Source organism: Lepidothrix coronata, unplaced genomic scaffold, assembly GCF_001604755.1.
Source record: "Lepidothrix coronata isolate B3197 unplaced genomic scaffold, Lepidothrix_coronata-1.0 Scaffold54, whole genome shotgun sequence".
Classification (NCBI taxonomy): domain Eukaryota; kingdom Metazoa; phylum Chordata; class Aves; order Passeriformes; family Pipridae; genus Lepidothrix; species Lepidothrix coronata.
Window position 1 is genome coordinate 3,904,517 of NW_016690234.1, and position 60,948 is coordinate 3,965,464.

General features: G+C 39.8%; 2 protein-coding genes across 4 annotated transcripts in view; both read left to right on the forward strand.

Moving 5' to 3' along the window:
• Positions 1-11,366, forward strand: part of HEATR3 (HEAT repeat containing 3) — an 18,976-nt gene extending 7,610 nt beyond the window's left edge. For all 3 annotated transcript variants that reach the window (XM_017816117.1, XM_017816116.1, XM_017816118.1), the window contains 8 exons: positions 543-633; positions 3,600-3,757; positions 4,774-4,856; positions 5,116-5,252; positions 7,852-7,940; positions 8,736-8,879; positions 8,977-9,153; positions 10,071-11,366. In XM_017816117.1, the coding sequence (XP_017671606.1) occupies positions 543-633; positions 3,600-3,757; positions 4,774-4,856; positions 5,116-5,252; positions 7,852-7,940; positions 8,736-8,879; positions 8,977-9,153; positions 10,071-10,190 (999 nt within the window). In that variant the 3' untranslated portion in view covers positions 10,191-11,366. The remainder of the gene's footprint in view (positions 1-542; positions 634-3,599; positions 3,758-4,773; positions 4,857-5,115; positions 5,253-7,851; positions 7,941-8,735; positions 8,880-8,976; positions 9,154-10,070) is intronic.
• A 6,985-nt stretch (positions 11,367-18,351) lies between these two features.
• PAPD5 (poly(A) RNA polymerase D5, non-canonical) lies at positions 18,352-60,722 on the forward strand. The gene is made up of 12 exons (XM_017816115.1): positions 18,352-19,008; positions 39,233-39,356; positions 44,504-44,550; positions 47,327-47,447; positions 48,471-48,578; positions 51,703-51,831; positions 53,129-53,342; positions 53,931-54,057; positions 54,159-54,262; positions 55,908-56,095; positions 56,676-56,840; positions 58,093-60,722. Exons 1-12 carry the CDS (start codon positions 18,440-18,442, stop codon positions 58,270-58,272), a joined length of 2,076 nt encoding a protein of 691 aa, XP_017671604.1. The 5' UTR covers positions 18,352-18,439; the 3' UTR covers positions 58,273-60,722.
• The last annotated feature ends 226 nt before the right edge of the window (positions 60,723-60,948 follow it).

Consider the following 60,948-nt stretch of genomic DNA (forward strand, 5'->3'; position numbering starts at 1 on the left):
TACTGGTTCCCAAACAGCTTGGCTATTTTAGCTAAAACCTCAAAGATGAGCATGGAAAATTTCAGCACGACTTGTTCCAATGTGACCAAATTGCACAGCACATCAGGAAGGTGCATTTCCATGGTTTTCCTCCAGTGGAAGGTATAGGTTTACCTGACACTTCTACCTGCAGCTACTGCAGGAATTTTGATTTCTGTTTATGGCAAGTGAGATTTGTAACTATTCAGTCATGAGTGGAGGTGGCTCAGAGGTGTGTGGGAAAAGGGTAACAGGAATACATGTTTCTGTTAGAGCTTTAGATAACTGTTTCTCTTACAGCTTTAGTGCAGGTGGCATTTCTTGAAGATAAAATTTGCTCTGGAACATCCAACAGAAATGTAGCTTACACCTCTTGGTTTTGTGGGGGTTTTTTTTCGAGTTTTGGTGTAGAATGAGAAGAGAAAATGGCTGGACTATATTTTTAGCCGACAGCTTGGGTAATTTAAGTTGCACTTAAATGTTGTTTTACAAAATCAAATTTGGTTCGTGTTTTTATTTTTTAGTCTGATAAGTGGGAACTGAAAGAAGTGACAGCTTTACTGACGGCTCAGCAGACTGCTCTGGAAATCATTGTTAATATGTGCTGCAGTGAAGGTTTGTAGGAATCTCTTTCATTGCAAGTATTGTGGTGTGTTTTGTTTTTGAGCAGCTCACATTTAGTCATCTTGGCTTTTAAAGGCAAATGCACACAGGCGTATTGTCCCTGATATCCTCGTCTGGGGGGCAGATTAGATTGTAATTTCTATTACTATTTCAAGTGGTTTTTTTCATTTAAGTTATTTATGAGACTTAAATGGTTTTTTTTTTGCATGGTACTACTATGTGCCAACATTTAATTACAAACAAAAAAGCACTTGCGGCAAAGAGATATTTCCTGAAGCGTTACAGCAAAATCTTTGTTCAGTTAGAGTGTGGTCTGAGTGTTCTTCTGATACAATATGTGTGTGAATCTTATTGCAGGATGGGGCCATTGATTTTTTTAAAAGCAGATAAATCTTGTAGCTTTGATTTAGTGTTGATACTAGAAGTGTTGCAAAATTAGGAGTAGATACAGCTTTTGCAGGCAACTCTGGCAACAATGTAGATTTAGGCTTTCAGAGTTCTGCCTTTATGAGCTTTTTTGAGGAGGAAGAAAGGCTGTTGTTTGGAGGGGAGTAGGAAATAGATATTCTATAACTTTTAGGAACTCTGATAGTCAGGTTTGACAGCTTTTCTCCTAATCTTCAGGAAAACAAATGAGAGATTATCAAATTCTATTTAAAAATGCCAATAACCAAACAAAATTTATCCCCTAAAACCTCCAATACCTGAAAACTTCTGTTGCTGTTACAGTTTTATCCTGATGCAGAAGTGATTTTCTAGGAGATAACTGAGTAAAACTTTCAGGTTCTAATAAAATCCACAGTAATACCCAGTTATTCCCAATGGTGATTTTTTTTTTCTCTTATAGCACAAGGAAATTCTGTACCTAGTGTATGAAGCTCCTTTCATTACTGTGTTTCTCATCTAATGAGCTGTAATTCATAAGCTTTCCCCTTTAATTGGAAAATCTCTTGTGGATAAGCTGCATATTCTGCCATTCACTCAGTGTAATGTAAGGTTGATTGTGTTGTATTTCACTGCAGTGCTTTACCCATTCATGGGCAGACAGAAACATAGGCTGTAGAAATTAAGAGGAATCCAGAAGCAGCTGTTCATTTAATTTTCAAGTTATTTGAGGACTAAAATAGCTTTAGCCATTATGCTGAGTTCATACAAACACTTGGCTTGCTACAGAGCTGAGGGAAATAACCAGGCTGGCAAGAGATGTGTTTGACTGAGCACTGGCCGGCATTGGGAGAAGCAGAGTGGTCTCCCCTTGATGGGGACATGGGCAGGGAGCCAGGACACTCCAGCACTGCTGTCCAGTTTGTAGTTCAGAGGTTACCAGTGCTAGTTAAGATGGGATTGCCATTGGAAATGCCTCTGTGTTTCCCAGAACATTACAAGAAACCTGGTCATAGTTACAGGCCAATGTTCTAGATCCCAGTTCCCGCTCTGCCCTGGTCACTGCTGTCTTTGTTGTTGCTGAGTTGCATTGTCAGCTCATATCCTTATCATTTAGTTTTCAAACGAGATTTTTGTTTGCTTTAAAAAGATTCACATGGAACTTTTCTGCAAGAGGCAAGAGACTTAAGGGGATGTCTGCTTTGTTTTCATGTTTCTTGCTGCCATGGCCTGGTAAAGAATAAAAGCCAACCATTTTCTCATGCAAAGGCTGTTAACACCACCGTATTATGGCTGCAGAAATAATTGGAGATTACCATGAGTAACAGAAGATGCCTGTGTGGTCAAGTTGCTGCAGCTCGATGAGTTACTTTGCATCAGATAAACAATAGCCATGACCTTCAAATACATTCTTAATTTCTGCACAATACAGGTGAAATGCATTAATCTAGATCTTTCTTGCTGTATTTTAAGTGACTTTGCCTTTTGCCACAGAGGTGGTGTGGCTGTTACTGTAGTTACTACAGTACCTACTACATCTCAGCAGAATCTGTTGTCAGGCAAAATTACTTGGGGGCAAATCTGATATTTTTTCATCAGAGTAGTTAAATGTCCTGACCTATATACGCAGGCAGAGCTTTCGTCTTCTAGAGAGGAGAATCAGTCCAACTTGTAGACTTAGGACTCGGGTAAACACCAGTTAAAATGTAACCAGGTTTAAAGCAACTTTAGATAAATCTGTGTGAACCCTGTGGACGTAGATATATCAGTTTAAATATAAATGATGGACTGAGCTTGTGCTTGTTAGGCCAAGACTGGCTTTAGCTGTGGACAGATTATTCACTTTACAGTAGCCTGTAGGTAATACGACCTCAACTCCTCTCACCATGTGTGCTTGCCCTTACATGACTTACTGTACTAGCAGATCTGTAAGTATAAATCTAGTTCAGGTTTAAGACTATAAACCTAGCTTAACTTACTTAAAATATGTTGCCTGAAATGACTATCAGAGGTTATTTAGCTTGCTTTGGCTTGTTTTGCTGTCATCGTTTCCTTTCAAGTGGCGTTGCTGTGGAGACAGTAACATCTTCATCCAGCCCAGTTACTGCCCAGGCAAAGGACATCTGTCTGTGGCTTTTCAATATTGCTAGAGGAAACAGTTGCCTTAACTTTTTTACTAACTGCACTCAGTTTAAGTTAAACCAGTGTTTTCACATGCTTGAATCTACCTCAAAAAGTGAAATGGTGCAATCCAAGTTAAAATCTTAGTAAATCTCTATGAAGTTTCTTCCATACCCTTTTTGATAAAGTGACCCATTGTTAATATCAGAGATTAAAGTACCCGTGTATGAAGAACCTGCCTCCTGAGAATACTTGTTGCCTGAGTGAATATAAAATACTTTTTTAATAAAATATTTAGAATTGTGGCTTAGTGGCACTTGATTTGTGAGGAGTTCATAGAGCCCAAGAGCTTAAAGATTCCTAAACTAAGAGGTGGAGTCGAGTACAACTGAGAAGTAGGAAACGTATTGCGTGAGGGCTGTTACATTTACAAGTCTGTCTTGTGTTCTCAGATCCCTCTGATGACGAGTGGGAAGAACTCTCCAGCAGTGACGAAAGTGACTTGTTCATGGAAAACTCATACAATGAGGGAGGGGGGCTGCTGATGACACCCCTGTGCCTCTCTGATGAGGTTCGCTCAGTGTTTCTGAACAACCTCATTCCAAAGAAGGTAGTGTCTTCTGTTTTATTTCCAACACATGGCACAGTCTTCCCCTAATTCCTGCTTTGTATCCCAGGTTAGGCAAGGAAATTATCCCAGTCCACGTGGAGGAAAGGAATATTTTTTTAATGAGTTTAGCTTCACTCTTTTTGGCCTAGAGATGGTGCATCATTGCATGAGCTCTCTTGACCTAAATAATTCATGTAAGTTGGAATAGAAGAGCCATGTGTTTCAGAAAGCTGGTGGAGTTTCTTTTAATTTGTTTGGGTTTTTTTCCAAAATACAAAGGTTGTTATTCCTTGATTTGGACATGAAAAAAATTACCTGCAAAAAGAGAGGAAATCTTGATGAAGCATGACTGCCAGATTTCTATATTAACTAAATGAGGTGGAAGTAATGTGTGAATGGCAACAGTCAGCACTGAAAAAGTGCAAGTTCCTCTTACCCTGTTTTATACAAAGTGTCTGAAGTACAATATTTGACACAGGAATTTAGTTGTTTTTGTTTCAGAGTTGTTTTGCTCATTTTTATTTGGGGTTGTAAAGATGGAGTTTGTTATTTGAATTGTTACTGTGCTGGTTCAGCAGCATTGTAGAATTCCAACCCAAGACATCAAGGTGCGAGATGAAAACTTTGAAGGCTTTTTGTACTTAATAACAGGAGTTTCATGGCAAGGCCTTGTACGCTTGCAGTTATCTGAAAATTCTGTAGTGGAATCTGTAAGAAGAAAGAGCCAAATAAGAAAGAATAGCAGAAACCTAGACAATCACCTGTTGTTCAGTAGAGTTGGATACCTTAAATATGCTGTGCTAAACTCAGGGTATAATTGCACCATTTGAGTTATTGAGCAAAATTCTGACGTTTTTAGCAGGTGAGACACTTGCTGCCTGGAAAACTTTGAAATACATAGTTTGAAGTATCTGTTTGAATCAAGATAAAATTTCAGTCTTCCTTCCAAACACACTATAACAAAAAATAAAAAAATAAAGGCTTTATTGCTAAACATTTCTTTTTCCCCTCCTCAGATTCTTGAAAAAACTGCTTTTCCGAACAGTGTTGCTCTAGACATCTGTATGCACAATCCGTCTTGGAAACCATTAATTAAAAAGTAGGAATTTCATTGTCTCTCTTACTATTTTTCATTTATATTCAGTTGTCTTAGAACTCTTAGAAGGATTTTCCATCTTTGGGTTTCTGTCAAGATCTGGATACTGGCAGATCTGATATAGGATTTTGAATAGAGATAAAAATGCTTTTGTAAACTGCACACCAGATCACAACCTTAATTAACTGAAGATTCTTCTTTATATTTCAATATGTGTTTTCAAAGAGATTTGCTAAATGCTTTTTTTATTTGTTTGTTTCAGACTGAATACAGTGCAGTGTAGAGCTTTAACATGTCTTCATAGCATTTTGTTAGTGTCAGATGTGGATTGTCTTGGAGGAGCTTCAGCACTTCAGTCCCTTGCACAGCATCTCTCACAGTTGATCTTTTCTAAAACAGGTAAGATGTTTAGTACAGGGGACTTGCTGACCCCCTTTGCTGATCATATAAGGTAGTTCTAACGCCATTTTATTACTAACTGTATTTCTTTGGTCTTTCAATATAAGGATACTGACTGTTGGAAATGTGCTGGCAAACAGTATATCCTGATGTGTTTATGCAAACTGCACCTTGAGCAAGTCTGCTCTTAATGCAAAAATCTGCTTTACATCTGAGTCCACACAAAAAATCACTTAGTGGATGAATCCTGCCTTGCTGAGACCAGAACTGTTTGCTTGATCATATTTGGGATAATAGTTCTTCATCAATCACACAAGCCATGAAGAAGATAGGGCATTTTCTTTTTAAATATGCTGACTAGCTTGCCTAAAGAAATGTTAAAAAGAGGATGTCTAGCACAGTCTTTCGCGTAATTTTTTTCTAGGAATCTTATGAAATTATGTCAAAGATGGTTGTTGCAAAAAAAAAAAAAGTACATTGTTGTTACAGTAGGAAAGAGAGCAGCCACCTTGTCTCCAGAACATGCTTTATGCTTATGATGGCATAGCTTTATTGAAAGGATATTTGTAGTAAGAAAATGTGCAAAGTTTTTATGACTAAATATTAAAGCTGCTCCACTTCCTGTTCTGGTTCTGGTTTGATTTCAATGGAGAAGGTAATAAATTTCATACTATTTTAGAATATCATATACATATATATATTTAATATATTTAGAATTGGAATGGATTGCCCAGGGAGGTGCCCAGGAGTCACTGTCCATGGAAGTGTTTAAGGAAAGACTGGATGTGGCACTGAGTGCCATGGTCTAGTTGACAAGGTGATATTCAGTCATAGGTTGGACTCGATGATCTCATAGGTTTTTTTCCAGCCTCATTTATTCTGTGATGTATCCTGGTAAACACTAGAATGTATCCACTATAGTTCCTCCAAGGTGCATTATTTCATAGAGATACTGTGAAGGTTTCCCCATACATCTGCTAGTATCACTATTATTGGATGGTCTATGCAGCAGTTAGCACTTCCAGCTACTTCCTGTAATCCTATACATGAGATCAGCATCATTTCAATAATCCTGTTGGACCATTTACACTGTGATCTCTGTTACTGACATGAGAGAAGCTGAACTGAGATTTAAAAAAAAAAAAAAAGGCAAGAAAACCCCAGCTGGTTCCAAACTGATGATGTGGTTCCCTGACAGGCTCGGCTTCATGCAGACTATTCTGATAATCTGTTTTTGTTTTAAGGTAAGTGGTGATGGCTTTTCAAAAAAGAAGAGATATTCTTAGAGGCTGAAAAAGCCTGCCAATTCTCAAATTTGTCAGAAAACGTTTTCCCTAAGACAGATCTGTTGAAGTTGAGCATATGTGTGGCTTTGTCATTTCTTGTCTCTCAGAAGATCGAGAAGCTCAGTTTCCTTCCCTTCCTTCAAATGTCTCCCTTTGTAGCCACAGATGCAGCATTTGTAGTTCTTTGCTGTAGTGTATGGAATGACATGGGCATTAATGCTTGAAAATGCATCTGCCTGCAGAACACACTTTTTTCTCAATGCCTTTAAAAGCATGTGATCAGTCTATGAAAACATTTTTACTGAGAGTGCAGTTCTCGAAAAACTAAAATGCAGAAATGAAAATACATATGAAGACATACACAAGGATGTTCACATAAAATACTTGTCTCATGCTTGAAGAGACAACTTCCAAGATTTTGAGTCTACCTGTTAATCTTTGCAATAGTCAGAAAGTTCTCAGATCAAGCTGGAGAAGTTGTAAGCTGAGGACAGATGGTGCTAATAAAATTGATTTAATGGCCTGGGCCCGTATTTTAATGGTTAAATGCTATGTAATGGATACTGCCAGATAGAGTTGATAAAATACCAACATGTGGTTAGAAGGAATCCTGTGGTTTACAGGGTGGAAAAGAGGCATAAAGATCTAGTTGCTTACATGAGAAGGGAGAAGATATGCATGAATTGAAAGGTTCTGCATCTGGAGTGGTCCAGAAAACAAAAACACATTAAAGGAAAATAAAAAGCCTGAAGAAACACAGAACATTCATTGAAGGTGATGGCTGATATTGATGAGTTCATAGTTATGAGAGTAATGCAGTGTTTGAGTCATACATTCCTGAAATGTTATTAAACCACCGGAAAACATGCTCTTTATATGAATTGGAAAGAGTCCAGTGTTCTGGGTGTCTAAAAAGCTTGCTTAAGAAGGCAGAAGAAAGGAGGTAAAATACACAGTCAGCTTCTGTAGTTTTCTCAGTTCCTATATTATGGCCTCCATGTTATACCAGTTTTCAAGCTGCCATTCTGATGACAGTGGTTTGTACCATAAGTGTTGGGTCACATAAGTGTTTCAACCAGGGATGTGCCTCAAAATGAGGACCAGCTGTGGTCTAACCTGCAGATGCAGTTAATACTGAATTCAAACAAATCACTATGGTTACAACCTACAGAGACTACTCTGAAAATCTAGCTTTTCCTGTTCTGGTAGTACCTGGAGGAACAATTAAGAGATTAAGGCATTTGTATTTGTTTGCTTCCTGTGTCCCTCATCTTACTGTTTAACTTTTGGCTCTGGGTTCAATTCTTTGACAGAACTCCCTGCAGACACTGAATTCCTGGAAGCCGTAACCAGTGCTTTGAGGGCTCTCCTACAAACAATGGCATCAAAGAACATCTCCCAGGTAAAAGCTTTCAAACTCAAATGCTCTGCTAGGTTCACATTTGGGTGAGATTGGGCTGGAAAGTTTTTGAAACAAAATTATTTAAATGAAGTGCAAAGTAGCAGGTGCAGACACTGACAGAACAGATTTAATAGCATCAACTCTTAATGTTTTTCATGGACCTTACAGTAATACTGTTTTGTTTATCTCTTAACATGTAAACAAATGAAAGGTATTTCAAAACAAGAAAATCCAGGTAGTATCTTTAGGAGGTGGGTATAATGACAAATATTTAGTAAATTAGCACCTAGAAATGCGCATTTTTTATTTCTTGATGTCACCTAGTTGAAGCTGGTTGTCCTTCTAGAATCTTGGTTGGACGTGAATTAGTGAGCTAAATACAAGAATGAAGCATTTTGTTATACAAGACATAATACTAGATGGTCTGCTGGTCCTTTCTGGCTTTAAACTGAAAAATGAGATCTTCTGTGCTGTAAGTTATAATGGGATGGAAGCAGCTATTGAGCAAGGTAAATTTGTGAAAATACCTTTGGGCTTAGAACTTTTCCTTCACTTTCGTGACAGCATTGGTTATGTTCTGGAAGAAACACCTTAAATTGAAAGGGAGAATTTGACTGTTTTCTTGGTAGTTACATTTTCAGAATTCACGTAGTTTTCATAATCCAGGGCTCTTTATTTCTCTATTATAAATTTCCCTGTGTTCTGGAAAAGCAGAGTAGCTAAATGTCACATTGGAAAATTTCCATGAAAGTGTGAATGTCTTCCTTCTTTCCCTCCCTTCCCCTTGTTGAGCAGTGTATGACTCCTGAGCAGCTGTTGGCTTTATGTGAAGCTGGTATTCACAGCAGCAATGCCAGTGTTAGAGTGAACGTAGTGAGCATCCTTGGAATTTCTGGCAGCGTCTTGGCAAAAGAACAAGATACAGCTGAAACACTAAAGGTGAAAAAGCAAACTTTGCATTGCAAACCTATATGAATTTTGATATTTCTTTCAGTTTTCCCTTGTTGGAAAAATCAATTTTTCTCTCTTATTTCAGATGATTGGAAAATTTCTTCTTGAAGTTGCTATGAAGGAATCTTCTCTTGTGGTAGCAGGGGAAGCCTTGGATGCACTTTTTGATGTATTTGCAGATGGTAAAGAAGCAGAAAAGGCGGCGGTGCAGATCAAGTTGCTTCCAACATTGAAGGAATTTCAGCCAGTGTTCAGAACAAGGGTAGGCATCAAGTGCAGCCAGCTCAGGGTCTCAACACACAATGTGCATTAAAGCTTTGAGATTTGGGCTCCTAGAAGAAGTAATTAAGCAGTATTGTATAACTTCATAAGATGGCAAAAACCCCCAAAAAGCATGTGATTTTCTGATATTCCACTTTAGAGGAAAGCAAATACACTTACCTTAAAGTTCATGGAACTGTCAAGGTGATAGCAGAGCACCTCTGTTGCAACATCTGCATTACACCGTCAGTATTATTGATGTCCAAATCACTACATTGTTCTGAAACACTTGCAAAAAAATCCTTCAGGTGTCTCTGGAGGAGTGCAGCTACATTAGTGGGAGAGAAGTCTCTTCTGAAGTTACATTGACATCTTTTGTTTTTTACTTCTTGTAGTTGCAGGTGGATGCTTTTGTTCTGCTGTTGGTTAGTTAAAACAGATCATGTATTCTGTGTTTTAAAGAATAACAAAGCCAGCATTCTAAACTAATTTTAGGTACGTCCTTGGGATGTACCTAAGGGAATGACCTTCCACCTATTGTTTCTTTGATCAGATGAAGCCCGAGGAGTGACTGTCATAGTCTAAAAGCTAAGCACTATACACACAAAATACATACCTGATGGTGCTTCAGTTGTGTGGTTAGATGTACAAGGTTTTCCATATAAAAAGCTGTAGAAAAGAAGTGTGTATTTCAGATATTTGAGTGAAATATCATACCAATAACGTAGTTTTAGGCAGCAATGTATTATAGTAAATTGACTAGCTCCACGTGTGCACATGAGCACCTTGGAGTTCTCAAAAGCCGTGGGTAGCATATCCTGACAGAAGACCTGTATATAGAATTACAGTAAACTTGAACTGATCTAATAGGAGAAACCTCTGCATTAGTAAAGCATGTACTTTTTTTTGGTTTTACAGATGCGAAAAGAAGGCAAAGGACAATGTAGTACAGATCAACTGTGTGTTCTTGACAATGTGAGGATGAATTTGAGAAGATTCATTGCATATCAGGAGACACTAGGGAAAACTCCAACTTGAAACATCGAGGAACTTTTAAGGTTTCCCTTATTGAGTAATGTTTTCAAAAATATAACCATTTTGAAGTACTAAAATTTACTGAGCAGAGCAGTTTTTCTTTGATGTTAATACTACATTTTGTAATGTTCAGTATTTTTATACACTTGGGTTGATGCAATATGAAAGTCACACCAGCACAAAAAACCCCGTAGCGTACTCTGAGATTGTTGCAGTGATAAGAAGGTGCTCCTGCAGCCCTGATGTTTGTACACAGCTCCACTGTCGTTCTTTAGAAATCTTCATGTACCCTGGCAGAAAACTATAATTGCGTGAAAAGGTAATTTGGAGAATATTCTCGGTTATGTGCCAGATAAGGAAAAAAAATTTAAAAGCTCAAGATATATTTAAGGGAATCGAGCAGTGGCAGAATGTTCTTATTTGCTGTTTGCTCTTACCTGTTCCTAGAATTGCACAGGCACTTATGGCAAGCTTCCCAAGAGAAGTTTGTGACAAGTGTGTAGATTCCTGTCAGCACTTGGTTCTGTTATTTCATGAGGAGAAAACTGTTTCAGATTCATTTATGATAGCTTTTTGCTGTGGAAATCTGTGTAAGCAGATCCTACACTTAGACACAGCTCCCTGTTTTTACTTTATTTCGGTTGGTATTTCTGAAAATCAAGTCTCTTAATTTCCTTTCTTCCTTGTAATTCTACATCAGGATGAATGTGAATTCAAGGAAGTAATAAGCCAAATAAAAAGTATTTTTTATATTGAGGTATTACCTAAAGTAAATTTATAATTGCTTAAAATACCTTTTAGAAATATTTGCGATGGAGATTTTTAAGCTGTTATTTTCAAAAAATGTCACCAATTCATGAAGATTGTATGTAAACTTCCATATATCAAGAACTTTGGTTTTATTTCTCTGAATGAGATTCTATCATACATATTTTTCAAGAAAAAAAACCAAAACACAACCAAACACGAAAGTATTTTGTTGTGCTGGGTTTTGAAATAGGAGGGTTTTTTCCCCTCTCTCTTAATGCACTGTCTTAGTGCAGGCATCTAGTTTTTGGCAAAAGTTTGCCCATGGTGTTAAGCATGGAACTTATAAAGACCAAATTTGCTCAGTTTGTTGGATTTCAGTCTCTAAGATTGGAAAGCAGGCTTGGGAACTGACTGGATAACTTGCAAATGACTGACTTTATAATAATAATAATAATGGCCAGTCTTCGCGAGCCAAGATTTGGGAAAGGTCATTAACCCTTCGAGCCTGCGCAGTGGATTTTTTAGGTGAGACACAGCGTGCGCTGAACTGAGCCCACCCTTTAATCCTGAGGTTCATCTGCCGGGGCCGAGCAAGCTTGGACAGTGGCAGTGAGGGTCTCAGAACGTAGGTTTGTTTAGAGTGACCTTCTCTTAGATGGATTGCCTCACAGGGCTAACGAGCTCCATCTGCCCAGGGGGCTGGGAATCGAACCCGGGTCGCAGCGGTGAGAGTCCTGCATCCTCACAACCACTGGACCACCAGAGGCCCCCTACTGACTTTATGAAATCCTGGCATATGGTATTTTGTCAAATGCAAGAGAAAGTAAAAGATGAGTTTAAGCAGCTCTACTGTCTGGAAGTCCTGTCACTGCTGTGACTTTGCAGGAGTCGGATGAAATGTGTGATGTGATGCCTGCTAATCAAATGAGAGTGTGGGACTGGGAGGGCTCCAGGGTCACTGAGCATGGCCTGGAGAAATCCAGGAGAAGTCATGAGGAGCATGGTCAAGAGGTTATCCAGGGATTTGGCAGGGCAGGCAGTGAAAAGGGCCAAAGTGTAACACCTGAGGAAAAGTGGATTATGGCATAAGACTGCACAGTATGTGGATTTTAATCCTTGTGTTAGTTATACTTGCTGTACCCTGAGGATAGTATCCATCAACGCTGCCTCTGTTCAATCTTAAACATCCACTGGTCAGATTATGTGACCAACACATCTGTTCTAGAACAGGCAGCTGTCACAAGTATTGAGGCCATGTTGCTGAGAACACAGCTGCGATGGGCAGGGCACGTCTCAAGGATGAAGGACCAACCACCGCCTCCCTAAGATCTTGCTCTATGGTGAACTTGCCACTGGCTGCCGCATGAGAGGAGCCCCAAAGAAAAGATACAAGGACTCCCTGAAACAACATCTCAGCCTTGGCCATATTGATCACCATAACTGGTCTACTCTGGCCTCAAATTGGGAGGCCTGGAGCCACACCATCTATAACGCAGCTGTCTCCTTCGAGAACACACGCAGGATCACCCTCGAGGAAAAAAGGCAGCGCAGAAAGAACCGTGTATTGCAGAATACACCACCTAAGGAGTCTTTCTGCTGTGCCTTTTGCAATCGGATATGTCTGTCACGTATTGGCCTCATAAGCCACCAGCGTGCCTGTAGCAAATGTGGATAGAGCCTTCCCAAATCTTCGTTCGCGAAGCCCAGCCATGATGAAGAAGTTAGTTATACTTGCTGTACACTGAGGATAGTATAATATTAGCCTGATGAAAGGTATTAATATTTGTTTAGCCCCTAAAGGACTTTCTTGTGGGATGTTCTGCTCTCAGTTTCTGGATGCTACATTGAATTGAAGGATTATCTAGGAAAAGGATCTCTGGAGGTCTCTTAGTGTAGTTTCTGGAGTCAGACAGGTTGTGCTACGCCTTGAACATCTTCCAGGATAGAAATCCCACAACTATGGCAGCCTTTTCCAGGGCTTGATTGCCCTCACTTGAAATTCTTTTTTTTCCTTTCTTGATTGCCCTCACTTGAAATTCTTTTTTTTCCTTTTCCCCTTTGTGCCTTGTAGGACTTCCCCCTGCTGCAAAATGCACCTCTTGTCCTTTGCACACCACCTTGAAGAGTCTAGCTTCATCTCATAACCCCCACTTGTTAGCTGAAAACAACAATTGAATTCCCCTCTTCTCCAGGCCAAATACACCCAGCTCCCTTAGCCCTTCCTTGTACTAGCTGGAGTTCTGACCCTCTAACCATCTTAATGGCCTTCTGCTTGACCTGCTCTACTGTGCCTTGTACTGAGGGGGGTCCAAGACTGAACACACTTCCTCAAATGTGATCTCATAAGTGCTAAATAGAGGGAAGTCATCGGTTTTCTTAACCTGCTGGCCATGCTCCTGCCAGTAGAGCCTGTTATTTGTTAGTTGTCATCACTGCAAGGGCGCACTGCTGACTCCTCTTCAACTTACTGTCCTCCAGGACCCTTTGGTCCATCTCTCCAAGCTCTTTGGTCATTCAATCAAGAGCCTGCTCTGTTTCAAGGGATAACTCCTTCCCAGGTGTAGGACTTTGCATTTACACCAAGTGTAGCAGTCAGAATCTGGTTCCTGGGGACTGTTGGAAAAATAGAGTATGTTATTTTCTGTTTAGGGGTTTTCTTTTAGTTTAATAATGAGAAGAAACATTTCATCTTCAAATACAAATCTGAAAATTGCAGAAAAATATATAGAAGATAGGGCATCCACTACAAAAAATTGTTTTCTTAATAAAGTCTATCAGACCATGTTTTTTTCCTTCAAGTGAAAAAACAAACTGACATTTAGATCTTACACTATTCTGACAGTAGGAATGCATAGATTATTTTTTTGCTATGCACTGATCAGTTGAAGGTCTTAAATATTGTGTCCTAGGTGCATAGTATGAACCATATTGCTTGCAGAAGTATATGATTTTTAGTGCTTAAAATACTTGCTTCTATCTTCTGGTACACATGCCATTTCAAGCTAATAGCCAAAAGAGAAATGAGGACATGGGAAAGCATTTTGTTTTCTTGCAAGTTTGTACTAAACCCCTGACATACAAACCCTAAAACAGTCCCTTCACCTGTTCCATCTGAGGAAACCAGAGCACTTCAGTGTTCGGCTGAGGGCATGAAACACTGACAAGCTGGTGGCCCTGCCTCCAGCTCACCAGGTATGTCTGGGTGATAGAGAGGTGAGCTGGAGCTCTTGGGAGGTGTTTTTGTACTCCATTGCTAATATTAATGACATTAGATATGATTTCCTAATATCCCATGTTGTAAGATCTTTGCCAAGGTCTATTGCCCTCACCAGTGGCTCATGGCAAAACGGAGCCTCCATCTTCCTTTGGGGTTTCTAAGATACTGTAGTTATCTAATAATATTAAGCCAATTGCGTATTTTGTTTTTCTCTGTCCATATTTTTATTTTTATTTCTCTGAATGGGAAAAATCTTACTCTATCATCTGCCCAGCTACCAGTTCAGTGTCTGAGTGAGAGGCAAAAAATTTGTATGTTACTTTAGAGAGCACATCGTGCTTGTAAGGGACAAGATGGAAATAATAGAAAAACATAGATAACTTCTGAAGACTTGCATCTGTGGAAGACAAGCAAGTTATCAGTGATTTAAAGAAGTGTCAGATCATAGCCTAAAGCCAGATGAGATGTATAGGTACAGAAGAGCTAAACTGTAAGATTAGGGCTGTGAAAGTTGTTCTGATGCAATTAAGACAGCAGTAGAAGTGATGATGTGCAAATTAAATATTTTGGGCACTCTTTTGACACTGGTTTATTTTAATAGGTTTAGGGTAGGCCTCAGATGAAGGCAAGATCCTTGACAGCCTCCAAAGGGAAAGACAGATCTTGAAGATACTTAAAGGGTGGCAGAAATTGGACTGATCTAGGCAGTGTGCAGCATAAGTAAATAGATGTTAAATAGATGTAAGTGATCTTCATCAGTTCATGTAATCACACAGATAAGACTGGTATCAAAACAGGTATCTGAATTTGTTTGCTTATTCTGATTCCTAAGGCATCATCTGTCTGTACTTCAGTTAAAAACTGCAATCCTTGGAAAGCATGGATTGCTGGTTTATTTGTCTCCCTGTCTGACACTGAGCACAACAGAATCTGAGTCTTGAGATGATACCAAAATAGGTGCTGAATTTACATTGGTCTGTGGTATCAAGTAGAGTGTGAAGGGGGCTGTGGGCCCCCTGCCCTGTTCAGAAGCAGTGGGACCCTGGCATTTGCTGCTGCTTTGGTTTCTGCAGCCTACAAAATGTTGAATCCCCAGCTGTGTAGAGAAGGAGTTATCATTGCTGTGTGGTTTTAGTTTTGCTCTCTACGAAAAGAAACAAGTGGCAAGATTTAAATGAGCATTTGTTTTGAAGTACTTTTTTTATACATCATGCCTTGACATTCAGAAGATGGCTGTATAGCACAGTAGAGTCAATAGCTGAACTATTTGGGGGTTATGGTGTGTGTTGAAGGTATTGTTTTGCATAGCATGTGGTTTTTTTAAGGATTGTCATCTTAGAGGAACAAGAATAACTTCAACCAGTACTACTTGGCTTGGTTTTATGTTTGTATTTTAAGAGAAAAATATATAAAAAATGAGAGCACAATAAAATTACAGAAGAAAAACTGTGTTGGAAAACAAATTAATTTAAAATTTGTTTGTAGTTTAAATGTTATAAATGAAATGCATATCTTGTGGAATATTAACATAAAAAACCCCCGACCAAAAATGCCCATAAACTCAAGTTCTGTTTTCTTAGTAAGTGATTTTCAGTAGAAGCATTTCCAGAGGACTGGATAGAAACATCTAGCCTTACATTTACTGTCGCAAATTCCAATTCAGGCAATGGCAGTGGTAATTGAAAATAATGTAATTGTTTCTTTTTGGCACAGGTGACTTGAGCAAACAGTCTAAATATAGTTTGAGCTGGACATGCCGTTAAGATATATAACAGTAAGGTATTTGGCAAAAACTGAAAACTCTTGACAGGTCAGATTAAGGAACTTGAAGTTTTTTCACCAGGGCTGACAATAATGGTGAGCCTTTCTGTTTGAAGAAGCTTTTACCTGACTGCTGGGGTTTTTTTTGTCTAATTTCCAAATAAATTCACACTGTTAATTTTGGTACCTTCTGGGAAAAATAGGAGGTGTTAAAGTCAATTCACTTCAATTTGATTTTGTTTCTGTGTTATTTTTGCAAGTTTCTTGTTTCTGTGGGAGGCATTTTATCATACATACCGACATAGTTCAGTGACCACATAAAAACACAGTTTGAGACTTGCACACAAAAGGATATGTTAAGATGCTTTTTTTTCCCCTTAGATCTGGGTTTTCAGGAACTTGCATTACTGCTACATTATGGGCTTAAATCAAACAGCTTGGGAAGTGAACTAAGGTCCTACTGTAACAATCCGTATGCAGTTGGAATTATCGTGGCTGCTACATGTTCTCAACACAGGGAGAGTCCTGATGCAGCCCTGGGGTTGTGAGGTGCTCACATAAATCATGTACCAGCGCTTCAAGATGCACTAGGATTTCAGTAAACCTTCTCCAGTTTTGTGTTCCTGTTATGATAGAAGTCCTATCAAGGATTGTTTTCTCTCTCCTCTGACATATGAATTTTTTTAGAACTTTTAAGGAACATTGCACTGGCCTCTTTCCTCCTCCCCTCCCCTTCAAATGGAGAGTGAAAAGCACTTCCAGAATTTAACGGAAGAACAGCTGATTCAGCCAGTAAATGCATGATGTTTCTGAATAACCTTTTCTGGCAAGTTCTCTTTTTAGTGAGTAAAAGAGTTAAATTCAGAGTGTTGATTAAACAAAACACTCCAAACCATAATTAAGTGTGGGTTTTGTTTGTTTTTTATGCCCCTCTACCCGGGTATACTTCCTTATCTAAAGCATTTGTGGTACCTGTGTCATGTCCTGGCTATATTTGCTTGGGACTAGGGTTGCTACGGAGGAATCCTGTAAATTAATAAACTTCAGTCTTATAATAAAACTTGTTTGTATTTATGTGCTGTGAGTGTAGACCAAATCATGGGGTTTTGCAGAATTAACTTTATTAAAAAAGTAAAGAAAACAAACCAGTTTTTTCTTCTGTTACTGTTATCTCCTTAAGGATACCAAAAGCCTTTATTTGACTTATGCTTTTCTCCATTGCATTAAAAGTTTATGAATTCAAGCCTTTTTATTTGCATCTTTGATGTGCAGGAAACATCAGGATAGACCTTTCTCTTTATCTTTTCCTGCTATGCTTATAATTTTCAGAATAACTGAAGAATGTAGAGTTTGGAAAATAGGGTTATTCAATAGTGGGCTTTCCCCATTTCCAAGATATGTTAAAGTCCTACCAGCTTCCACTTGGCTTTTGGTAGTAGGTTTAGGTAAAAATCCTAATTTTCAAAGCAATTAAGTTTGTCAACTCAAACCTCAGATTTCAACCACAGCTTGCTGTGGTTGGTTTTCTCTTGGGCAATGCAGATCAGACATGCCGTGACAGAATAGAGGAGAGTTGAGGACAAAAATGTCCTGCTCTGGGATGGTGGGGAGAAGGCAAAACTTCAGTCTTTGGTTGTCACCAGGAAATGGGGCTAAGTCTTCTTCTTTGCAAACTTCGTGGGACGGTCGGAATTGGAATGTGACTTTTTAATTCCAAAACCTCCACCTCCAGCTTCCTAAAGAGAAATCCTCTCCCATGCAATTCTGAAACTGGGGGAAGAAGCACCAGGCCCTCCATGCAGCGTGCTGGACACTTTGTAGCCGATATTAAAGATGTTTTAAGGCTGTAGTACGAAAACACTACAAATAAAACTGAAATTGACAAGAACTGGTGCTACTCCGTGTTGCTGTTTGGGGCGTCGTGTGTGATGTGTTCTTCCATCTGCAGGCAGGGCTGTACCTAGGGCTGCCTTTCCCTCTGCTTTGGAGTTGAATGAAAGGCAGGAAGAGCCAGAAGTATCTGTGACCACCCCCAGAAGAGTTTTAGGGGAGAGCAGCGGCGGCTGTCGGGGTGACGCCGGTCCGGGTCCGCCTGTCCCTGTGCCCGGCGGGTTTGGCAGCGGTGGGGCCGGTGCAAGGGCTCGGCCGCCCGAGAGCGGCTGTTGCCCCGCGGGGCCGCCGCGCACCGGCCGTGCCGAGAGAGGAGCCTCCCTGCCCCGGGCTGGGCTCCGGGCTGGGCTCGGCTCCGCTCCCGGCGGTGCCGGAGGATCGGCCGGGGCGCCGCCGCCGCCCCCCGAGCTGCGCGCGGCCCCGCGTGCCGGCGGCTGTCCCGGCCCGGCCCCGCCTCGCCGCGCTCGCCAGGAGGGGCGGGGGCTGTGGAGCGACGGCGGCAGCAGCGAGCAGGCAGGCGCGGAGCTGCCCTTCCATAGGAGCCGCCATTAGCGCTGGGACCCGCTGACAGGGTCTCGGCGGCGGCGGCCGGCGCGGCGCGGGGAGCGGAGCAGCCGGGGTGGGTCCCCGTTTGATGGATCCCCGGATAGCCTGGTTCCAGCCAGAGCAGCTCGGCCCCTCGAACCGCCTGTGGATGCAGATCTGGGAGACCACGCAGGGGGTCCGCAACCTCTACTTCCAGCAGCAGCAGCAGCAGCAGCAGCAGGAGCAGCAGCAGCAGCAACAGCAGCAGCAGCAGCAGCAGCAGCAGCAGCAGAGCGCCCCCGCCGCGGCCGGCCCGGCCTCCCCGCCCGGCATGTACCGCGCCCCCCGCGCCGACCCCCCGCCCGACTTCCTGCCGCTCGAGAGCGCCAACAACCCGCACAGCCGCGGGCACCGCCAGGCCTCGCCGCCCCCGGGGGCCGCCGCCTGGGCCCGGCCCGCGCGGGGGGCGCCGCCCGCCGCCGCCGCCGCCGCCGCCGCCAGCAACAAGAGGAAGCGCGACAACAAGGCCAGCACCTTCGGGCTCAACTACAGCCTGCTGCTGGGCCGCGCCCCCGCCCCGGCCGACGAGCCGGCCGCCCGCGCCCAGCCCGGCCTGGCCGAGCCGCTCTACACCGGCACCCCCTGGAAGAAGAGGAACTACAGCCAGGGAGTCGTGGGGTGAGCGGCCGCGCGGGGCGGGCGAGGGGGGCGCCGGGGCCCGGCCCCGCTCGGCCGCCGGAGGAGGAGGAGGACGACGACGAGGAGGCGGGGGCCGAGGTCCTTCCCCGCCCCGGGGCCGCTCGCCGTGGCCGGGCAGCAGTGGCCGAGGGGCCGCTGGGCCGCGGGCCCGGCGGGTGGCGCAGCGGGCCGGGCCGGGGCGGCGGGGCCGGGCCGGGGCAAGGGGCGGTGGGTGCCGGGCTGTCGCCGCCCGGTTCTGGTGACAGCTACGCCCGCCGCTGCCCGAGCGGCCTGCGCGGGGCCGGGAGAGCCGCGTGTGTCCGTGTGTGTGCCCGTGGAGCGGGCGCGCCTCTCCGCGGGGACCGGCGCTCCGCGGGCACGCCGCTGTCACCGCCCGTGCACGTGTTGGGCGCTCCCGGCCGCTGCTCCTCGCTGTCACCGCGCTGTGCCGGCGGTGTGTTCCCTGCTCTGGAGCTCTGTGGTGCCCTCGCTGCTCACACACGTGCGGCGGGGCCGGGGGAGGGAGGTGGCAGGGCCGGCACGCCTGCCCTCCGCTGCGCTGTCAAGCACACCTCTAACGCTTTGTGCTGCCTGTGCAACAACGGCGTGGTAGGGACTAGAACTTGAAAAAAAATAATAATAATCTGCTGGCGTTAAAAGAAAGCGCACAGACTAGGTAATTTCCCGGGGAGCTCTTGATATAAGAGCTGACAGAGTGCACGCAGGCAGGCACCTGCTCTCAGAAATAAACTTCCATGCATGTGTAGTGAGCTATGGAGTTCAGTGTAGGAATATTAATGGTTGTCATGGATCTATGACTGTGGAATCCGTGTGCTGATCTGAATATTTTGTCCCTGATGTTTTTGTGCTAGCTTAGGTCTCATCGGTTGGCATTGCGTGGGCCCCAGGAGATGGAGGGCAGCAAACACTCATCTTCTGTTCACCTGAAAACTGGTTTGAGCCCTCCTCTCCTCTTTTTGTAAACACGACGATGGCTTTTGATATGAGAGATGACCTGGATAAAAGCCATTTGGTAACTTCTGTGGATTTTTTTTTTTTTGGAAGTTCACGCTTTTCAAAATATAACCTTTGCCTTGAACCCTCCAGGGTCTGCGTGGTGGAGGTTCATGGTAACAGTTGAAGGCCTGGAAGGGCTCATTTTAGAAATCAGTAGTGACCGGGTTGTGAGAGTTTTTGTGTGCTCAGTTTGTACCTAAGGGTCCTTCAGCCCCCTTCCACTAGAAAGCATCGACCTTTTTTGCCTTCCAGAATCTCTGTTCTGTAAGACTTGTCAAAATGACTGGTCAAATTTGCTGGTCATTTTGGAAGACAAACTCCTACCACCTCTGCCTCCCTGTTTTCTTGTAAGCGCTTATGTTGCCTTTACTTCTGGGGTTATAATAATTAATAAAATGACACTGCAGAAGTATCTTTTTTAGAATTTTTTTAGTCACTATAGCTTGGAACATTCTGTAACTTTCTTCACACGACTTAAAAGTAACATACTAAGTACTCAATTTTTGTAAGTTAGTTTTTGGACTCTGTTTATATTCTACCCTGTAACTTATTTACTTGAAGGCTGAGGAACATTTTATAGAAGAGCTTTGCTCTCTCTCTGTCTTGTAAATTCATAAACCTTTTTCTGTATTGAAGATATAGGGGGAGAAAAGGGTGAGTTTCAGCAAGAGATTAAGAAAGATATTAATAATAACAGGAACTCTGCCAAAGTAATCAAGGTGTTGCTAGAGTTGAATTTTGGTGGAATCAGTTTCCAACTCCAAGTGGAAGCACGTAAATTACGGAAGTTTGCTTCCAAAATGCTGTGAATTCCAAAAGTTTTTAGAGGCTGTTGGCTAACAGTCTTGAATGAAAAATTGTGGAAACAGTTTCTAAAAGGAACTGAAGCCTCCCAGGAAAGCCTAGAAAATGCTTATGCCCTGTGAAGGTTGCAGTGTGACCGACTGGCTGCTGGCAAGGCCGTGTGAAGCCTCCTGTGCCTTGGTGTGCACGGAGGTGCTGCCATTGCTCCTGAGCGCAGGTTTCTCTTTAACTCTCTGTTGTAAGGCATCTGTCTGCGTCTCGAGACACTGAACAGTAATGATGGATAGAGAGGTTTGTAACCTAGCAAATGAGGTTGTTGCTAAAGTAAATATTTTAAAGTCATTATTTCCAACGAAAATTCCCAAATTTGTGTTGACTATTTCTAGCAGTTGTTGGGGAAAAGAAGATAGCTGCATTGCTGTTACAGCATTACTTGTGTGTTAACAGATATCTTTTTCTCCCCTGATTGCTACTATGCAAGTTGTGAAACAGTAGTAAAGGCTTGAAGTGCTTTTCTGTCTCTACCATCCTGTAATTTTTTTCAGTTAATCACTTTAAATTTTGCATCTTTGCAATACAAGTGGTGTAGAACAGTCCCACTTTCAGAAAGATGAGGCCTGATTTGCTGGCAAACGCAGTTGAATGCTGATATGTGGCATTCATATTTCCAGTGCAAGGATGTTACTTGTGTGTATGCCTGTGCAAAACCAGCCCTGAATATGCAATTCTATTGATCAGCTGTCTGGGAAAACAGTCCAATAATTTTTAGCCTGTTGGACAGATTATGTAAACACATAACAGCATGTAACTAGCTGTCTAAAGATTTAGGTAAGGTAAACAGGTTGAAATAGAGATTTTGGTTAACAGCTTAAGTATGTGTTCAGTCAAGTTTTGGATTTTTTAAAAAATTATTAAGAAACATGCTCTTTTAGATAATGGTATTTAGGTATATGAAGAGATAGCCAAATAATTAAAAAACCCCCCACAAGAGTATTGGTTTTGATTTCAAGATAGATTTTTTACAAAGCCTGCACAATATTTGCTAACATTTGCCTATGCTGAAGTATGGACATTCAACATGTGGCCAGTTTTTGCTCCCACAGAGTTAATGGTGGTATTGTGTACATCCTATTGTGGCCTATCTTTAATACCTTTCCTCAGTGTAAGTTCTCAGACTTGAAATTCTATTAATAATGCAGATGTTTGCATTACTTTGTTGTGGCACTTTTAACTGTGACTTGTGAAATAGCACTGTAAATCATCTAGTGCTGCCTGCGAGTTGCTTTGCACTGGTTGGATTCAGCTTGCATGTCTTCCGTCCTCTGGGGACTCTCTCATCAGACAGTAGTGCTGGAAAGAACAGAGAATGCAGAAAATGAATGAAAAGTTTTACAGCACGCATATGATGTTACTATTGACTTAACACGTATCTTCAAAGAGTTAAATTGGATTTGCCTTGACAGAGTAGTTAGTAGAAAAACTCAGGGATGTAGGAAGATATATGGATTGGGGGTTTTGGATGGGATTCTGTGTGTGTCTCTGTGTCCCAAGGGCAGCAGTAAATAATATTAGCAGTGTCACAATTAGAAAGGAAAAAAAGGTAGTTGGGTTACTGAAATACTATTTTACAGCTTTCACCAAGTTTAGATTGAGCCTGGCAAAAAGGTGACACAAGAACTGCTGAAACAAGAAGCCTTAAGCATAACAAACTCCAATAATAGAGGCTTGTGCTTAAGTTTGGCATGTTTCTTGTTGGTTTCTGTGATTCTTGTGCCAAAGGAAAGGGTCCAGTTTGTACACAGTTCCCAGGAAGGAGATGTGGGTTTGGGGACTCTGTAGGGAGCTGGTTAATTTTCACAATAATCTGCAGCCAAAGGTGCAAACGCAATTCATGTCTGAGTTTAAGGAGTTAAATCTGTCATGGGTACTGCTGAGGTGGAACATGGTTTACATAGAAAACAGCACTTTTTGAAATATTAAATATACACTGTTTTGAAATACTGATGGAAACTCTTCCATGAAAGGGAGAGAATCCTGTGACCCCCAGAGGAGGGAGGTGCACACAGACATTCACACCCTCCCATGCTGCTGAATTAGTTGGCACAGACTCAAGCAGACTTCTGCTTAATTGATATAAGGGTTCCCAGCATGTTTCCCAGGATTACAGAGGATACCATGAAATAAAATTATAACTACTTTAGAGAAGAGAATAGCTTAAAGCCATACATCTTTGCTACAGAAATTCCATTGTGAGTTTTCACATGGAGTTTGTCAGCTTCTCGGGTCTTCCTGTCTTTTTTTTCAAAGAAGTGAAGTGCATTAAGGCAGCACAAGCCCCTTCTCCCAGGTGTGAGCTGACCAGAGGACAAGGAGCCACATTAAGGCAGCTGTCAGTTTGTGATAACTTGCCCTGTGTCTCCTCAGCTCTATTTGCTCAGGCCCTTGCATGGTATCAGCCATGGCAGCATGATTTCCATATGGGCTGGAGCCTGAACTGAAAGAGCTGAGTGTAGTGTGAGCAGAGCAAGTCTGTGTACCTGGAGCAAAACCTCTAGCCAGCCTGAATGCCTAACTTGGGGAAATCTGATAAAATCCTAATCAGTTGTGTTGTTTTTTCATCATGTACTGTGAAGTGCTTACATCAAATGCAGGGGTGGTGCTTGATTTATTGTTGCATTACTTGATACAAATGTTCCACGTAAGTGAAACACCTTTGTGCACAGATTCTGACTCCTGGTGAAACAAAAAGGAGGAGTGTGCATAACTTCTTCATGTGTCTTCTTGTTATAGTAGTTGCATGTGGTTTGGATTTGGTGAATTCATGTACATTGAAACGTAGGTCCCAGGTGAATTCACTATGTACATCACGTGTAAAAAAGAGTTATTTGAGAAGACATCATAGACACAGATCCCCTTTCTTTCTGGAAAAACCTCTTAGAGCAGATCTCTGTCCTCACTCTGTAGCTGTGTGTGTCGCTGTAAGATAGAAGTGCAGGGATGTGACTCAAGTGCAGATCCTTTTCGTGTCCCCGTCGGATGAGCTCCAGTGTCGCTCCCTGTCTCATCCTGAGTCATGCCACAGCACTGTCCTGGCAGTACCCTTGTGACAGCTTGTGCAGCTCTTGAAGCCAGTCAGCTGGGTTTTATGGAAGTGAAATCGGATATTTCCCCACAGCCTCCTGTAGTAAGAAATGACTTCTTTTGGAGGGACTGGGAGAGAGAAACACGTTTACTAGTGAATGAAGGTGATGGACCAAAGGCAGTTTGAGGAAACCTTTAAGAAATATACTGTGCATGTTATACAACAATATTGCTTGAGGTTGCAGAATTTTGGAATGGGGCCAACATTTCAGCATGTTTTCTTTAAACAGTTTAAGGAGGACTTCAGAGGCTGCTGATTTCTACACATGGAAGGAAACAGCATGTGGATGTATTCCTGTGAACTGTTCTGTTTTCTCCAATTCATATCTTTAGTTTGGGACTTGGATACCTATTTACCTTGGAGTGGCTATATAAGGAGCAGAAGTTTGGCAGACTTTTTTTGGTAGATAGAGATGTCTATATTAAGTAATAGGAAGAGCATGTCATTCCTTCTTGTGTGCTTGCTGATTCCTGAGAGCTGCTGTGTGCTTTATGTAGCAGTAGGCATTGAAGAAAGTGGATCTGTTCACCCTGAATCTTTATTAGTATTATATTAAACCATATTGGGGTTGTAGCTCATATTTTTTAGTTGTCAAACTGTTAGTACAAGGTCAGCTTTAAGAAGCCTAAGTTCATATTGTCAGTCCTAGGGAACACAAGCAGATGGAGACATGTATCATGGGAGCACACTGTTGCTTTTTTCTTCCCTTCAGTTTTTTTTTTATGCTATCTCACTATGCTAGTTTGTTCCTGGGCAGTTTCTAGTCACTTATTTAAAATTGGAATATGAGGTCTGTTTTTCACTTTGGGAATTCACAAAACTCTTAAATATGGTTTTCAGAAGTCGTGTACATAACTTTACCATTAAAATAGGCAATAATAGAAATACTTAATATTTTTGTTTTATTGACTTCGTAATGTGAGGATTCTGAACAAATCTTTCAATATGGTGTATGTGCTCCCAAAATAGTGCATATGCCAAAATTTAAGAGGTGACTGTTGATTCAAAGCTTGTTGTTTGTGTTGTATGTGATGTAAAACAGTGGTTCCTACACTCTCTTTGCTGGATGTTGGAACTGGCAGCAGAAGGATAATGCAGCCTAGAGCCAGCTTAGGTGTTGTGTTGAGGGATGTGTGTGCTGGTAGTGATATAGCAACATAACCAGTGAAAATCTCCCACAATTCGTATTATGAGCAAATAAATACCATTGCTTTTCTCAGTGAGCAGTTGGCATGCTAATTCATTATTTGAACATGCTGGGAATTCTTAAATTATGAACATTGTCTTTTTGAATTATCTTTTTGGATGAACTGTCAAAGAGCGCTCAAGATGTCAGTCCTGTTTGAGTATTGCTTTCTGTCCCTCTGCCTAGAAATTGGGGCTAAAGAATATATTTCTATAAGCAAGAAAAAGAGAGGAAAACTAGTGAACTGGATGTAGGCTTCAGTTATTTTTCCTAGGCAACACAAAGCTATAGAAGGAGCAATTTGAACTTTAATCATTTTGTAACTTTACCAACAACAGATAACACAGCAGGAATTTTTTCCGGGAATACCGTGAATTTATGATATCAAAGCAAGATAGACAAGGATTGAGGCAGCAGAACTCTTGTTCTTAAGTTTGTATAAAAACCTCCCCTACAGATCTCTAGAGATGGTATTAATCTTTTCAACAACTTTGTATTGGTGATCCTCCTGTCACGCGATCAATATTAGTATTGCTGCATTCAGTACAGGTCTTCTGATACTACCTGTCTCTGGTGGTTGTCTTCCTGACCCTTAGAGCTGTGTCACAAAATCTGTGTGAGACTGAGCCCCACATCCCACAAGCTGATTGTGTCCCTTGGCTGCCCCCAGGGCCACTGATCTCTGAGGATGGGTCGCTGGTGGGAGGCAGCTGTGCCAGGGCAGCTCTAGCACAGCAGCTCAGTGTGAGGGTGGAACTGGCTGCCTGACTGGGGCTGAGGATGTCTTATGCTGGTGCATCAGCAACATCTGTTAATTTTCTTCCTCCCGTGGTGACAATTAAGATTATTTGGCAGACCTCATTCCAGATCAGCCTCTCTGACAGTCTCATAATGTCCTCCATGGCAGGAGAACTACATCTGAATTATTCAAAAGCAATGTGCAGTGAAAGAGGCAAAGTCTTGCTACAATTGCTTGAGAAAGCTTTCTGGTGTGGAGTTCTCCATCACCATGCTATATTGTGTATAAAACGCAATCTTTTTTTTGCACTGCATTTTTTAGGATTTTTGCTGGGAAACAATGGTAGCAGGATCAAAGTGAGTGTCTGTGCATCTCCGCTCTTCCATGTTGTCGATGTGGTCTCTTATGGGAGAAGTAGGCAACACTATATTGAAGGTGCTGTTAGACAGCACGGAGGAAATAGTGTTGTGATTCTGTAAGTAATAGGACAAATGCAAACATTAAAGTCCTCTAGGAACTTCCAAATCAGAGAAATGAGGGTAATATTATATGATAAATGAGAGATGTGTAGGTAAGTAGCAATATTGGCTCATTATCTTTACTCAGTGTGGATTTATTTCCAGTTACATTTAAGTACAGCCATTGAAAGTATCACATGCTTTCTTACCATTACTTTGTTTCCGGATGCAGTAACACCTGAAAGAACTTGAATTAACCTGTTGCAAATACCAAGTACAGATAAGCCCTTCATATACTGTCATATGGTACTTAGAGTAAGAATACAGCTAAAATACAGCATGCAGGAATATCGTGCTGTAGTCTGTGATGACTAAGGTGTTGGTCCAACTGTTATGTGTCAGTGTGTAGTCTGAAGACTGCAAGTCGTTAATCAAAGCTTGTTGACCTTGCCTGACCTCTTGATGTTGTGATTGATCTGAACTGAGGAAGTGTGATAACATAACTTACTTTCTTAAGCTTTTTTTAAGTCTCACTCTGTTAATTTTAGAACTGTTCGCTTCCTATGTTACTTTAGGAACAGCTGATATTTTCCTATATATTACAGAAAGCAATTGTGTTTTGTTGTGGTTTTGAGGGGTCTTTTTTGTTTGTTTTGTTTCAAGAGAGTTGTTATACAAAGCATACTCCTTTATTTGCATCTGCATTCCTCCCCCTTCTCCCTCACTAAGATTTTGACTTTAAAATAAGTATGCATGTCATTTTTGAAAATGGTGTGAATGAGTTGTACCTTGCACATGACTTTATCTCTTATATATTCAGAGGCACTCCTGGTTGGCAAGCTTTCCACAGCTGCTGGTCAAAGTATTAAGTTCAACATAGTGTGGTGAAGGAATTATCTTCATCTGAATAATGGTCATGATTGCAAATTGCAGTCTTGGGTCATAGTATTGAATCAGGCTGAGAAAAATGAGGTCATGGTGGTTTATTTTATTTGATTTTTGCTTTGTTATATCACACTCTTCAGCTGGGTGATTCAACTCCCATGCTTGAGGATCTTTTATATATTCAGCCTTCTGGTTGTGTTTTGTGCTCAGCATCTTATGCTCATTTGTTGATGGGGATTTTTCCTTGTAGTAGTCATACTTGGCGGGTAATCACATGAGAAAATTTTCATGTTGATTTTTGCCTTGAAGAACTAGTTTGTTATTGAGGTAAGCAGCTTCTCTACATGTACCTCTGCTTCCGACATCAGGTGGAAAAGAAGTTGGCCTCATCAAGCTGTTAGATTTCTTCTTATGGGGTAGTTTTTGAGATGTGGGAGAAGGGATAGTACTGCCCTGCTTTTATTGCTGTCTTCTATTTACATCAGCTGCAATCGTTTTTCTAGCTAAGTTTGAACTAACCAGTGATCTTCTGAAGCTGTTCGTGTTACAACCTGGACAAATGTGACAGGGCACATACAGGTGGTAAAAGATAAAGTTTCAGTGGCAGTAAGTAACAGTGTCAGCTCCTGGCATAACAGCACCTTGGAGCAAATGAAGACAATAACTGTATTAACACACTTCCTCTCTTGTTTTTTGTACAATGTGGTATTTGCCTGTAGGCATTAAGTCACTGAACATTATATGCTGCAATAGTTCAATTCAGCCTTTGCTCCTCTGAGGCAAACCTGCTTCAGGCATGCTGGAACGTGCTCTTGCAGTTGCTATTGATTTAGCAGTTTGTGAAGCTCACAGCGACCCTCTTATGCCTCTCTTACAGCCGATCCCCACTGCTGCATCTGCTACTCATTTTTTGGGTACACTAGACACTTTTACTTGATCTTCTTTTGTGTGGTTTCAGCGAGTCGGATGAATGTTGAGTGGGTTTCTGAGAGCTCTGAACAGCCTCTCACTCTCCATTTCCTACTTTGTCAGTGCACAACACGTGGATGGTGTGAGGAGATGTGCCATGCCAGGGATGCCTTATCCTAGAGTGGGTTCCAGCGGATACCTTTGTGATACTAGGTCTGGGTTTGGCCATTACAAGTCCCTTTTTTTCCATTGTGCTGATTCTTCTGTCATTATGTCCAAGCAGAACCCAGCAACCGAGGTAGTCATGTGAAATCTTAAATAAGTCATCTTTCAGCATATATTGGTGTCTCTGAATTTTAATCTTTTGGACTCATGTTTTGGTATCTCAGTGAAAAATTGTCTAAGCTTATATTGGTACTTTTCTGACAGAGGTACTAGCTGAAGCTTCAGGGGAAAGAAAGAAGATAAACTCCATGATTTGATCCACAGGGTTAGTCAGAGACCCGCTTCTCTGGATAATTTGAAGGACGAGGCCTGTCAGCTACATTCAAGGAAGAAGCACTTCTTGCAGTTCCTGACAGTGAAGCTCTTGAGTGTCCGTGTCTGTCACTGGGCTGATAGAGGTGACCACAGGAAGCATTTTTCTGTGATCTGTTTAGGCAGTGTCCTTTCTTGATACTGTTTGTAGCTTTCTATCCTGGAATGATAAGCAGAGCAAAAGGACGCTGCTGACTCCAAAATACTTTGCTGTTATTTCTCCCAGCCCATGGTGTTTCTGGTACCTGTGCATTCTCCCTTGCAAGGAGGAGTATCTGAGCACAAGAGAACAAACCAGAAGATGAACAAATAGTTTCTAATACATACCTTTAAGGGAGCATATTCCTATATCATGAGTCCCAAAATGAATACTGCATTGTTTAATCTGAACATAGTTCACTGTTCACACCCCTACTGTAAAGATAACAATTCATTAAAGTAAAAAGTTACCTGAAATGTTCCTTGTACCTTTGCCATATTATATGTGATTGTTCCTCCTCCTCCTTCAAAATGCACCCAATGCAGTTGCTTTTAAGCATTTGGAAGTGAGGGAGAACCACATCTGTGATTTTAGTTTTGCCTGAGTACGACAGCAGTGCATCTAAACTTGTATTGGTACTGTAGCAGAGTGTCACTGAAGTGCAATAACAAGTAATAAACAGGCGATAAGCTTGTTCTGACCTTGAAATAGGTAACTTGGACTCTCTGTCCATTTTGCTTGAGGAATATAAATTTAACCTACAAACTTAAAGCCTTGTGATTTTAATTGTAATTGCTAGCTTCAGATCTTTTCTTAAGAAGTTTTGAGTACTTCTAGCATAGGAAATGTACCAAAGTAACTTGTGACTCACTTTTGTATTCCTTGAATGTTCCAAAGTGCTGTGCAAAATTCCTTCCTCTTAAAAAAAAAAAAAAAAGGCCACCTAAAAAGCTGTGAGTATTAGAAGATGCTGGAAAGCCTTGGGAATCTGCATTGACTTTCCAAATGGCATACTGGCACTTCAGTTTTAATTTGAAAATGATCTTATTCTGGACCTGAAAAGTTATTAATGAACTGCAACTCTGGCTAGTTATTGGACTTAATATTTTTATATTAAATTGTTTAAAGTTTGATCTCATGTTACTGAAGGAGAGGTGTTTGGAGTTTTACTCTGTTCTTGGTTCTTCTGCCTACTTAGCAGCTAAAAAGCAGGCTGGCTGCACAGGTGGATGTGAGGAGGGTTTCTGGAGTTAGCATGGTGTGTACTCGGTGTGTGTTCCTGAGCCATGGGGCCAAGTGTGCCGGCAGCACTGGCTGGAACTCAGACCTCAAACAGCTTTTTGTCTTGGCTTTGAGGTGACAGTGTAAGCCTGGCGTTGTCATACTGTCTTTTCTGTCTTGGGAACTGGTGTGCGCTTGTTTGAGGTGAATGTTTGAAAAGTGTGAATCAACTCTGATGGGAGGAGACGGGAGCTAATAATTACATTGCTCTTCTTCCTTTCATTTCACTAATCCTTCGAGTCATATAATTTATCAAGTCATAAATAAGAATATTTGCCAGGCAGAACCCGCTGTGTGTGTGGAAGTAGGGGACTCTTCTCCGCTCTGTTCTGTGTGAGAAAACCTGTGCAAGGCTTGCCAGGCTTCATGTTGGGTGACCCGCTGCACACGCAGCCGTTCACGCCGCGGCAAAGCTCTGTGCTGCGGGATTTTAGCTCCCATCAGAGTCCTCACGTGGAGACTTTTTTCCGAGCCCATGTTATCCACCAGAAGTGCTCATCAGCTTGCTAGGAGCGTGTTAGTCTCGCCTTTGCCCAGATAACATGTGGTGTCAGTTATTGGCAAGTCACAGATTGTTTGTTTATGTGATAATATTTACTACTCTAACAAAATAGGAGCAGTGTACTAGTGATGTATAAAGAACTGTGCTAGCCTGGCTTATGGAGACAGACAGAAAGGTGTATTACCTGACCCGCTGTTTCCTTCTGCTCTGGTTTAATAGTAACACCATTGGTGAGATTTGCAGAACTGATCTGATCTAATAAACCTTCCTTTTTTCTTTTTAAGTCCCTGCTCTTAGCTGTTGTGCTGGCTCAGAAGGGGTCAGAGCTGCTCGCAAGTGTTACAGTAATTTAGTGGCTGTAGCTTTTGTTAGAGCTCTAACCCAAAAGTTGCTGTGTTACTGGGAAAGTTCAGCTAATACTGATTGAACTACTATTGATACTGATAGTTACTTTTACTTCTTGTTAAGCTCTTGTTTTAAAAAACCCCCAATTTATAAACTGTTGTTTGATCTTTTTGAGTGAGAGATTTTTAAGCAAGGGGAATTGGCAGGGTTAGGAATTACTAATTCCTCACTGTAGGAAATAGATACCTTTGACTTGTCTGTGGTTCTCATAGTTTGGAAATTTACCTCAAGTTGTAATTACAGAAAGTCTGAAGTGCATGCTAATAGTTGCACTTTAAACTTTAACGCTTTTAAAAATACGTATCTGTATTTTAAATGAGGAGGTTGCAAACTGCATAGCTAGTATTTGTAACTGTTCCAGCAGACCAACGCTTTTTTGCAATTGAGCTAAAGAAAAACTTGTGGCGCTGTTTTATAGAAGTTGGAATTACTGATGTGTTTCAAGATAATTAGATATTGCTAGAGTTGAAGTCTCTTTTTCATTATGAAATAAATTAGCTATTTCCCATTGCTGCTCTTCCCACTTTGTTTTTCCTGCACAAAACCTTTTTCTCCTGCTTCATCTTGTTCTTTTGTTAGTACTTTTTCTTTCAGCACAGTTGAGGTAGCAGTTTCTCTCAATTTTTTTTCACTCTCTTAGCAAAATGCAGTTTTGGCACCCCATTTCCTGGGAGAAGAGAAGCAGGAGATTCTCACAGCACTTGCTTACAGAGATAGGGGAAGGAGGGATGATATGTAGATACTTCCCAGGGAAGAAATAGAAAATTATTCCCACACATGCAATGATTCAGCTAGATTGTTTTTATGTACAGTGTGATAAAAAAAAAAAAAAGGCGATGGGAAGTAAGGGTATTTCTCAAAACAGTCTTTCCAGTTGGCAGTTTGATGTTTTTGCTGGAAATGCTGTAAAAATAGAGAGCAAGACTGAGCATGCATATGGCATAGGTTTAAAAACCAGTGGATCAGTCACAGAGTTACACTTCAAATGGCTTGTTGGTAGGACTAATTCAAACATCTGATTTATAATTAAAGTTCAGTAGAATTTTTCTCCCTCTTATAAGACAAATTTCAGTGGGAAAAATTCTAGTACATCTGAGTATGTTTTAGGGAGGCAAGGCACACACTGAAATTTATAAACAGACAAAAAATGGTCGCTTTTACCTTGATAGGAAAAAAGATCTCCTACATTATTCTTGATTAAAGAATGTGTTAGAGAGTTTTTATTAGAAGTAACTTGGATCAGTTTAAAGAAGATGGTATTCATCCTGATGGAAGCAAAGGATCTATAAAATAAATAAAAAACTGAAAAGATGGAGATAACAATTTAAATAATTGAAAAGAACTGTCCACATTTCTTCTTTTTCTGGTATTTTTATGTCTTTACTACACTAAGGCTGTTTCCATAAAGCGGTACTACATTAGTGCCTTTTATGATGCAGTTAAACCCATAAGTTAATGTAAAATCCAGAACATAAATAAAAAAAATACATTAATTTGAGGGATTTTGGGGGAGTGGGACTTGATCGTGAGGAAGAAAGAGGGGACTATGCTATAGTCTTTCAAATACTTGCACAGGATAGAAATTTTAGGTCTTATAATGTAAATTTGGTGGGATCTCTTTTTTTTTCTCCTTCACAGCATTTGAAGAAATGCGCATAATCACTCCACCATAATTTCTGGAAGTGAACAAACTAACTTCAGGTTTTCAAACTCAGTATCAGAATAATCAGATTAATCCCCAAGGACATTAGTCCTGAAAACAGGATCAGGGTTCCTGAATCATTTACATATTTGTGGAAATTTTGCCCTCCCTCGGCCCTAAAAGGCAATTCTGTGAATTACTCAGCAGACAACAACTATTAGTTAGAAAGGTCAAGATGTTCCTGAGTGACCCAACACTGAAAGCTGCCCAGAGGTGGTCTGGGTGTAGAAATGCCAGTTGAAGGTGTTTCTTCCACTGGCCTCTTTCCGCCCCTTGCAGGATGGGAGCGATGGGTCCTCCTCAGGCTCCCTGCTGTGCTTAGGAGAAGTTGGCTGCTTTAGCTGAACCGATGGAGGTGGTGGGATTTAACTTGGCTAACTTTGCCCTGCATGGATTAGGGCGGGTTGTGTAATCCTGTTATAACAGACCCTGTCGCTGGGAAGCTGGGGGGTGGTAACAAACACCTGGGCTATAAAGAACAGGGACAGATATAAATCTCATTTGTTTCACTCTCTGCCAAGGGAAAGTCTCCATTTGCATCTTCAGAAACTGTTTGTATGGTAGATATCCTGATTTTTAGTGAGGTTTAGTAATCATATGGCGCTGGAATACCTGATTTTTCTGCATGTCTGTTTTTAGGTAAACTGTGAAAATATGGTCTGTGAAGCTGTAAGTCAAATGAGTGAACTGAAGAAAAAAGATGTGATATCAAAAACCCAGCTCCTTAAGCTTTCCTCCTTTGTCAGGTTACTATTATGGACATGTTTTGGAATGTTTCATTTTAAAGCTCCCATAGGGCATATGTGGCTCAAAATACAGTTACTATGTGACCTATAATGTATTGATATGGTTTAGTAACTAAAGATATAAAAAGTGATGGTCAAAGTCTCTGATGCTTTTGAAAATTGTTTGCCTTATTAAGCACAATTTTACTTTCTTACAAGAACGGATGTGTCCGTCACCACGAAAGTTAAATGCCTATTAAATCACATGCAGATGCAGTTAGGTGTTTTTTTCAGTAGCTTAAGCAAGCAAATATTAAAAGGATTTGTCTGCTGCAGAGGCCCAGGTGGTAGGGAGAGGACCTCAGCAGATGCTTCATGTTTACTGTTCCCTTCACTACTCTAATGTTTGATTTTGCTTGAGTTCGTAGGTGGGAAAATAATTTGTGATCTTTACAGTGTCTGCTGTTGTTCCTGCTTCATTATTCAACACATGTAGATGGTAATAGTAATTTAGAAATTATTTTATTAAGCTTATGGAAGGTCAGTGTTAAAATTGAAAGGCGATTTGGGAAACTGTTGGGTTCCCCAATACAGTTGTGAGGAGGAGAGGGAAGGTCGGGCTCTCTGTGTCTTTCTTTTACCTTAGTACAATGTTGTTCAAAACCACTTCAGGACCAAGTATGGTCCAAGGGGGAAAACCTTTGTTTAGTTCTTGAAATTTTTAAAGTTTTGGCAGAATTTACCAGTGCCATCTTTTTCTTAGCAAAATACTTTGTGAAGCTTCAAACTGAAGTTATTCTCTCTTCTGTGCAATGCTGGCTTTCCGTTTGGGAGTGGAGGGATGGATGCAGTTTAGACTCTTAAGTGTTGATGCTTTCAGGAGATAGAATACCTCAGATTCCTCCTTCACATTCTTCCCAAAGACAGTTATAATCCTGAAAATCTACAGTATTTCTCTTTGTTGCCTTTGATTTATTTTCGTTTCTTCCAGAGGAGACTTAAAGTGATAGGGGCAACTAAACGCTGTCCTGTTGAAATTATTAATCCAAAGAAAACTCAGAGACAAAAAGCGTGTTTGGTGCTTCAGGGGTATGTTGCAAATATCCCTTTCAAGTGTGGATATAAAATCATTAGATTCTTAAATCAGAAGTGAGTCATCTCAAAGCGTAGAGTTTGGGAAGACAAAAGTCATCTGTGTGTTCATTCCTTACTTTTGCCCACCATCCACAGAGTGTCTAAATAATTTAGATTTTTGTCATTCTGAAAATTAAGCTTCTTTCAGAGAATCCTGCCAAAACCAAATTGTATTGTACAAGCATTGGATGATTTTTTTGAGTGTGGTTGATATCCATTATTTTAAATTATCTTCAGTGATGTTGCAGGTAGCCTTTCCTGTGCAAAGGAATATATACGCCCAAGGCAGAGGAAGCTCTTTGGGATGGATGAGCAGAATTTTTAACAGTTGGAGTAGAAGCCACGGGTAACGCCCTGATGAGAGAAATTAGAACATGCATGCCTGCATAATTTCTCCTGTGAAATGAAGAGTGAAGAAGAACCAGAGGAGAGTAGGAGTGTAGCACAAGTGCAGAATGACAAAAGCGGGAAATTTTTCAATTAAAACTTATTATTCTTGTTAGTACAACATGGCATGTTAGCACACAAAGGCAACACTTACCTGCTCTCCTGTGATTAAGCAAAACCAGTCAGAGTCATCTTGATCTCACTGGCTGCTCTGCTGGGCAGGACTCGGCTCTGCTGCCCGGGGAGGCCGAGGGAATGGTCCCACTTGGGGCAGCTGCTGCTGTGGCTGCTGAGCCCTGGTTCGGCCAGGAGGCTTCCTCCAAGCTGCTGAAATCAGTGAGTGTGGTGGGCTGGTCATTTACTCTGCATCAGAATCCTCGTGCAGGGAAGTGAAACTTGGAGTATCTCCAGTTGAGTTTCACAGAGTGACGTGCCTCCCAGTGTCACTCTTGGTTTCAGTCCTGGACTTGCAGCAGGAGAGAGTTATGCTGGTTTATGTGTCAGGTGGCTGAAGTGTACAATAAAGCGTATGTTCTTGTCCACATTATCTCTCTGTGTGCTCTGCATATAAAACAGAAATGACATTTTGTTTGTATGTGATTATTTTTAATTGATTGGCAGTTGTGCAGTGAGATTCCTACTCGAGAATAACAACGTCTTGGACATATGTAAACTAGTTTGAGATTCCCGAGTTGCACATTTAGAGTACACAAGTTGTGCTACAAAGTAAAGTAAGGCATGATCAAACTAAGAAAGTATGATGTTCCACAATACTTGCACCTGCACAAAAGCTGTGGCTTTTCACCTGAATGAAAGTCTCCCACACAATCTTGTGTTCCTCATGGGACTATTCAGTGTTGTTGCCATCAGAAGTCATTCTCGTGATTACAACTTTTGCAGCCATCATTTATTTTTTAATGATGCATCACTGTCAGGTGAACATAACAGACACTATAATCCACTAAATTGAGTGGCTTCTGTTCTCTATAATTCTATTCAGTCTGTGAATTTCTGATGGAATCAGCTTACCAGGGTTGAAAACAGGCTGTGATTCAGGTAGAACTTTGTTTTAAAGATAGAAAATATCTAAGAGCCAATTTTATTTTTCTTTTCCCCATATGTTAAGATTTCAGTAAGTACAGGACAAAGACCCAGTTGTTTACTACTATTTACTGTAATAAAAAAAGTGAACTAATTCTCTTATGCATTGCAAAGAACTCTCTCCATGCATCCCAGGTAGGTCTTGGATGCTGGTGTGCTTCAGTGTGACTAATAAGCCAAATGAAATACCTTTCCATAGTGAAATCAGGTTTATTACAGTGTAATTTCCTTCTAAAAACAAGTTTCCTTTTGAGGACTTTTGTCTGAAATAGCTAATGAATGTAATGGTATTAAATAATTAAATAATAAAATACTGTTATGATGCCAAAAAGAACATCTCAGTCTCTTTGATCTTCATTTCTGCTAAAGATAGAAAATTTCACTAGAGACTTTTGTAAACAGACTCCATTAATCCAAACAAATTGTTTTGGAAAACAGCAACTATAATAGATGTTAAGACAGTGAATAACCTTGAGTTTTAATTTTCAATACAGCTTGAGTTAACTCCACATTAATTGGAGTCACGCCTCTAAGTCATGTTGTACTGCTCTGAAATCCGCGTGTGGCTTCTGTTTGTCTTGGCTTTAATTAATCATTCCCTTATTTCTTGGCAGCAGCCGTTGTAGGGCAGGGAAATACTGTTCCAGGTGTAGTGTTGAGCCTCTGTAGCCTCTGCCTGCCTCCTGCATAGCGAGGCTCTGTGCAGCACAGGCAGTCCTGTCAGCATGCAGTCCTGCAGCAGATGAAACGTAGATGTGTCTGTACTATTTCCAACTGGTGGAAATAGTGCTGATGGGAACTGTCTCTAGTAGTCTTTAAGCCTTTCTTCTATCATTGAAAAAGTTCAGATTTCGTTTTTTCTACATCTGCCAGGTTTAGTAACATTCTATGTTATGTAATGTAAGCTGCTGTGTGTTTGCATGTAGCTTGATTTGTTTTCCCACAGCTTTTCATGACTACCTGAGAATAAGAAGGATCCCATTTGAAGAGATGCAGATGTCTGTTATTTATGTTTAGAAAAAGAAATACATCTGGTTCTGACAATACATTACTTTATGTCCCTCTTAAGAGTGCACCAAAGGATATAACTGTCTCTATTAAGACTGTCAGTGGAGTTAATAAGGAGAAGTACCCTGAGAACTGCAGTGTCTGTATGGTTTGGCTCTCTTTGCACTTCGGGGACCTCATTTCTGATTGCCTTGTTCTTTCCAAGTTCCCTGATGGGACAGGGGAACAATTAACTCCTGTATAGCAGAAGCCTAAGAGCAGCTGGGCCCACTAATGACGGGCAGTACGGATTTGTGCTGTGCCATACATGAATTTCTCCCCAGGGATAGTCCCTTGGTATCATCCCAGCATGTCTCATGCCATTCAGTGCCCTCAGAGAACACGGTGTCACTCCTCATGTCTCAGTGCACATGTGCATTCAGTCCTTACTAAAAACACTGCTCTGGGGCAAATCATGTGCCTTGTGGATGTAACCAGTCTTTCCAGCTAGTCCAGAGGAGAAGAGGCAGAAGTGGGGCTGTGTTTCTTGATCAATTCCCCACTGTGTAGCCCAAAAAGACAGATCTAACTCCCAGGTCTTCCTGTAAGCTGGTTCTCCAAATTTCAGTTGAAAAATAATTTGTATTTTCAAGAGTTTAATTATTGGTTTTTTGACTGCTTTCCTTGTTGCTTATGGTTTTGAATGCTTGAATGGTCAAGCATGTGGAAACTAAATTGAATTCAGTACGTGTGACTGGCAGTGAGGACAGAGAGTGAACTTGGTCATTGGAGTGCTCAAGTTGTCCTTTATCACATGCTTCTCACCTGAATCCAGTACTTGCACTGGGAAAATAGCTGTAAGAATGTTTAAGTGCCAACATGTGGAATAGCAGCGAAGAGTAGAAGAACAGGAGATGTCTGAAAAGCTGAAGGCAGGGTAGTCAGTGTGGTGTAAGGGATTGCAGTGGTGGTTTGGAGTGTGCACGTTAACTCTGGGGTATAAGTTTCCAAGGAAAAGCAAGAAAGCAGCTGTGGAAGGAGGTAAGAAATTTCCTCTGTCAGAGGAGTTTTTCTCTTTGCATTGTCTATACAGAGCTGTCATGGTGGCCACCACAAGTTGCCAGGCTTTTGTGACTATTCCCCTAACTGGGAGGGGTGTTTGCGGGGAGAGAAGTTTGTGTTGTTCATAACTCTGCAGTATTGAAGAACTTAATGCAGGTGGTTTGAGTTCTGTCCCTACCCTGACTCTGTTAAATACAACTATCAGATTTTTTAATCAGTTTTGTTGACACCTGTATGCAACTTCAGTTATTAATGTTTCATTTATTTAGGTGTGTGTGCAGTGGGGAAGTATTAGATTCCCTGTCTCAGCTTGCTCTTAATAAATGGATCTCTTCTGATGGTCCCTCGGAGCTTTGGTGAGAGATGCAGTTGTACTTGGTAACTAGAAACAGCACGTTTTTAAAGATAACTAGCTATTACTGTAGTGGTCATTGCAAGAAACAAATGAAATTAATGTAGTTACTCTGTGACTGGAATGACATTATTTGTCAAGATGATGATGTGTTTATGGTACTACAGGAGCACAGAAATTTGTAGCACTGTATGAAGACATTTTTATTTTAGTTCTCATCATAGGCAAGCTAAACATAACTTACTGACTGCGAGAAGCACATGTAATAGAGTAAACGATATATGGGTTAACTGTCTGTCAGTCACTTATTCTTCTGAACCACCACTGCTGCATGTGTGCTACTTATTTTCTGGGGTTATGGAAGGAGAGTGCATTTTTAGTTTATGTGAGTTCTGCGAGCAGATAAAGAAGCAGTTTTTCTAGCTCTGGTACTGGCACAATTACTGACAACTTTTGCAAGTGTGGTGCTGAATACAGACTGCTGCCTGAAACTCCCTGGCTGGTGCCAAGGGGCTGACTAGGAAGTGTTGGCTAAAAACCTCCTGTTTAAATTTTTGTGAAGTGTGTACTCAGAGCTTACAGCTGCAGTCACAGTTGAGGACTGAACCATTTCTGTGTTACGCTGGCATTAAAATAGAGTGTGACTTTCAATGTGAATTGGAGGCACTTGGATTTAGATTTGCTTCCACGCTTTTAGCAAATGAAGTGCAGTATTGACCTGTTGGTATGAGAAGCTAACGTGAAACGAAACACTAAGAAACGTTGTGAATGTGGATTTTTTTTTTTTAATTGCATGCTGCTCTAAAACTGCCCCTTGAGGAAATTGGGAACTAGGAGCTTAAAAAGCATATTTGATTAGAGTAGCTGGTATTTCATTCGCCTGTGGGTTTTTTCCTGACTTTTTGTTCTTTTTTTCTTTTCTTTCTTAGTCTTCATGAGGAAATCATTGACTTTTATAAGTATATGTCTCCCAGACCTGAAGAAGAAAGAATGCGGATGGAAGTGGTGACCAGAATAGAAAACGTTATCAAAGAGCTCTGGCCTAATGCAGATGTGAGTAGGACACTCTTTTATTTGTTAATTTATAAAAGCAATGTTTTGTGCCTGTTTACTTCATGAAGTATTGAATACTGAAAATACAGTTTATTTTTCCATGTTAAGAAAACCAAAAACCACAAAAAGACTTCTGGTCAAATGAGAGAGCTGATCTTTCTTTCTAGAATAATACAGGTTAACATTTTCTATCACACATAGAACCAAAGACAAGTTAGTCCTGCTGTAGTCACAAAAAGGGCATAAGGTGTGGCAGCATTCTGTCTCATGAATATTTATTTACTAAGATTAATGGGAACATATCAGACATGCATGCATGTATTTTATTTAAAAAAAAAAATCTTCTGAAACTCCTGTCTTCACTAGTAGCAGGGCTTCTAGTCCAAAGACCCTGCAGTCTTAAATAAATCTGTTGAAGTGGAATACCAGAAATGCCCCATTACATAGACCATGGTATATTTAATGGACAGTTAAATTAAATTTGCATATCTTACAAATTTAAAAAAACCAGGAGTTTCTGTGTAGGAAGAAACAAGTCTGTGGATCTGTGTATTGAGTTTACAATCTGTAACACCTCTTCCCACTGAAGATGAGTTTTGGTAGTACTTGCTCATTTGAAACAAGTGTTTCTCCTGTGCAGAGCTAAGCATTTTTCGCTAAGGTTGGATTAAAGAGAAGACAGAGAAGTTGCTTTTACAAGTCAGTGTGATTTTATGGGGACACAGTTGGATTTCTGGCATAATTGAATCTAGTTTAATTGTTTTCCTCTAACTAATATGGTGTTCATTTCCAGAATGCAGATTTGTAGCTGTATTCATCTATTTGTAGATAACAGTAGCTGAAAATAAGGGCTTGTGAGCCAGAATAGCAAACCAAATTCAGACAGCAGAATCTCTAGTATAAGGAATGCTCTTTGATCCTGCTACAGTAAAAGATAACATTTTGACATGAGTGACTTAAAACCCCGGTTCATTTCAAGTCTTCTTAACCTGTTTTTTTGAATGTGTTTCTAGAAATTGGCAGAATATGACAGAATATGAATTCTGTATAAGCCCTATGTATGTGGTGTGTGGTTTTGTGTGTAAAATGTGCTCACATTGTCAAGGTGTTTGTTGTTACAATGTGTCAGTAAGGTATCATATGGAAGGAGCACTCTCCACTCAGTGATAGCTGCCTTTGCACAGTTAGAGGGAATTGGTGGAGGGATTACTACCTGTATCTGGGAATTTTGAGCACAATCAGTAAGCTTTCCATGGAAACTGTGTAAGAGACTTTAGCACGTGTCATAGGTGTTGTGCAGCTCTCCTTAACCCAGTGAAACAGTGAGCAGACCCTAATCAGGGCTAGGAGCAGTGGGCTGCCAGTCTGACAGGCCATAGTATAGGAAACAGTGTGGGTGTGAAACTGCATGCTGTGATACACCCTGCTAGTGCCTTGTAGGAAGGGATTTCACCAAAATCACTGGTTGCTTCAGCCTAGAGAAGATTTCCTATTTCCTAGGCAAGTCTGTGTGCTGCAGACTTAACTAGTGCAGTGGGGTGTGTGGATTTATTACCAGGGGTTCTCTCTTTGTTACCGCCCGCACTTTGAATGAGGCACAAGACTTAGTGCTTACAGAGATATTCCGTTTGTAGGACAAGCTTGATCTGTCAAAGTTAAGTCTTTTGTATTAAAAATAATTTTTTACATATATATATATGTGTGCCTATATATATATATATATATGTATTTGGGGCCTTGAGAAAATAGTTTTTCTTTAAGCTACTGAAACATTTGTGTTGCCACAATCTATTTAAGAAGGGGAAACAGTTTACAAGCCTTACCACAGGACACAGCTGACCACTGGGCTGAGCTGTAATGTGACCGAGAGGAAGCACACACTGTGTAGTTGAAAACTGAAGTTCATTTTTCAATTAGTGCCAGTTAAAACTGCCAGGACTGTCTTTCTCTGCTGTGCTTGAAAATGTTAGAGAGTGAGAGTGTGCCAGTTCCTGTTTTCTCAAGTCAGTAACTGTTCTTCAAAGCCCAACTGCACTTTGTCTGCAGTTGTTACATTGAGGAGGAATTCTCCTTTTGTGTGTCCTTCCATTTTCTGGAGGCTAGAAGGGAACTGAACAGTGACAACAGACTGCCGGGTTATAATTTGGAAGTTACTGTGCTGTTATTTTTCTAACACTTACTTTATCAGATCAGCTTGGGAACTGAACTGCTGAACTCAACTGTGTTCAACTTTGACAGTCTTTTGTTGTAATTTTTCAGTCCTTTGGGTTAATCACTAACCTTTTGGTAATCTATGTTGGTTTAGCTACTTCTAAGATTCAGGTTTTGAGTACATGCTCTGAGAAGGTGGAGTGTTATCTGGTTCAATGTCCTCAGCCTTAGCTGTAGTGTAAAGTGATGAGTTAATGTTTAAGCTGTTCATTTTGAGTCATAGATGCAGCCAAACCAGCTAAAATAAACTTGTAAGTTAAACATACACATTTAGTTTGTAGTTTCTCACTAAACACATAGGTAAGACATAGTCTTTAAAAATCAGATACCAAGAAAAGGGAAATGAGGCTTCCACAGAGAACATGTGGAATGTGCCTGAGCACGTACTTTTTTTTTTCCCCTCTCCTGTTCCACTTAGGAAAAGGCTGAAAAAGCAGATGGAGGGGGGTAAAACTAGGTACCCTAAACTGTAACTTTATTTATAGAAGTTAGCAATTGTGTCATTTGCTCTCTTACTCAAGGGAATGTGCTTAGAAGGAAACATTCCTAGTAAGTGAGAACTGTTCTTGGCATCAGCAAGGCTCTGACCATAAGAAACGCTTTAATTACGCTGAAACCAAACATCCCAAAACATTAAATGAAAACATTTTAAGACAAAGATTTTTGACCAGTTGAATATGCAAATTTGACTGTTGAACAAATTAATACTTACACGGTGGAATTTAGGATATATTTGCTAGAGTGTCCTCAGCTTCATGTCTGTGTGACCTCATAGATCTGAAAAGAGGTAATGTTGCATACTTCATGCACTTCAGTTATGAAAATACTATGATGGAATGAAAGCAGGAAGATGAACTCTGTTTAGTTCAACAAACCTCAGAAATTCTACTTAATGACATAGAAGGAAGGGAAATTAAATTGGCTATGGTGTTTTTGACAGAGGTATTTTGGTAACAAGGATTTACCAAGCTTTTGTGGGTTTCTGAGTTCTGTTGTGCATAGTGAGCACGTATTTGGGCACATACTGTAATTAAAGCTCCTTTGGGAACTTTGGAATTTAATATGAACAAGTCCGCAGAAATGTGGGAGAAATAGTAACAATAACATGGAGGAGTCATTGCAGTACTGTGAAGTGTGAAGTTACCTTATGAGTGCAAATCCACATCTCTGTCCATGTAGAATAAAAATATGATCAGCAGTGTTGGCACACCACAAAAACTAATGCTCACATCTCAAACCATAGTAGAGTCCTGTATTTGGGATACCTTAAATGCCTGCATGGCTACAGAGCTTCAACAGTTTAAATTCCAAATTGATAATAAATCAAAATCCTTTATAATCTGTGTTCTGATTTCCCCCTTCTTCCTCTTTTATCTTTACAGATTTTGTGAGAGAGAGAGGTTGAAGTGTGGGTGTGGGTTTCTTTTAGAATTGTTCAGTGTTTCTCATACTCTGAATTATTGTACAAGAGCAGATGTTGTCTCATTCCTTTCAGTAAAGGTCATATATGTTGTATCAGTAAGTTTATGAATACTTTCAGGGTTGTTTATTCAGTAAAGGCTCTCTTTGCTGTTCAGCTGAACACACTGTTTTGTTTGATAATGTGAAAGCACATTTAGTTTTTTCTGAACCCACCAGTGGTCATTTTATTGTGCAAAAGCAATTTTCTGATGTTTTTGGTGGCCAAATAAATCCTGGTTTGACTGAACCCTGTTTCATAGGGGGTGCTTTTATTATTATTCTGGATTAAAAATAGTGATAATTATTATTAGTCTTAGCTTTGTGATGCCCTTATGCTTTTGTTAAGATCTAGTACAATATTGATGCTCGTTCTGTGGCATCTCTTGCAGTCTTTGCTGGTTTGAGAAGCTATGAACTTTCAAAATGAAATTGTGTATGTACTTTTTATTGGGAGTGGGATGAGGGGGTAAAAAGAATGAAGTGATTAAAAAAAATAGAAGCACTCAAACTACTTCTTAGTCTACTGAAGTATTAAGACGCTTGCAAAACATCATCTCTTCCTGTCTCCCCCTTTTTCTTATCCTGAAGGGGAAAAACATAAAAAGTGGGTCACTTGACATCCAAATAGGTGGCAATCAAGCTAGTGTATGAGACTCATTAAGGCAGAATACTCAAGTCTGTATAAGGTGGCTCCAGGAAACACATCAGAAGACTGTCTGGTTGAAAATTAGTCCAAATGTGTAGATATTTTTACTTTGAAGTCTCACCAGCCCCCCTTTGAGACTCAGCGCATGAGTCCGACCTCCCGCAAGGCTTGGCTAAGTAATGAGAGGGAGGTTTTGGACAGCTTACAGTGAAAACCTGATGATTTACACCTCCAGTGATGGTAAAAATCCAGCATAATAAAGTAATTCTTTGGGACGTGAAGCTTTACAAAACTGTTCGTTGCTTAAGCAGAAATAAACAGAGTTATGCTACTTGCTTTGTAATTCAGAAAAAAAAAAGGCTTATGATATAATTAATTTTTTTTCAATGGAAATGCATCAGACCTAAACTTAGAAAATACTTAAAAACAGAAGGGTATCCTTTGAGATATGAAAGCAAAAACCAAATTGAGCTGTTGCTGTTTTTTTAAAATGTTCTGTCATCCTTAAGTGTTTCGAAATCTTGTGGGTTCTGGGTTTTTGCCAAATTTGGTCATGAGGACAATTTTTTTTACATTATAAAGGAGTTTTTTTTAATAGAAAAGTTAAAGTTATTAGGGTTTCATGGGTAATAACAATGGAGATCAGCCGTTTATGGTACACTGAAGATATGAATGCTTTAACGGGAGTGTTCTAAGTGCCTGTCAGCAATACCAAAATCTACCAATGGAGGGTAGCAATAGCCAGCCTTTACGAGCAGCTTAATAGAACTTGTTTGTCTTCTGAAGCCTGAAAATTGGTTTTCATATATATCCTTTTCTTGTGTTTCAGGTGCAGATATTTGGAAGTTTTAAAACTGGTTTATATTTGCCTACAAGGTTAGTAATTTTTCAGTGTAAATTCTGTACAAGAGAAAAGATGACTTGTTGAAACTGTACCCCTGGGGTGATTTATCTGCTCTCCTTGTGTCTGTGTTACATGTGTTGATACTTGTTACATTAAGAAAGTGTTAAGATATTAGTTTTCTGCGAAGTGTAAAGGAATACAGTAAATAATATTAACTATAACACAACTATTTCGATTTTGCATGTATCAGGAAAAGGATCTGAATTACCATGTGGTCAGAAAAGGCTTATGTTGTGATTTGGCTTCATTAATAACAAAAGAAGAGATTGGCTTTAAAAGAAAAGCTAAATTTTATCTCCACAGATAACTACATTGAAACCTTTAACATTACCTTGTTAGTGTTAGCACTGAAGAGAAAAGATTACATACAGAATTGGCTTTTTCCTTTCAGTCTTCTTTTGTGAAATCTGTACGACAGTCAACACCTACCTTTTCCAAATGTGTTACTAATTTTCATAAAGAAAAATCACTACTCAGGGACAATAGTATCTTCTGTGTAGAAATTGTAAGTATTTTTAACAATTAAAGAGAAATAGAAATGAAAGGCTTAAATGGCTGCAGGGTACAAACACATTTAAATTGCATAATTTTGAGGATAATACTTGAACGAGTTCCTACTTCAGGAACGTGAGGACATCTAATACTGACTGCAGGCGATGGATACCCTTGTTGTCATTTCATCTCTTTTTGTTAAAGAAAGGACCTGAGAGATGGTGTAGCACCTGCTTTAGTCTCAGGAGTTGCAGAGAAGTTGAATTGCTCAGTGTCTGTTTGAAAAACCAGAAGTTAGGTGTACAAATACTCACTGTTTTCACATTTGCCCTCATTCTTGGCCTTTTTTGTTCATTGATTTTACATAGGCTTAATTAAATTTGATTTGATGCTGGTATTGCAAGAGAGATACTCCTATCCACTTATCTGATAGGTTTTTTTACTGCGCTTGATTGTTTTGAAACTGATGTAACAAAAATGCTTCGCTTTTGACTGTTTAATTTCATATACTGCCTTGCTTCAGTATTTGTTTCAGCTGAGGTTGCTTGGGAAGAACAAATGCAGATACTTCAAACAGTACATAAACCCACAAAAACACATTCCTGTGGCGGTGCTTGCCAGACTTTCAAAATAACCTGCATTTGTGTTGGTCATTAATTCACTGTTGCCTTCTATCAAAGCTTCTCTTCTCCCAGGGTTTTCCCGACCTGTCAGTAACTGTATAATTACTTTAGATTTCAGGCTCTGGGATTCAGGAAGACCTACAGTGTTTTTTTTAATCCTGTTTCTCTCTGCAAGAATTTGCCTTATATCCATTTACTTAAGCTCATGTTGAAGGTTTGTGCATGCAGTTGTTTAGCTGCTGGATCTCTGTTCTTTTGCAGGCAGTATCTATACTGGTGGCAACAGAGCTGCTTTTTCTGTTTTGGTGTGCATCAGAAAAAGGCCTCCTGTTATTAACTGTCCAGCAGTGGGTTTAACACTAATTTAGATTAGAAATGTCCAGCAGCATTTCCTGCTCTCCAAGCTAGTTTTGAACATAGTTTTCTGAAAGCTGTCCTTGTCAGACAGATGGTCTGTGGCTGAAGTGCTGCTGGCACTGCTTGTTGGCAAGAGCTTGTTCATCCAATGCAGATGTAGATTCTTTGAGATGGTTAAAGCAGTGTTGTTTGTGAATCAGCAGACCTGTAGAATCTCTGGGGGGGGAGGAAGCATTCCTAAATATTTTTGTGTTTTCTGTTATGCAGTTTTCTGTATCACTGAAGTGTCCTGCTGGCATAACCATAGGTTTACATGCTCACCTCTTTTGTGTTCTCAACCAAGCGGGGAAATCAAAGAAATAGGGGAGCAAAGAGGAAAAAGCTCAGGATCTCACAGTAGCCCTCACGGGCTTCGACTGGGACACCAACCACCTTTTGAGTTTGGGTTCAGGGACTGAATTAGGGTGTCAGCTCCCTGTGTAGTCAAATGAATGTGTGTGCATAGGGAGGAAGTGCAGTGGGATGGAGACACTTCTTCGAGGAGCTGAGTTAATGAGTGAAATTAATTAGGGGGTTTGTTTTAATTTAACAGCTTGTTGCTTCCTGAAGTCAAAGTCACCACGTTTTCCTTTCCCTGCTCCCTGTTCTTGGCACTACAGGACAGCTGCTTGCCATGTGCCCATTGGTGCTCTGATCATCCAGAAAACCAACTTTGAGATGCAGAGAGGCAGGAAATTACCTCAGAATGTTTTGGGGGCTCATTAAGAGGGGATGAAGAAGGTTTCTGCCAGACCCATTAATAGGTTGAACTGATTTGCTGTGGATTAGGCAACCACCAGACCTAGAGCAAAGGAGGAAACAGTGCTGTGCATCTTGGAGTAGAGGATGGGGAACAGGACTTGCCCTTTCAGTCACAGATTGTTAAATTGGCATTACTGGTTAATACAGCCCAAGGATGGTGATTCACAAGTTCATTTCTTGCTCTGAATTACTTTGGAGAAGTTGATCCCTCTCTACTCACAGTGTGGCCTGAGGAGACTAATCTTAGGCTTTTCAGCCCAATTGATTTGTGTGTGTATCTGTTCCCTCCCCTTGGTAATCTGTAATATTCTGTATTTCCCCAAGTGTAAAAAGTTCATCCTCAGAAAATTACGAATTAATTATTGGGTTAAGCTACATTCTGTCAGCTTTATTCTAGGGGTGTATAGATGTCATTTGTTTATATTTTAACTGTATTGGTCTTTTAATTTTAATAAATTTTTTTTTCTCATTTCAGTGATATTGATTTAGTTGTGTTTGGAAAATGGGAGGCATTACCACTTTGGACCCTGGAAGAAGCTCTTAGAAAGCACAATGTAGCAGATGAAAACTCAGTAAAGGTTTTAGATAAAGCAACTGTAAGTTTGGGGGAAGAGGGTATTTCCTTGTTAGAAGCTAAATTTCAAATCAAAGATAGATCTTTGGGAAGAGAATGAATTTTTATAAGAAGAAACTATTTTTTTATATTAAATTTGAAATAGAACCAATAGAACATTTTAAAGTAAGGTTTTTACTACAGAAAAAATAATTGATAGTGCAATAACAAGTATTTCTTCTGTTGGGGAAATCATCTGGTATCCCATATGCACAGCATACACTTGCTTTTAAGAGAGATTAGACTAGTCATTGTTGTGAATTTATGTAATTAAATGTTATGAATTTCTGACTGAGTTTTTACACAAGTAAATTATTTATTTTTTCTTTTTGCAAGTAAGCAGGCAAAATAAATTTTCACATAAAAATAGTATGTACATTCTTGCATAAAGAGGTAGTAGTATGTCATGCACAGAATAGGATTGTTATAATTTCCTATCTTTTGCTAATTTTGAGAGTATGTAAGAGTGTTGGGGTTTTACCAGGTGTCTAATTCATAGCTATTATTAGTAGAGAAAGGTAATTTGGTAACCACTCAGGTGGCAATACATCAGAATGCTCTCAGTATTCTGTGCTTATTGTTTGAATCAGTTTTGGTGAGGGAGTGATGACCCCAGTGACACGAGTTGTGTCAGTTCTGGAGTCTCTGGTACCATTTCTCTGTGTTTCTTCAGAGTTTGTCTCCCCCTGGTGTCTGTGGTTCCCACCAGAGCTCAGCTGCTGCACCAGCTACTGACCCAAACCCATCAAAAATTTATTATGGAAGGTGAAGCGTTCTGTTCAACAGAACAATAAATTGAAAATAGCATTCATGAGTTAGAAAAGTAAAGTTTAAGTAAACAGATTGGCAAGGAGAGTGAGTTCATAAATAGGAGTCCTGATTTCTCTGCCTACTTCCTCTCTACAAATTCATAAAACATTTCAGTTTTACTGGTGCATTTATGAATAAATGAAACCAAATATGTCTTGGAAATCTGTATTGACTTAACCTGTCTTTTTTTTTGCAGGTACCTATTATTAAACTGACAGATTCCTTCACTGAAGTAAAAGTTGATATAAGCTTTAATGTACAGAACGGAGTTAAAGCAGCCCAGCTCATCAAAGATTTTATCAAGGTTAGGCAACACTATAATAGAACTACAGAGTTGACTATTTGATAACTTAACTTTATTTCCTGTTTTACTTTGACAGCATCCTTACTAGAGATACACTTTCACTCTGTTATTTTTTGTTGTCTGATGCTACTGAGGGATGTTCTGCAGTTTTAGGCATATTGCCTTAAAAGGCATGATGATATTAAAATATACAAAGAAAGTTGGGGTTGCCTTAATGGTACAATGATTAAGGAAAATGCACTAATCTCTGTCTTAAATGTTCTGCTCTTTTAATGTTCTGCTCTTAAGTTCATTGAACTTAAAATTAGTAATAACCACACATTTCTGAGGAAGTAAGAATCATCTTGTTCTGGACTGAATATTGTTTCAGCATACAATGCTAATGTATAGAATAAGTTAAATTAGTGTTCAGAGATTCAGTAGGACATGTATAATAGGTACATTACAGTTATTTTTGTTTAATATATAGGATCATTTTGTTAGGATTAATGTGCTTTTGTATTTAAAGTTTTGAAGTATCATTACACTATTTTCCTTTCCTTCCCTTCCCCTATACAGTGCATTGGGCACTCACAGTAAATGTTTCATAAAAGCAGTAGATAATTTTTCTTGGATTTTCATATTCTGTTTAGGGAAGTTGAAGTGCAGTTGTCTCACTGAAGTGCTTAGGTATTACTGTTCTATTACTGACTGTTTTTTTACTTTAACCAAACTACTGGACAGCAGGAGAATCAAAAATATTTTGGTAGCTAGATAAGTAATACTTCAGAAAACTCCATAAATCTGAATAAAGCAAGCACTTTTTTTTCAGTCATAAAGGTTAGAAATCACATACATCTGCTTTAATAATGTCATTGAGTCTTCTAAATTTGGGGAGATTTTTAATTGCTGACGAGTTGGAACATATGGCATTCAACTTGATAGTCTTCAATTCCTTTATGTGTGTTTAGTAGCAAGTATGAAAGTAGCTCAGTTTGCTTGTGCAATGTCTGTTTCTTTAACCTGTAGAAGGACACAGGAGAAAAATCTCTGTCCTTAAATTTAGTAGAATCATCTGACTTCCTCTCTGCAGAGTCTCACCTCTGCGTGTCTATGAATCTTCTGCTTGAGCTCCTGCTGGTGAGGCCTCTTGCACCCACGCTCAGAGTCAGAGGGTGGGGTGGGTTCAGGGACCTTTTGTCTCTCAGCCTCAGTCTGATGAACAGAAGTTGTATTGTGTAGCTCCTTGTTGGGGAAAGAAGGTGCCCAGAATCTCTGTCATAGCAGAGGTACCTGAAATTTGGTAGCTGACTTCAGTTTTTACACTGTCACGTTGCCTCGTGGTGGACAGGCTGTCCGTGTTTGGTTTTCTGCCACAAGGCAGGGACTGTATTTCTGTTAAACTCCACATACAAGTTTATTTTTAACCATGTCCATAAAGCCCTGCATACTTTCCCAAAATTGCCTATTTGCTTCTGAATTTCAAGGTAGGAGATAGTCTTCTCATGAGAGCCTGAAGGCATTTTATGTGTTTGAAAAAAGAAAAAGGCATTAGTGTGTTCCTGTTGCCTGGGTTATTTGTAACCCTTTGGCCTTGGGTCAGGGCATGACGAGAGGGGGCTGTGCCTTAGGGAATGAGTGGGAGCTGTCTGTGGCAGCTGGGCAGGTGTGGGACAGGGCCCAAATTGATGAGCAGGTTTGGTGACAGTACTTGGGGTAAGCTCACAACCTGGCCAGTGCCTGACAGACAACTCCCCAGTGAGGATGTTGAGGCTGAGGGCGCCTAGTCCATGGTTAGGGTCAGGATTTAGGGTCAGGATCAGCACCAGTGCAGAGCAGCGACTCAGGCAGACAGCCTGGGGAACCACTGAGATGGGAGGCAGCTCTCCAGCAAAGTGGAGGGACTCCCAACAAGGCTTCCCACATGGTGCTTTCCCACACAGCTGTTTTCACAGCAGCCTGAGCCAAGGCTGAGCAGCTCTGCCACCCCAGAACTGGCCTTGAGCTGAGCCTGGTGTGGCAGGGAGGTGGCACATGGCTGCTGTGGGGGGTCCTTTGTTTAACTTGGAGAAATCCTGACGTGTACTTGCCAAGTCATTTAACTGGTATTCTTGAGGCACTCTCCATAAAACATGTGCAGGGCATTCTCATGGGTCTTATTTTGTCCCACATGACTTTCAGTGTCTAACTGAGGTGTCATATTCAGTATTAGCCTTCGAAATGCCTGTTTCTCTTTGAGTATTCAGTTTCCTGAGAACAATCCTGTCTTTGAATTTTGGTACACACTGTTATTCAACACTTCAGCTTGTAAGTTCTTAATAGTTCAAAAAAAGGATTTGGGGATCTTCAGTTAAATAAGGCTCCCAACACTCACTATAAGGCTCATGCAGAGAAGTTCTTAGCAAAATTCTTCTTTCCCTGGAATCTTCTGCAATCACAGACATCATGATCCACATTTCAACTCTGACACTAAGGAACTTTTTGGCTCTGTGTTGGCACTTCATAAAAGTGATATTATTGAGCCTCTTTTGCCCCTCCCCTGTGAGGGGTGTACAGAGTGCAGGCATAGCCTCCACTACTGTCCAAAGGGTCCATGTTCTCTGCATGTGCAGTGTATGCACACCTCTAAGGGAATCCATGTGGATAAACCTATCAAAGGACCGGGTATCCAAAGGTAAGTATTTGGCTCTTTGAAAATGTTATCTGAGTTTAGTAATTTTGAAGGGCTTTTTGTAGCTCCAGGCATCTGAAGTACTTGCAGGACAGAAATCTCAGCCCATTTTGGTCTATCACCACAGTCATAGCAGGAAGGTTTTGTTACAGATATGGATATGTCCATAGTTCTTCCTTTACAATCCTTTTCATTTGTAGGAGAAAAGCAAGTGTATTTATGTATTCAAACCAAATAATTCTTACTTTATGATCTTTTTTCTGTTGTTAATATCTGCCACCAGAGTTGAAGAGGTAAATAACTGTATTGATCACAGGCAGAGCACTTGGCTTCTCCCCTGTTACTAAAAATAATAGCTTAGAATTGTACATGGCTGTAAGGCTGAATATAACAGATAGTTTCAATATGCTGTCTCTTAGCATCCATTGTATTCATGCACCACAGTGTCATAACATCTTTGTTTTTCTCTTTCAGAAATATCCTGTATTACCATTTCTAGTTTTAGTACTGAAACAGTTCCTGTTGCAGAGGGACCTCAATGAAGTATTTACAGGTGGAATCGGTTCTTATAGTCTTTTTTTAATGGCTGTCAGTTTTCTTCAGGTAAGCTCCAGGGAATCTCTGGGTGCCACTGGGGCATAAGGACATCACCTGCAGAAGAAATTTGATCAACCCTTAAATTTAATCATTTAAACTATCGTGTTTGTGGTTTTGCACCTCCTTTTCATTTAACAATAGATACATGCCACCTATCTGCTGTTCTTTCTTACTTTTGGTCTGAAAGATGTTTAGAACATCTGTTGGTGTATCAGTGCCAGGCACTGATACACGTGATACTGACATCCAATATTGATACCTATGATCTTGACATTCGTCCTAAACCAACTTGAATGTTGTGTAACTTATTTGGAAAAAGCTCCATAAGGTTGGTGTTGCCTGCAGCTGTCCTTTATAACACTTGATTTCCAGGTCATGTGCCCTGTACGTGCTTTAATGAATGCAATGGAATTGTGGTTGTTTGTCTAGGTTTCTAAATGTGTTTTACAACTTTCTCTTGAATCTAATAGGGCAAAATGCATGAGCTAAATCTATATTGTTGTGCCTGGGGGAAGAAAATACTGTAGAAATACGAAGTAGTGATTTCTGGCTGTATCAGCCTCATTCTTCTTCCTGAACTAAATGTAACTGTATAACTATGGGTCTGTAAGTGTAAGTCTGTACTTTTCCAGATTGTAGTTACTTTTAAACCTGAGCCTGGAACTGGAGCTCAGTGTTTGCCTAATGCTATTGCAGTTGCCTGCTGAGCAGAAATGAAATTAAGGCAACAGACGTATCTTTTTAAGAGAAACTGAAATCTCTCCCAACCCCAGTTTTTCTTATATTGACTAATAGTACTTCCATTTGCTCCTGCAAGAAGGAAAAGAAAAGAAGTCATATTTTCTATTATGTTAAAATTAGGAGCTGGTTTTGTTCATGGTTTCTCAGGCTGCATACTTTAACAGCAGGGGGAACCATGGGTATGGCTGTGCACATGAGAAGCCTGTATTTGTATTGCAGACCCAGGTTTGTGAGGTGCACATATCTTTGCTTTTTCACAAGAACTCTGCCATTAGTGCTGGAAGTTCACTTACTGGACTGAAAGTTCAAATACAAAAATGTTAATGCTTGATAGCCTTTTTTTTTAAGAGGTAAAAGTTTTTATAGCATCTTGATTTAAAGATGCAAAACTGTTTTATCAAGAGAAAATACTGTATTTAGACATATTAGCTTTATATATTATGTTTTATTATTTTTTATTACTGCATTTAGACATGTTTGCTGTGAAAAAGAGAAGACACATAAAGGCACTTGAAACCTGAAGTCTTAAGAGAATGATTTTTTTTTTCTCTCTTCTTAATAGCTGCATCCCAGGGAAGATGCCTGTATGCCCAATGCCAACTATGGTGTTCTTTTAATAGAGTTTTTTGAATTATATGGACGTCACTTCAATTATCTGAAGACTGGAATCCGAATAAAGGATGGTGGCTCTTACGTTGCCAAGGATGAAGTGCAGAAGAGCATGCTGGATGGCTACAGACCATCAATGCTGTATATTGAGGACCCCTTACAGCCAGGTATCCTCATAAAGCAAGACTTAACACACGGAGTACGAAAGAAAGGTTGGGGGAGTCCTTAATCCACTGGAGCTAAATCAAAGAATTAGATATATGACTGTATATCTGTAGATAGATAACAGATGGAATGAGCCCCAAGAACCAAACAGAAACATCTCGTTCATGTGTAGGAACACAAGGCAAACTCGGAATACAGGTGGCTGCTGAAGTGGCGGGTCAGGGGCAGTTTCAAGAAGAGTGTTAACACATTTCTGATCTAGAAAAATGTCATCCAGGACACTACTTTTATATGTGTAATATATGCAGTACAGGATTTTAATTATTTTTTGTAATTCATTAATTTTATTTTTTTGCTTCATGTATTGCACTTTTACCCAGAGAATTGCTGTTTTGGACTTCTGTGCATGTAAATATCTATAGATCTTCTAAGCTCTTTCAAATATTTATGCTTCAGTAATCCTGTTCTACAACGGGTAATTGCAGTTAGTTGGGACTTAAAGGCAATTTTAAAAAAATGCTGCTGTCTCCTGTCTGAAAGGCGATAATCTTCATGGTTTCAATCTTATTTATTTATATTCTTATTTTAAGGTAATGATGTTGGGAGGAGTTCCTATGGTGCCATGCAAGTGAAACAGGCTTTTGATTATGCCTATGTTGTTCTGAGCCATGCAGTTTCCCCAATAGCTAAATATTATCCTAACAACGAAACAGAAAGGTAAATTCGCCATGTCTAAATCTCAGACATTAATTGCTTATATTTTTGTGTGTCTTAAAAATTAATTGTGCTGATGGTTTTATATTTTTCCTGGTTTGCAGTATATTAGGGAGAATAATTAGAGTAACACAAGAAGTGGCCACATACAGAGACTGGATATCCAAGCAGTGGGGAATGCAGAGCAGGACAGAGTCTTCGTGTAATGGTAAGTTTTGACTCAGCTGGACTGAGATTGGGAAATTTCCTGCACATTTTGATCATACAGATTTTATTGTTGCTTTTGCCTCACATAAGGCAGTGTGCGCATCTTAGTAGGAATTTCCTTTTTTTGTTCAGTATTCTCATCATTTCATCCAGAAAAGTTAGATTTGTACAACAGTAAAATCACCTCGTCTTTACTCTACTGCGATAGATTTGGTCAGTAGAGAGCTCTGTACAGAGTGCTGCCTTCCAAAAGGAGACTTTGGAAAAACTTCCAATTTAAATTACCATGTTGTCACTCTCAAACTTCCTTTGTCCTTTAAATGTGGACAAGGTTTTAAAAAGAATTACTGGGAATGCTAGTTTAAATCTGAATACTAACCCTCTGTTCTTTTATTTTTCATTTTAAAGTGTAACATATCATATGTGTACAGAAGTAATATTTAATCCAAGACTGACCATATAAGTGGAATAAGTCTTTTAAACAGGAAAATCCTGAAATATCAATCATTATTTTTGTTTTTAACAAATGGAAACACAAAGTCTATGCAGACAACTTGGTTACAATGTCTTTTAAAATCATCTTTAATCCATTGCCCATCTTCTGACTTCAGCAGTCAGTTGCCACTTTTGGTGTAGGTGTATCTACTATCTGGAAGTTTTCAAACTAAAGTTAATTTTAATAGTCTCCAATTAATTTTAGAATGTTGCCTACTACAAGTCTTTTCTTGTTAGGGATTAATCAGAGTACATGATGCAACTACCCAGTCTTTCCCCAATGTTGGGATTTTGTTTATTTGTTTTTAAAACCCGTGTTAGTGATTTCTGTCACTGTATCTGTCAGTTAAATGTGCTCTGGGCCATTTGTGTTCTCTCAGACCCTTGTGGCCCTGCTGTACCCCCAGGAATGGCAGAGAACTGCTGGTCAATCCTGCAAGGAATCCTTAGCTCCCTATTAGCTACCTCCATGCAAATACAGCTAGTGGGGCAACAAATGTATGTTATGTAAATCAGAGTCTTATGTGAGATAAAACAGCAATTAATAAAATAAAAATAACACCATGTCAGGCAGGTAATGGTGACAGTTACGGTGGTTGTCTTGTAGATTTAGTTTGGATTTAAGTTCCAATTCTTTTTTTTTTTATTTAAGACAGAAGTTAGTGAGATGTGAGAGTTCTGTATCTTTTATCTTCAGTGTAGGAATTCATACAAAGCAATGAGACTTATTTAGAGTTCTTCTGATCCTATCAGCTCCAGCAGAAGAAAAATGGGAGTTGCTGAGTATTGGGCATATAGGAACAGAATTTACACCTATGTATTTAAATGCTGTTGAAGCATGGCATGAAACAATCTAAAGCAGCCCATCTGAACTTTGTTACTGCCTTCTTCTGTGTGTTATTGCTCTAATTTCCATCCCAGGTTTTCATAGTGTGCATTAATGATGTTGTTGGGAAGCCACCACGCCCTCTGCGAGGTGCTGCCTGCAGAGTGTGCACATGGACACCCTCACGTGTGTCTGCCTGTGTTTGGTGTGCACGTCCTGCAGGATGTAACAGGCTTTATGTATCTCAGTGGGTATATTATAAAAACCCAAGGCAACATACTTCAGCAGTTAATGTGTGGTGATGCTTCTGTTTTGTTTTTGCTAGGTAATGGAGTAACCTTGATAGTAGATACTCAGCAGCTAGACAAATGCAACAATAACCTTGCTGAAGAGAATGAAGCACTGGGAAAACCTAGAAATAAAACTTCAGAAACACTTAGTAAACATTCTTCAAATTCTTCATCAGGTCCTTTATCATCATCATCATCTACACTGTCCAGCTCTAGTGATGTAGTAAGTACTGGAGGTTTTCTGACTTTTTTTTTTTAATTTCTTTTCAATTTTTCCCCCCCTGATTTGGATTGCCACAGAATACATTTTAGAAGCTTGGAGTCCTAGTTAGTTATTTCATCCAGAATCCTAACTTGCATAAGATGTTAACTCTTATGCAATTTCTACACATATAAGTTGCAGTGTGTTTTTGACACAATACATGTAGAGAGTAAATATAGTAGATATTAAGTTCCATAACTCTCTTTTCTCTGGGAAAATGGTATTTCAAAAAAAAAAAAAAGGACTGGTAATTCCAAGTCACATGCTTTAAAAAACAATAAAAGCAAAAAGCTTTAAAATAATCTGTTTCGGAATTCTATTTAAAAAATAAAATAAAAGGCAAATCTCAAAATCAGAATAACACATCAATAAATTTTTAAATCTGTTTTACTCAGTAAAAATTCTGGATTGAAAGAATTTTGATATCTATTAAACATATTTTAAGTTTTGTCCACTGTTAGCTTTATTTTTAAAGGAAAAGTCACTTGCAGAAAAACTTACTTTTAAGAAAAACTCACTAATACTTTACATTTTCCTGAAGGATTCTGATGGAACACCTTGCAAAACCTCTAAACAATTGAGTTGTCGTCAGTCTACCACAAACAGAGTGGGGTCACAAGAAGTGTCACTGGAATCCTCCCAGTCAAGTGGGAAAACACAAAATAGCCAAACAGCCAATACATCCAGCAACACGAACAAATCTCAGGTTTGTGGAATGTTTGAAAACAACATCTGTATAGATTATTTGAATATTACACATCTCCCCCACGGAAGGGTAGCTCGTTCTGGAAAGGAAATGCTGTGTTTTTCACCTCCCCTTTACCCCACTAAAAGGTTTTCAGCACTGATTTTTATCTAAAATCACCTGGTTCTTTCTTTAGCTTGCACAGATGAATTTGCATCTGTGGCTTTCCCAGCCCTAAAGCAGGTGAAATTGGACTGACTTTATTTAGGGACATCTAGATTTGCCAGAAGCATAGAGCTGTGTTGCACCCATTTCCTCTTTGCAAAAAGCATGTCAGTCCAGTTTTGACTAGGGAATTTGAGAATTTACCCTCAGTGAAAGACAGCTAAAATGTATGTTTAAAACTCTGGCTGCTCTGTTAGCTGTTGATACTTGTTGAGCTGCCTTCCATTATGGGAGGTTAAGATTCTTTGCTGACACATGAAATCCCCTCTCATTTCCCCCTGTAGATAAATATCTTTATGATGACACTGACCAGAGCTTGTGCATTTAGGGGATTTCTCATGTTAAGAATGCTTCTATGGCAACTCAGTATCCTGGAAATATTATATGCCTCTCTATATACAATATACTTTGGATATATTCCATTTAAATTTTATTCTTGGACACAGTGTAGGACTTTCATGTTTGAAAATAGTCTGGAATCTTCTGGAATATTATTCCTGAAAATAATTCTAAAGACATGCCTTCTCCTTGCTAATGATCTCTCTCTAGCTTCTAATGAGAGAGTTCACAGACTGGGCCTTGCCTATGCCATTAGTGTGTGTTTGTGTTATTAGGCAGAACTAATTCCAGGCTGGAATGTGAATGTGCACAGTCTGAGATACCCTATATCTCTAAAAAGATGTGGTGTAAAATTAATCCTGGATGAGATTTGAGCAATCTTCCTCTGCTGTCTTGGATTATGGATTTACTTTTCTGTAAAACAGTAGAACGGTTCTATCCTTTCCAAAATTCCAAGTGCTCTGCTCTTTTCTCTGGACCTGCATAGTTTTGGATCTAGAGATGAACATTTTGTTATCAGTCACCCAAGTGGAAGATGGGCAGTGCTGTGCTGCTGTCTCAGCAATGGCCGGGCTCCTTCTGCCGTAGCAAGCTTTTCAAGTGTAAGGTTTTCATAAGTGAACATCCTCATTACCCAGAAACAGGGAGGTGTGATTGCCACGCTTTTTTCCCTTTCTCATGGATTTACCGTGTTTTCTTTCTGTTACAGCATGGATCTGCACGGTTATTTCGCTCTTCCAACAAAGGCTTCCAAGGTCCAACAAACTCAAGCCACGGTACCTCAGTCACAAACAAACAACATCAAGGCAGCAAATCACACCATCAGTTTTTCCACGGCAAAAAGAGGAAACACAAGAGAGATGCAGCCCTGTCAGACCTTTGTAGATAGTTGCCTACTTTATGACTGTTCTTCTGTGTGCAATGATCTCATGCTACAGGATAGTTTGATAGTGACTCCTTGGATCTCTTCTGGAGCTTCAGACTGTTCAGACATAGATTAGCAACTGCATTTTTTTTCCCAGCTCGCCACGGAACGGAACATGAAGATTGATCACTGCAGAAAAAAAAAAAACAAGAAAAAAAAAAAAAGGAAAAAATGGAGAAAAAAAGGAAAAAAAAAATTTTTTTAAGAGGAAAAAGGCTGCTCATTTGATAAGTCATATGCTACAACAGGGTCATTTAGGATATAAAAGCTTGAATGTAAAATAAATGTAATTCCCATCAGCTCATGCTGACCTGTAGAGGTAGTACTCAGTGTGTCTAGGGGGTGGTAACAAACAAATAAAACACAAAAAAATAGGAAAAAAAAGGCAAAAAATTGTATTTTGAGGGAAACCCAGCCTTTAAAGGTGAAAGTAATTTGTGCATGATTTTTTAATTATTTTTGCATATACTTACCATTTTATTGTGTATATATAGATGACCATATAGGAAAACTGACATTTGTAATAGTGGATTTGTTAATACTTTTTACATAACATTACTGTTTAAATTGTAAACATAAATTTTTCTCAGGATTAGTTTGGAAAATAATCTGAATTGTCATCTTAACATCCATATAAAGAGACATTACTAGATATATTGCTCAGAATTTCTTTTCTTGGCATTTGAAAGATCTAATAGAACATTTGATCTGCAAAAGCTGTTCCTCTGACAGAAAGGTTCATGGTGGCAAATGAAGATTTTCATTTGTATAAAGTGTACATGTACTTTGTGTAGACACTGAGCTTGTCATCTCGGAGAAGTAACCTTCACCTTGTTTTCTAGAGTGCCATCATTTCAGGCAATGGGGTTTTATAGTTGCATCCTTCTCTTCCTCCCCATAGTGGTCTCTCCTCCACCCTTTCTTCTTTTTTTTAAAGAAACAACCTAGGCCACTAGGGGTTTTTTCGTTTGATTGGTGGTGGTGATTGTTTTCTTCTTTTTCTTTTTGGTTTTAAAAAACACAAAACAACAACACTCAGTTTGTTACAGATGTTTGCATTCCTGGGCTGCTTTAATCCCATGCCTCCTTGTTTGTGCCTTTCCTCCCCCTTCCAGGTCTGGGTTTTTTTGTCTTTTATATTTTTGCTAACTCCTGTAGGAGATGATAACTGTTGAAGCTTTAAGTAAATTTTACAATTAAAGTATTTTTTTCTCACTCCCCTCTTAGGCATTTTTATATTTACACTTAATTATTAAAAAAAAACCAAAACAACCGTTTCAAATAATGAAATATACTTTGTATTGCCTTAAAGACCCAAACCTTTCATATCTCATCATATTTCTTCATTGACCTAGTTATCATTTCATTTAAACTCCACATTTGTGTGGTTCAGTCGCATTACAAGTCTCGGTTGCAGTACCTTTGATGCCATGACTGCGAATGAAATCGTAATTGCACTCACAGGCAGAGCTTGGAACAGGAGCTGGGACACTTGGGTGGTGGAGAGTTAAGTGGCATTTACTTTCACATATTTTGTTAAAGAGGAAAGTCTGTACTTGGCGTACGTGGCTGTATTTAATGCAGCGGTTCTGAGATGATGCTTTTATAAAAAGTACTGTTAGCTTTGAGAAATTCTTTTCATATACATTTACAGAATACTACAGACCAACCTGACCTTTAATGGGCACTTATGAGTGCAATGATTTTTAAAGTAAAATAAGACCAGAACTGGTGTTATCACTTAAATTAATAAACATTTTCAATGTGTTAAAGTGTTTTACTTCAAAAAGGAAAATATATATATTCCAAAAATACAGAAAGTCATAACATTTACTCCAACACTAAGCTTAAGTGATGTTAATTTGACAATTTTTTTTAATTTTTAGATTCATATTTTAATTTGATCAGATAATTTTATCAAGAAGATGTTCAGCTTTTGTTCATAGAAGCTAGTAAAAGTTGTACCACATTATGCATAGTCAAGTATTTATTTTGTTTTAGATTATTGTGAATGTGTAGACTTATGTTCACTGCTTAGGGAACAATTATTTATAAATTATATTAATCCAGTATTGTTAGCTGCTATTAGCAAAACTGTTCCAAAACTTAATACTTGCAAAGATCTGTATCGCATTTACCACACTGAAGTGTTTTTAAAAGAATCACCCTCATTGTTGAAAGCAAATGTACTCTTAGGGTGCAGATATTAGTGTTCCAATAAGCATGTGATAATTTTAAGGTGGTGGTAGCGGGAAGATAATCTTGATTCCATTGGGAATCTTAGGTTTGCCTCAATTTATGGTTTTCATAAATTTAATGGAAAATAGCTTTTCCTGGACTGCTCAAGTTTCTTTTTGGTAAACAGTATCTTTCTAAAAGAAAAAAAAAAAAAAAAAAAAAAAAAAAAAAAAAAAGCATGAAGGAATAATTGAGGTATTTTACATTGCCTCAAATGACCAGCATTGTATTCATAAAATACTGTATATCTTGCAAATCTTTATTTAAACGGAACAGTTGAACTGTTCATTTTTCAATCTGAAGTAAAATACTTTCAAGACCTTTTAGTTTGCCTGCTCATTTGTCTTGTACATTTCATCTCTGTATTTGACTCAAGTCTAATTCCTTTTTGAGTTTCAATAC

What these genes read in the sequence shown, in the direction of transcription:
- PAPD5 (XM_017816115.1), top strand. Translation starts at nt 18,440, where the DNA reads ATGGATCCCCGGATAGCCTGGTTCCAGCCAGAGCAGCTCGGCCCCTCG. An exon ending in AGCTCTGGCCTAATGCAGAT is followed by an intron (nt 39,357 to 44,503) that starts GTGAGTAGGACA and finishes CTTGTGTTTCAG; the next exon opens with GTGCAGATATTTGGAAGTTT. An exon ending in GGTTTATATTTGCCTACAAG is followed by an intron (nt 44,551 to 47,326) that starts GTTAGTAATTTT and finishes TTCTCATTTCAG; the next exon opens with TGATATTGATTTAGTTGTGT.